A 65,192-nucleotide genomic window follows, 5' to 3' on the forward strand; every position below is an offset into this window, starting at 1 on the left:
AACAAAGACCTTGGCTATTAATGGACCCAAGTGGAGAACCTTACATAACGGCTTCGTGAGGTTCTTCGCTTGGGGTGATTGCTAGAGAGATTGATCAGCAACTTGGGTCGGAGCAGTGTTGCGGAACGAATGTTTTATTTACTTAAATAGCACGAGAATTCTGGATCAATCTGAAAAATCTCTATCCCTTCCACAACCTACTCCTTTCCCCTACTGAGTGAGTCACGCCTACCCCGAAAGGGAAATGGCTTAATGGTGTAATAATAATAATAATAATACTTTGCAGCTACCAGCCCCTGCTAAGGTAGGAATTACGGCTTCAAAGTAGAGCCTAAATTTCGACTCGGGTCTCATCACGTATCTCGTGCTTCGCACTGAGTTTATCGCTGAAATTTTATATCATTCCCATAAATATTTAGTATTATAATTCATAATTTGCATTGGTATTAAAACATAAACATTATATTGCAACTTTTCTCGTTTTTCCATAAACTGAATTTGCTCATTTCCAATGTTATTTATTTTCTTTTTTTGAAAATGCATTTATAGATTTAATAATCTTTGAAATACTGTGAAATTGTTGAATGAAAAAATTTAATTTTTGGAATTTCCATTATTTTGTAGGCTGTCAAAGTTTGAAATTTTGATTTTTCAAGAAAATTCAAAAAGTTGTTATGATAATCTTGCAAGGAATTTAAAAATCAAACTTTTTCTTCTCTTGATTTGAACTTTAGTTCAGGACACTAAATGAGTGCACTAGAGATTAATCTAATAGAATTATTGTTTCAGAAGTTTTTTCAAAACATTCGTAAAAACTTATTTTTCTGATTCAGCGAGTCTCAACACGTGGACATTTGACAAACACTGGGGTGTGGGGGTTGTCAGTTTTTACACAAATCTAATACCTTCTCTGATGAGAATGTAAAAAAACCTTTAATACAAACTTTTTTGCTCTACTTTTCGGTGAAAAAATGTTATCTATTTACTTTTTCTTAGCTTGTGTCGTACGTCGAAAAATTTCATTTTTGTATTTTTAATGTTTTTTTTTTTATAAATAAAACCAAAACTACGTGCTCTATAAAAAAGTGAGTATTAAAAAATTTGTAGATATTTTTTGGGCCCACAATGTTTGCCTCTCTTTTTTTCCTGTCTTGCATAGTTTGACCGCAAAATACAATTTTTTATTTTTCACTATTATTTGTGCGGTCAAAATTTGAAGTTTTAATTCTTCAAAAAAATTCAAAAAGTTGTTATGATAATCTTGTAGGGCTATCGAAAATTAACATTTTTCTTTTCAAGTACTATGAACACGTGTACATAGAATTTTTAAATTATAAAAAAATGAGGTCTCAAAAATTTTCAAAATGCATAGAAATGAACCTTCACAGACAGATTTTCTCTACATTTTCACTTCATTTAATCGGCTTCCGGCGCATCATGTTTTTTCACCCGCTAGACACTACTTCCCCCCTTAAAACTATCTACCTTAAATAATTTAAACTATTGATTCAGAAATGTCCGAATTGACCTTGCATGATCGAAATTACTTCATTTTATGGTATACATTCGAATCAATTATTATAAATGCTTCTATATTTAAACTGCATATGCAATAAGGGTGTTGTTAAATTTGTAGAAGTCCCTTGTTATTCATGAAGTTATGCACAAAATAATAAATACACTATTGCACCCAATTATTCAATTATTTCTAAAAATGAAATTACCTGTTGGTCTCGCATCCGGCCAAATTGAATTTTCGTAACTTGTAACCCGCAACTCGTATCCCGGTATGTGCTGACTAGCAAAATTTGAGAGCTGGTTTGATGGCCTTATGCCTGAGAATATCAATGAAATATAAAAATTAAACTTCCCAACATATGAAATTTAGAAATTTGTGAAAAAATAGTAAATTTATTAAGGGCATGTGATACTTAGAAAATTGTCGATTTTACCAGTATTAGATTCCCCCGGCTTTTTTCTTACAATAATAAATATTTTGTCTTGAAAAGTTGGGAAATGATAGCGAACATGCTAACGGACGTTCCCACACACTTTTTTTTATGTTTTTTATCAAAAAATTTTTGATATTGCTAACAACGTGCGTGTATATTTCGAGGTTATGTGTGTTACAATTCCCCCGAGCGTTACTTCCAAACTACACAATATTTTTGGCCGAAAACTTTGGACTTATAAATAAACATAGTAACTAATCTCCCGAAACTAACCTTATTTGCAGGCAATCAAAAAACTTTATTTCATAAATAATTTCCAGATTATCGGAAAGGCAGAGATTGAAAGTGACGTAACCTCAAAATAATGCATATGCATAAAATTTTTATTTAGCACAATAAATTTTTTTGTTATTATCCCTCAAAAAAGAGAAGCTTCCAAGTTTACAATACTCATATTGTAGTTTCAAAGAATTACTCGATTGTGATTTTCCATTATAACCTACCAGGTTTGCAAGAAAGAAGCTGTATAGCTTCGCGAAGTCCATCCTGACTGCTACTGCTACTGCGTTCTTCTAAAGGTACTTTCAGTCTAGTTCTCATTTCCCAGGGCATGGACCATCTTCTGACTGTATTTTCTGCAGACTCACCAGACATCTCACCAGCAGCAGTCTCCGACCATCGTCTCTGAACCTTGGAAAAGCTTTCTTGATCAAAATATTTATTTTCCCCACAAAAAACGTCAAATTGAAACGCGATTTAATACTCTACTCCCGCAATAAATAACACGGTAAAAAAATTGAGCTGTGCCAGGGATATTATTCCTTATTATAGCTAGGGCGACCATAATTGATTTTTGGAAAGTAGGACAAAAAGATTTGAAAAATGATGACAAAGTAGGACACAAATTTATTTTTAAAAGAGAAAAAGGTAGGATATACAAGTTTGAAAAATATGACAAAGTAGAACAGAAAAGTTTGAAAAAAAGAATACTAAGAAGAACAAAATAGTTGAAAACAGGATAAAGTAGGGAATACTAGAATACTAAGAATTAAATAAAAAAGAGAATTTTCAAACATATTTTTCAAATGAACTGTTTTATTAAATTTTATCAACGCTTAACATCTTTCATTTTTGAACTCTGATGCATTCTAATCAATATCACAAATGCACACACATATATTTTTTGTATAGTAGGAATATTTAATAGTACTTTATATTGTGAATTGACGAAGAAATCGGTAAATGTCATTGAATCGTAACATTAAAAAAAAGGTCCAAAAGTTTATTGAAAAATAAAATTTAATCATTTGAAAAATCCGGACAAAGTCAAAAATCCTGTAGGACAACTCACACGAGCCCTAAAATGAGGACATGTCCGGAGAAATCCGGACGGATGGTCACCCTAATTATAGCTAAACATTTAGCTGAAAAAGAACGAAGGAATTAAGAAAGATTCCTGGATCAGCTTAAATGAATATCCTTGACCGTTTTCCATATACCAGGGATATCCTATAGTCAAACCCCTGATAAGTATAGCTATAATAGGGATTTTAAGTATAGGCGTCTGAAGGAATTATCGGAAGAGCGCCTGTACATTGTGGGAGCAGCGAAATAAAATGGCGAAGGTCTAATCGGGAGCAGTGACAGTTGAGATTTACTTTGGACAATCAAACGCTTTTTAACAATTAAAATGTGCGCGAATGTTAATATTAAATGGAGTTTATGATGCAGTAACAATAATTTACATTTGTTTCGATTGTAGGCGATAACTATATTGAAATATCAAGAAACGCGAAAAAAACAACAAACTTGACCTCCAAATGCATTGTACGGATTTCACGGAAATTCATTTTCGCGATACCAGACGAAAGCAATTGTGTCCAAATAACTGATTTACGAGAACAATTTACATAAAGTAACTAAATGTTTAACTCTTCTAATTAAACGTTTTATCTAATCTAAGCGGAGACTTTCTTTGACTTTAATATATTCTCGATTCACTCGTTCGCCTTGAGAATTTTTTTTCCGTGCATTTTTGAAAATAATATTTGTCTCTAATGATATTAAACTTCTCTAATCGGTAATGGTAAAGTAATACCTGCAGAGGAAACAATGGATAGGGTAAAGGTGATCGGTGACAATTTTGCTGAGTCTGCTGAGATGTGGCTATTGGGGGTGGTGAACTGTACAATCGTTCGAAACATTGTTGAAGTGCTGCAATATCACATTCAGCGTTTCCAACTTGCAAACAAGAACAATCAGCCATTCCACCTTGAAAAAGTCAATAAATCAATTCAAAAACTAGAGATTCTAAATTCAGATTTTAGAATTTAGTTTTAAAACTGAGTTTTAGAAATTAGCATCTAGTTGCTTACTCAGGTTTTCACAGCATGCGACACAAAACTGATACTGAAGATTTATGAAGGTTAGTAGATTGTCACGAAGGATGTCCTAGAATGAAGAAAGTAACAGTTAATTAGCAAGTTGACATACAATCGATATTAGTACCGCTTTTAGTGAAGGACAATGGCGATCGAAACTGTCTTTGATTTTGATATCAGGAATCAGCTACCAAGTTACATTTTGATTTTTTCATCAAACTTGTTTCTTTCATTTTTATTAATTTTTAATTAAAGCATGTAATAATTTATTATAATATAAGATGGAACAAAAGTGTAATTTAATTTTCCTTTCGTTTTGTATTTACTTTTGCAAAAAAAAAGCTTACGTGCTTGTCTCCGGCATTTTCAAGGATCTCGTGATCCTTTAAAGCTACAACAACATGATTTTTGACAGTATTTGTGGCCACACTAGTAGCCCTTGTTAAGCCTTCCCAACCTGCCAAGCATTGACCAGTCAATTGGCATTGGGAATTTGTATTGTGGATTGAGAGAAGAGTTTGAAGAGACAGTGCCAATTTTGTACCCGCCGTACATAATCCGTTCAACCTCTGTCAACAAAATGTACAATCAAGTCAATTTCGTTAAACATGGAGATGGAAGACTAATTCTAGAGAATTTGTGTATTCTGTCTCCGTTTTTTGTCAACTTTATTTTAAGAGAACCAAAATCCTTCGAATAAGAGTCACCGCACCAAATAAAGAAATTATGATTTTTGCATTCTTCATAGTAAGTTGATACCTAAGCAGCCTCAAAGTCTAGATATGAAAAGTAAATTCTATAGAATTAGACAGTTGAATGATCTAATTCTAGAACACTCCAATTCTGTATCCCCGCTTCACAGTCCGTTTAACATTTACCAGAACAATTTTAATTTTATTTCCAGAAATGCCTTTTAACTTCTTATTCAAGTGCCTATATAAAATTTAAAATATACAGTTCTGTCTTTATTTCTTTAAGTTTACAGCAGAGGCAAAATCGGCATTAGCATGTATTTTGATTGAGAATAAAATTAGATTTTCTATTTTAAACTCTTACAAAAGAAAACAACTATCACTTTTGCATTTCTAATTTTAAGAGGAGGGCTTAAGCAAAATATAAAGCTCAATTAACTTAATTTTGTAAAAATGGAGATGGAACATAAATGATATAGCACTCTTATTCCATAGAACACTAATTCTACAACACTCTAATTCTATAATGTAAAAGAAGGGAAAAACACCATATAGTAAATAACCATTAATTAAAAATAATATAACGTATCCAAAATCATTCGAAATTTTCCGTTCCACCTAGAACGGGTCCAACAGACCCGAGCAAACTTTAAAATGCATTATCTCCGGTTTAAATAGACTTAGCTCCATTTTTTTCAAACTGTAGTCCAGAGTTTCGCAAAAACCAGTATTTTAAAAATAGATATGAACATTAATTGCGTATAATAAATATTTTGCAAAAAATGATAAACCATTTTAGAAAAAAAACACTGCTGAAAAAAACGTCCGGGTCTCTGGAAACCGTTCTAGCATTTGAGGGTTAACGAATATCTACTCCAAGGTGGTCCCCCCTACTTTATAATGTAAGTAAATATTTGTATGCCTATTTTTTTAGAATAAAGGCATTTTTTGATTCACCTGTAAATAAGTCAGCCAACTAGCCAGGCATTCATTTACTTCCATATGACTATCCCCAGTTTTGATCTCGTTTCCACCCTCAGCCATTTTTGAGTCCCCTAATGTATTTTTTTTCTCGAAATCACTTCACCTGCAAAATCATCTACATTTAAAAATAATTTTTATTAATTAATTTTCAAAATATTATAGTCAATATCTGAAACTGAGTTTTAATTTAATAATAGATTTAATTTTTTCACGATGATTCATTTTGATAACAAGAAATATTTCCGCTTTCACCAATCAGGTTCGACCAGTCCCCACGGTGGGGCGCTCTGGCCAATGACAGGCATCGTAGAGAGTATACATAAGAACAACATAACCTGATTCGAAATGTAAAACATTTTTATAAGTATTGTATATTTCGGATGTAATTTAAAATTGCTTTGCTAATCGCAATTAACACATTTTTTTGTTTAAAAAAAATGTTTACAATTAAATTTAGTTAAATACTAATATCAACTTTTTTTTTAAAAAAGGGTCCCACTGATTATTTTAATTTTCTTCCTTAGGGTTCGCAGGAGTTTAGAGAAGAACAGGACATTTAATTAAGAAAAAGCTCTTATAAATAAAAATATTGTACAATATTTACTTAATTTACTGCATGTTTTTAGATAAGTTTTTTACATTTTCAAAACGAAAAATACAAAATTTGACTATTTCCAAAATCAGGTTGATCGTTTTAATCACATAATAAATTTCCCGGTTTTTTCTATGTTCGCACACAATTTTCACGGTCAATGGAATTAAAAATTCGAACTCTTAAGCTAAAAATTTTCTCATTTCAAGTAATAAGAATTAACCTGCATTTTTGTTTAAAAATTTTGAAAAATCTACATGTTGTATTACATTTATTCAAATTTTTTATTATTTTCGAAATTGTTTCTGAACTTCTAAAAATCTTTCAAGATGATTCGAATTCTTCCTGGATTTTTTTCTTAAATTCTACAAAATAAGAAATATTTTTTTTAACCTTCAAGATTTATTTACGACAATTTTGGAAATCTTTTAAATCATTTTAAATATTCTCTTAAAATTAAGTTTTCAAAATAAAAAGTTATTTTCAATTTTTCTAATAATCTTAAGAAAATGTTTTTTATTCGTTTTAAAGTCTTTCATGATTCTCAAAAAGCTTCTACATTTTTTTTTAAATTTACTTGAATTTATTTTTATTTCAAATTTAGCCGTAGGCTATTTGCATTGAAATATTCGGCATGAATAACCAGATTTTGTCGCTGTACATGAACAATTCGTTTAAGTTATTCGAAATATTTAAAACTTTAAATTAATTGTGAATTTTTCAGACCTTCTAAATATCACTTCAACTTAATCGAATTTTTGAAAATAACTTATAAGCGTTCAATAATTATTCTAATTCAAAATTCCACAATTTTAAATTTTAATTAAATTTTTTCCAATAGAGCAATTAAAATTGTAACTTTCAAAGTTTAGTTTTGAACATTTTATTTGCAATTGTTGTTTTTACATAAACAATCAAATATTTCTAAATATTAAGCATTTGTTATTTGTCTTATTTAAAAAGTATCACATTTTAGATTAAAACAATATTTTATATTTAATAAAAGACTTCAATAATGAATATATTATTTTGAAGTTATTTTAAAATTGAAAATAGTCTATAAAATCTCAATCAGGAATTTACATTTTTTAACAGCTTAGACTTTCCAATTGAAACAGTTTAATTTTTAGTGCTAAAATCTGGAAATTCTTAAATTTTGAACTGATATTCCATTAAAATGCTTATTTAATTGTTATTCGTTAATGTACAGTTCAATGTTCAAAATTATGATTTATATTTAAATTTATCAATTAAAAATTTTTTTAAATTCAAAGTTGTCGATTTCAAAGGCAACTAATTTCTAATTTTTCAAGTCTTTAAAATTGCATTTTAAAATTCTATAAATGAAAAATGTACTTTTGAGAGTTAAAATCCAAAATGGAAAATTTTTTAATGAAGGATTTTCGAATTAAGCATTGTAAATTGCATAATATCATAATTTAAACAGATAAAAATTCAACTGATTTTTTAAAAATGTTGGAACCAAACTTGGTGAGATTTTTTTTCTTCGAAAAATTTGGTAAAATTTCTAGTTGAAAAATAAATTCACGGTCATTTCCCAAAATTCACAGTCTCATGATATTCCTGGATATTTCCCGGTTTCCTGGTTCAGTTGCCATTAGAATTATAGAAAATTATAAAAATTATAAAATTTGTTTTAATTGTTATAAATAACATATTTTAACCAATTCTTCAATGTATTAGCTTCTTATAGAAAAAAATTATTATGTACCAATATCCTTGTAATTTGTTATGAGAATGTTATTTAGTCTTTGTAAACAATAAATTTTTTTCTTTCACACAAATTTGTGTAAACAAATACCCAATTTCCCATCTCTCAGAGCCAAAATTTTTGTTAGCTAATATTGTTGGTAGCAGGTGACCAGTGTTACTAAATAATATAAAAATATTAATAAACTTAAATTATGATTGCTGCAAACAAAATAAGTTTAACTTTGACATTTTAAAATAATTTTAAACTTATTTTTACATCATTTTCTGAAAATCTCTTATTCGAAAATATCGAAAAACAAATTAATAAAAAATTAACAATTTATAGTATTAATAAGAAAAGCTGTAAGTTAAAACCTACTTCTTAAGTTTTTAAAATAAATTACTTTATTCTTTCAAAATTCGAAATTTGATCATTTTCAATTAAGAGAGAAGACGATCAGTCAACAATTTCGATTTTTATTAAGAATGCTTAAAATAAATTTGTAGCTTCGTCATTTTTGAATACGAGCAAATATTTTGTTGGCTTCGTTTACAAAACAATTTGTTCAAAAAGAAACTGATACACGGGAATTTTTGTTGAAATAAATTGATTGTATTTATTTACTAAAATGTAGAGTAAAATTAGTGTAAAATTACATGCTGATCATTAAAAAAGTAAACTTTAAGGTGTTTAAGTTAGTAGTTTTTAATTGGAAATGGCTAAAGGGCTGCAAATTTGATTTAAATTTCGATCTTTTAAATGTTTGAATTTCACGGGAAGATCACATTTTTACGGGATACTTAATTTAAATAAACTTGGGCAATTACAAAATATGAACTTATTGTAAGTCATTTGAAAAACGTAAAATGAAATTGATGAAAATAAAGAAAATTATCATTAAAAAACAAAGAAAAAATCTGTATTCGTATCACCCAAAACAGGCACGACATTAAAAATATACATACTAAATATAAAAATATTTGTAACGTGCTCTAAGTTGATCAGTGGGTAAAATTGTAAAATATAGTTGAAGAAATATAATAATCATAAAAAATCGATAACTATTCCATCCAAATAAGGCACCAAATTTAAAAGATAGTTAATACAAATTTATATATCGCGAGGTATAAGGCATCTGGTCAGAAAAGAAAATCATAAAATTAAATTTATATAAATAAAGAAAAGTATTTCAAAAAATAAAAAATCCTGCACTCACATAATCGAAACAAGGCACGAAATTGAAAATATATTAAATATAAATATACCTATAACATGGTCTATGTCATCTGGTCAGAAGGTATCATCGTAAAATCAAGTTAAAAACTATAACAAAAAATAATCATAAAAAATTTAAAAAACCTGCAATTAGCTTATCCAAATAAGGAACTAAATGAAGAATATATGCAATAATGATAAAAATATCTATAACGCGTTAAGTCATGGTCAGGAGTTACAGTCGAGAAATTAAGTTAAAAAAAAAAAGTAATATACCCACAAAAAGTAACCTTTTTCTTATGTTATCAACCCGATGTTTAGCAAAGCCCTGAAATTCTGAAATTAGTAAGATAATCAAACCCACGCCATGATTTTTTGCAAGAAGTTAAAATTTTGCCTATATACTTGATTCAAATCAACTCAGCAATTTCAAAATTCTAAACTATCAACAAAGCCAAAACGAGTCATATTTCACCAACAAAAAACTGAAATTTCATCCAAAGAAGGCACCAAATTAAAAATATACTTATCATAAACATGTGTATAGCGCGCCAAAACTTCTCGCAGCTGGAGGGAAAACCGTAAATGCAAGTTTTAAAAAACAATATTAAAATAACAATGAAGAGTAAAATATTGCATACATTGTCACTTATATTTTTATTAAAACCTCGAAATGCTGAAAATTTTGAAAAAAACAAACCCACGCTACCTCTAAATTCTGCCGTATACATAGAATACTATCACGGCAGAAAACGTAAGGCAATACAAGATAAACCGATAAATCAAAGGACGCCACTTACTGTTTTACAACAATAATTATTGTTAAGCGCGTCCAAATTATTTATTAGAACCGACTCTTGTGGCATTTGTGGGATAAAGAAGGACTGAGAGGAAAAGGGCGCAAGTACTAATCTCAGAATAGTTCATTTCAAAATGAGTCGACCCGCACACAGAGTGGCTGGCATGCATGGATGATACTATTTTCGCGAAAAATATGAAATTGACTGATGGTGGGGCGGGTCGGCTGTGATTATTAAAAATCTGATAAATTTGGAATTTCGCTCACGTTTTTTCAGTGGACCTGGTTGTGAGGAAAATTCGATGGAATACACAAAACAGGATTAATTGACGCCGAGGCATAGTGGCCGGCTTGAGTGAGCAGTGCGATACTGTCTCGCGTTTGCGCGAGACGAGGGAAATCAGAGAAGGGGTGTTGAAATGCTAAAAACACTGCCGCAACTATTGATAAATTCACCCCAAAGTATTTTTGTTTATCTTGGCAATGCTCATGTGCAGAAAATAACGATGGTATAGAAATCAAATCAAGAGTTTGATAGAAAGCGGCGCTTTTAAATGTTTATTAACAATTTCTAGAGTTGGATCAGAAAAGGGTATAATATTTTGTGTTTGAGTCTCAAAAAATTATCTATTTGGATGAGGACATAAACACATTCTAGTTTTAATGCAGTATCTCATTTTTTATGCAACACAAATCCACACCAAAAATAAAATTGACGTACCTCTCGGGATCAGTGTTTTTCTCTATTTATTCATTCGAAAATAAGGAGTAAATATTATCTAGGTTCAATAAATATCCATCAATATATTTTACTGCAATAATAGAAGAAATTTGCTGTAGCTGGTTCTACATGTTTTGTATTTCAAATATAAGCGCGCGAGAGCCATATCTGGGATTTGATTTGGCGCCTGCGCAGTACGAGGCGCGCGCAAGTGACTTTTTAAAAGTACTCTGTAAACCCGAATTAGTGGCACTGTGTCTATTGTTAAATTAGTAATCTTATCACATTATTTTAAAGTAAATGGTAATATTTGAGTTAAGGAATGAATGAGTATGGGTATTCTACTAATCTGGCGAGCAGTACTAGCTTTTTCGAACAAACTAATTTTTTCATGATTAAACCAAAAATATGGATAAATTGAATAAAATAATTGAGATCCATGATCTGATGATAAATTATGGGAAAATAGGCAAGGCTTGACTTGAGATGTTCTTCAAAAAAAATAGTCCTACCAGAGTGACTTATCCGCTTACTGTTAACTTCCCCCCTCCACCTGCCTCACTTACCGACAGTCAAACTCTCCTAACGTCAACCTGAGCACCTTTCACTTTATTTAAAGAAGGCCTAGACGGGGGCCATTATGGTGCACCATAAAAAGTTTGTTACTATTCTTTGTACTGCAGACGTATGACTGCAGTACAATACCTTGCTTCCGTTCTTTAGACTACGGTTCTTGGTCAACTTTACACATTTCTTTCAATTATTTTACTAAAGGGACAAAAGGCGTTCGTAAAAAAGTCACGCACTTGTAACTAGGTCTCGAATACGAGAAAAAAGATGAAATATTGAAACATATTTCTGTGAGAAATATATGGATAAACAAATTTTTGAATTTTCTATGAACAGTTATGGAAAATTTCAGAATTAAATATGAGAAAAAAAAATTATATTATATAATTTATAAATTTGCAACTCTGAGAAGATTCGAACCCTGGAAGAGTGCTTACGCACAACAGCTTATAAGCATAAATAGAGAGTTTGTAAACACCAGCCATCGAGAATCACTGGTTTTTCAGTACCAGTAGTCAAATTTTCTAAAAGAGTTTCTAAAAATAAAAACAAATTTTTGACTTTTTTTCTGGCTAAGAAACATTTTTCCAAGACACTAAAATAACAAAATTAAAACTTTAAAACTGAAAAGTTTTTCCATATAAGTATTAAAAATTTCAGGGCTTAATCGAAGCATTAGAACTCCTATATTTATAGTATTTAAAATTAAAACTGAACAATTTAAAATTAACAAACTTTTAATAATGTAAAATTAAAAATTAGATGTCCTTTGATTTGTCGGTCATTACTTTTCTACTTCTGTCTATTATTATCTATTAGCTATGGTAATACTATACTTTTAAAACTTTTTAGTAGAGAAACCTTTCCAATTGTTTTAAATGTTATCTATTAAATTTCCCATAAAATTATTAAAATTTGTTTGGATTTTATTTGAAATTCTTTCGAGCTTAAAATACTAAATTTCGTGTTTTTAATTTTTTTAAGGAGAATGTTTACTAGCCGTACAGATATCCTCATAGTTTTTTATTGAGTTTTTAGGGAGGATACTTTAGTTTTTTTTTTAAATTGGAGAAGGAAATTTTTTTATTTTCGAAAACGAACAATTTTTATTCACTTGGAAGGGAGAAAATTTTCGTATTTAACTTGTTTCTGAGTTGGGAAAGGACATTTTTTTCAAATAATTTCTGATTTCGAATCCGAACATTTTTTATTCGAAACATTTTTATTGAGTTTAAGTGACAAAAATTCTGTAATTTTCACAGTTTTCTAAAGAGAAAAAAGGAAGGAATTTAAAAAAAAATCAAAATAGGCAAGGGACATTATTTATTTTTAACATTTTTATGGATTTTCAACGGTATTTTGTTTTTAATTCTCATTTCAAGGAGACAATTTCTTATTTTCAACATTATTAGTGAGTTAATTGGAGTGAAAATTTGAATTTCTAACATTTTCCTTGGGATAAAATGATTTTGGTTTAGTTTTGTGTTCGAAACATTTAATTTATATAATATTCATGCTTAAAATCAATCTAAAATATTGTTTATCTCTTCAAAACTTCCAAAATTGGTATCTTTTAAAATGACTCAGTTTTTACTAAAATTATTACTACAAAATGAAGAATCATTTTAAATATTTCCAAGCATCTTAAAAAAATTTTTACTACATTAAAATCTTTCAAAATGTTTACAAAGTTTCTAAATTTTCAGATTTATTTTTGATAATTATTTTAAATCGTTTGGAATGTTTTGCAATCTTTTTAAATAGATACTTAAAATAAATTTTGTAACACGAAAAATCATTTTAATTTTTCCCAGAAGTCCTAAGACAATTTTGTTTATCTCTTTAGACCCTAAGAGACTAAAATATTAATTTTAAACAACATAATAAGATTTTTAACAAAAATAGTTGGATTTTAAACCAATAAAATGAATTTTCTTTCAAGAAAATTAAATTTACACTAAAAAAGATAAATTTTTGAACAAAAAACGACGAATAGCAACAACAACAAATAATTTTAAGTCATAATGGAAACAAAATAAAAAATTAATTTTTTTAATTATAATAAAATTATAATTAAATTAAATTAACTTTCCTAGCATTTGCGAGAAAATTCATCTCAATTCATCTAAACAATTTCTGAGAATTTCTTTTTTCTTACAGGTTTTTACCAAATTTGAGGTAAAATGCGAGTCAGTTTAAATAATATTTAGCACTCTTTGATGCATGGAAAAATTAAAAAAATTATATCATCAAATTTCCTTATAGGTTTTTGATCATTTCGGGAATTTCATGTATTGTTTAATTTTTTTTCAAATATTTTCTAAAGTTTACTTTTTAAGATGAAGAATCATTTTAGATATTGCCAGGAATCTTAGAAACACTTTTGTCTTATCTTAAAACCTCATAAATCTTTTTAAAAAATTAAAAAATCTTCAAAACAACTACATTCTGTTTGAATTTTTTTAAACTTCGAAATATCCTTTAAAATTATTCAAATGTTTCCTATAATTTTGACAAAATTCTGCAAAGTTTAGAAAATGACTTTAAAATCTTCCAGAACCTTTCCTGACAATTTTGGAAATATTTTGGAATATTTTTAATATTCCTTATTAAAAATAAAAAAATGTTAGGAATCAAATTGTTTATATTAAAAAGATTTACAAATTTTATGAAGACCATTTTTTGATGAGTCACGTATTTTCGTTTTAATCGGGAAAATGATAACAAAAAATTCTATTTTTCCACTAAAACTATGCAGGATACAATAAAAATGAAAAGTAAAAAATTGTTCATCTAAAAAAAATCGACAAATTTTTTTATGAGGCGCGTAGTTTTTATTTTAATCGTGAAAAATGACTTTAAAAATAAACCAATTAAGTTGTTGAACAAATAGACACACGATACAATAAATTGTTGAATAATGAAATTGTTTTTAAGTTAAATCTGAAAATTTGCTTTTGAACATTTTTTCTCATGAGAAACGTGATGAAAACGTCTTCGTTAAAGTTGAAGGAGCTTTAACAAAAGAGAATTCACAATAACTAAATTTCACTTGTCGATGATTTGACCTTTAATTTTAAAAGCCCTGAGGAAAAATGTGGAGGATGTACAATTAGGTTTAAAACGATCTTTTCAAATCTACTAAATGTAAGATATAAAGCATATTCAAGCAATGAAAAGCCATTCAGGTTTTTAACCACAAGGGTTACGAGATTTTCGTGACATATCGTTGCACCACTTTATTTTTAATAGGATCGGACAAAAAAATCCGGAAGAATAACGTTTTACATAAGAAGAAGGTATCGCCGAATATAGAGAATAGAAAGTGCCTTCTATAATAAAATAAACAAAAAGGTCGACTAATAGTAGTACAGATTACCTGTGCACAAAAAAATTTGGCAATAGCTTCTATGCATAATAAAATATACTCTTTTTGCATCAAACCTTACTTTCATTTACGAATATACTAACAGAATAATAAATAGTTAAAGCGAGAATAATAGAAATTATATTCAGACATTCGAAGTATATGAAAAAATTTGTTAAAAAAACAACTTTTATTATGCTTCAAAATCTTTTTATAGGCAATATTTTTTCCTGTTTTAAGAAAATATTAACAATGATGGGAGTCTTGAAAAGATTTTGTTCAAAGATAGTCGTTTTGTCTTTAAGGGCATGTGATACTTAGAAAATTGTCGATTTTACCAGTTTTAGGTTCTCCCGGCTTTTTTTTTCTAGAATAATAAATATTTTGTCTTAAAAATTTGGGAAATGATAGCGAACATGCTAACGGACGTCCCCACACACTTTTTTTGTAGGTTAATTCAAAAAAGTTTTAATTTTTCTAAATTTGATTAATTTGCACAGCGCTTTGGAAATAGTATCGATTTTTTCAGTGTCAGATTCCCCCGGCTTTTTTCCTAGGATAAGAAATATTTTGCCTTCAAAATCTGGGAAATGATAGCGAACATGCTAACGGACGTCCCCGCACACTTTTTTTTGTGTTCTTTTACCAAAACCTTTTTTTATATTGCTAACAACGTGCGTGTATATTTCGAGGTTATGTGTGTTACAATTCCCCCGAGCGTTGCTTCCAAACTACACAATATTTTTGGCCGAAAACTTTTGACTTATAAATAAACATAGTAACTAATCTCCCGGAATTAACCTTGTTTGCAGGCAATCAAAAAAGTTAATTTCATTTATAACTTCCAGATTTATCGGAAAGGCAGAGATGAAAAACGACGTAACCTCAAAATAATGCATATGCATAAAATTTTTATTTAGCACAATAAATTTTTTTTGTTATTATCCCTCAAAAAAGAGTCCGGGGACGTCCGTTATGATATTTTATAGCATCTTCGAATTCAGTTTTTAAACATTTTCATTTCGGTGGAAAAAAAGCCGGGGAAACTGTAAGTATCACATACCCTTAAGGCATCTTATTTGGAATAAGCAACACCTTGTTAGAAGTAATATTAAATGTAAAGTGTTCCTAGAACGATTAAAGGAAAAAAGGTAATAATTCATATCCTTATACGAAAGTACCTATATACTTTAGTTAATTAATAGAATGTGCATGTTCAATAAAAAAAGCTAAAACATAATTTTTAAGTGAAAAAAGGAAAGGTAATATAATTATATACTAAAAAAGTAATAATTGTTGTAGTTACTGTTACTGAAAAAATACATCAAATTACATGCAACCATACTAAGCAGTTACCTATAGTTGCAGGTTTTTACCATTTTTATATTATTTTACAACTACCTAAAGTTTAAGGTTTAAATTATATTTTCGGGTTAAAAGGTCAACTGTTATGCATACAATTCTTTTTGGCTTCAAAATGTAACAATTTCCTTGATTTTTTTTTTGTTATTTCTCTATTGAAGAATCCTTTTTGTTTAAAAATTGCACTCTTTTGTTTAATATTCGTCTTTTTAGTTTAAAAATTCATCTCTTGTGGTATAAACTTATTTTTTTTGGGTTAAAAATGCAATTGTTTGGTTCTCTCTAAATTTCAATAAGATAGAAATTTTACTTATATAAATTAGTGGCCGAATTCTAGCCACGAATCAGCTATTATTTAATGATTAATCTTTTGTGTTTAAAATTCAACTATTTTGTGGACAATTCGTCTTTTTTTTGTTGGAAAATTCAACTTCTTAGCTAAAAGACAAACTACTTTGGTAAACATTACCTTTTTTATCGAAAATTTATAACTTCAGCTGAGAATTTACTTCTTGATTTGAGAATCTAACTCTTGCATCAAAAACTGAACTACTTTGTTGGACATTTATCCTTTTTGGTAGAAAACGTATCTTTTGATTTGAAAATTCAAACATATGGTTAAAAATTAGCAACATAAATCCTACCATTTCATTTGGTAGCAAGTGATAAAATTACTAATTTAACAGTCCGGCACAATGCTACTAATTGCAATAGTAAAATTTCTACTAACTCGGATATAGAGAGGACCAATTTGTTGCTAATTTACAATACTATCTTCGTTTCCAAAAAAGGTAATTAATTATAGTTCCTTCCATCACTGAGTAATACCTCATAAATGTCGCTTTATTGAGTTTTCAAGAAGAAATCTTCTCAAACACGTCCAAGAGAAGGTTATTGACACGCTCTGTGAATAGCATTAACCTTTCAAATATGGCTCTTTCCATCCCTGAAGTGTCGATCGTTATACACATACACAATGTATCAGAAAAATGGATTTTACCGTTTGTAATCTCGGATTTCGAAATTTGGTACATCAATCTATATTAAGTCGTAAAATCGGGATGTTAGGTTTTATGATACAGGATTCCAAAAATTAACATCCAGAATGCTCAGTCTAATACATATTTCTGTCGGAAATTTGTAAATCCAAGATCATAAACAGTTTAATCCATTTTTATCATTGTGCAATAAGTGTTTTTATGGCTTTAGTAATTTTAAGGTGGAGTCATCTGCAATAGAATAATAACTTTCTCTCGATTTTTTTTTAATCTTTAAAAAGATAAAATAAATAGAGACATTGGTCCTGAGACCTTCTTTCCGTTCTTTAGAGTTTGGTTCTCACACTGTTAAAAATAATTTTAAATTTAATATACCGATGTGTATTAAAATTTATATATCAAGTATATGAAATCGCCATTAAAGGCGACTATATTAAGTTTCATATACATTCATGTTAATCACTTACAAAAAAAAATCAGATAATTCCATTTTTCACAAATCCAAAATAAGTTTAGCAGTAATTTTAGATTGTAAATAATAAAACATGATACCTTCTTCCTGTTAATCAGAAATATAATTGGATTTCAAGTCGAAAGGTTGAACTAAGCAAATAAATAACAGACCTAACCTACAACTAATTGTCTTCGCCTTAAATATTGAAAGTTTTACCCGTATATTGCACTTTCATAATAAATAACAATTCAGTCAACGAATTCTAGATTGTTAATTTAATTGAAAATATTTGAAAAGATTTAAAGAAATTAAAGCACGTTGAGTTTTCAGGCACATTGCTATGCTGACCTGTATATTAAATTTAATACATATGTATATTAAATTTACTACACCAATGTATGCTACATTTCAGTAGCGGCAGTGCATATTTGCTTCACACGCATGTATATTAATCCTCGTACAGATTTTTCTAACAGTGCAGTCAACTCTAGAAATTTCTTTTCAATATTTCACTACAAAGTAAACATTCTTGTAGGGAAAATAAACAATAAACTTCTTTACTTTGAATTTTGAGAAAGAATACGAGAACGATTTGAAAGTATAAACTTTACATCCTGCAGGCAAAAATACAAAATCAAAAATTGTTTTCGTTTAAGTTTCAAGTTGTTAATTTTGAGCTTTAGATGAAAATGAGTAAATTTTAAAAAACGTATTGCAAAATTTGAAGATAATTAATATTTAACTACTTAGTTTCAAGATCCTAATGTAAAAATTTTTGAACTTTTAACGAAGTTTGAAATGTTTTAACTTGTAAAGCGTCAAGTTTGAATTCATTAATTTTCCAAGGTATCCAATCAGAAATCATATAATTGTCAACCTTTTTTGAAAGAGTTAAACTTTAAAGGTTTACAAACTTTGAATTCTTCAATTATAAACGTTGCAAATGACAATGAATTCCTTTTTGTAGAGAAATTAAATTCTTTTTGTTTATAAAAATGTGTCCAATCACTTCCGAATGTCACTTTATATTAACTTTCGTTGCCTTGAAGCAAAAGTTTATTTTTGCGTCAGAGGTTTCAATTCCAAAATATTTGAATCTTAGAGGATTTCAAATTTCGAATTTTCCGCACCAGTAATTTAGATCAGAATTCCCAAATAAATAAGTTTCTTGACAATACAATTGATTGTAGACTAGGATAGTACATTATAATTTATACATTTTTTCACACTTTCAAAGATATGATAAAAATGAAATTATGGATAAAAAGCTAGAAAATATGTATAAAGTTTTTGAATTAGATTTTACAGTGTTGTATGGATTTTGAAAGTGTTTAAAAAATAAATAAATAAAGCAAAAAAGCAAAGTTTTTCTGCTCTACAAGATCACAACATTTCAATCCCATCCCATCCCTTACTTATTTTCTACCCTTTCCTTTTCCCTAACCTCTATACAACACAAAGAAGAGGAAAGGAACAAATAGTGAATAAGGGAAATAAAAAAAGTGGTTGGAATGGAAGGGGAAATGAGGGGATGATAAATAAGGGAGAGGAAAATGTGTGAAAGGTGGGAGGAGATGCGAGTGGTGAGCAGTGTTGGGAATGGGAGTGGTGGGAGGGGAGGTTTTTTTATCAATCAATTACATTTAATTTCCTGACAGAAATAAAAATATAAAACTTACATTTTAAATAAATAGGCCACGAAACCCTTTTATGTCGGCGTACGTCGCCCACTTTATTCAATTTTTATTTAATTTAATCTCTGATATGACTAATAATATGTTATCTCCAAATCTATTTTTTCGACTTTTGAGTACAGTTTGCGAGAAAAACACCCACGCTTATGTATCGGGTCGAGAGAGGAAAAGAGCGAGAAATAATAAAAAGAGATGGAGGGAGAAAGAGAGAGGGAGAGAGAGAGGAAAAGTCAGACACGACAAGACACTCCACAGTCAACCGGTGAAGGGAACTGATCGTCGGTTTTCTTTCTCTTAAAAACCGTAACATTACTAATACTGGAAATAACAATCTGGATCTCAAGTTTTTTGCCGTGTAAACTCGTTCGAAAAGGATTAAGAGCGGCAGTGTAATACAGTTTTAAACAAACAAACAAAAAGTGAAAAAAATCCTAATCCAATAATAAAACAATGTGTTGTGAAAAAAAGTGTGCGCTTACAAACTCAGGATTATGATAAAAAGTTAAATTTAATACCTACAATTTACAAGATGAAAATTTCAGACTAGGAGAAAAGCTTTTGAGTTTGGACGATATGACTAATTTAGGAGCTCTGATTCATCCAGAATCGGATTTTGAGAGTCTTAATTAAGAATACTGGTTTTATTAAGCTTGGTGACTTCAATGCTGAAAAAGTTGTTTTCCATGGATGAAACTGGTGACTTGAATGCCTCTTTTCGTACTTTTATTAAATTGTTTTTAACAACAACCCATTTAACAATAGAATCAGTAGCCCCATAAGGAATAATTTGAAAATTGGTTAAAAGCAGTTTCAAGAAAAAAAAAGAAATAAAATCAACAGAACATAGTGTGATACAGGGTCAAGTGGTGTTTATGGAAAGGTAACACAATACATTTTTTGTAAATCCATACCTCCACTTGGTTTTCACAATAGGTCAACCGAAAGTGCCGTTCGTGAAAGTTTTGTTTTCAACTGTTCTGAATAACTGTAGATGAGCAACTTGGATTCCGCTGGTTTTGGTGATTGTTAAGTAACCAAAAAGGAAGAAAAATCTCGGTCCCACATCAATGCTTCGACATCGTAGAGAATGATCTTGGTTTACCAGATCCTGCTGCCCCTCGTGGGATTCTTGGCCGCTGTCGTTCATGGTATGCATTTTGACCTTCTAACACACCAGAATAAAAAAAGACATGCGCTGCTGAAGTGAAATGTACCAAATGATCCGTGACATTCAATTGTGTCTCAATGAAACAAGCAATTGTATTAAAGCAATTCTTGCAAAAAATTCGAGCCTCGCAATCCTCCTTCAATCGCTATTTTTTGTCTACTATTAGGTTGGCAAATAAGTTAGTTCGTTCTTTTTTAGTTAAATTCATCATTATTCATTGCATTGAGAAAACATACTTTATAAGCAGTTACATAATTTTTGCTTCTCTCTATGACCTTTTGCCATTTTTTCACCAGCATTCATTGGTGATTTTTGACACCCTCCTCATCAATGAAAGTTTTTTTCATTCAAAGAATTTTGTGACGATCGGAATAAATGATAAATGAAGCCAAGGTTTTAACTTTACTTTCGGGTAGAGGATGAACAAAACTTTACTGATAAGGAGTTTCAAAAATCCCAGACTTTCTACGAACGCGGTGTAATGAAGTTGGTGGAAAGATGATATACATAAATGGGAATGATATTATTGATTAAACTTTGGTTTTTTTTCTGTTATAAATAATTATCAATTTTTCTGCAAAAAACTGAACGGCCTCATTTGCCAACCCAATATTTTACATCTTTCTTGCAAAAAATGGAGACCTCTCAATCCTCTACTATTTGCTGCTTTATGTCTAGTTCATTAACGTCAAAATAAGAAAGTGGATTTGGTCTCAGATTGACAAGTGCTTCCAATATATTTAAAAGGAAAACAATTGCGAATCTGGTGACAAATTCCAAATTTAGTTACCGCTTTTTTGTTTTTAATTGTAGTACAAGTAAAGGTTCCTTTTTAAAACAAAAATTATTAATTGGTTGATATCTTCAACATGATCTTTGTGGTTGGATTTCTAGTTATTAATTTTGCACTTTAGATTAAAACCAGTGAACTTTAGAGAGTCTGATGCAACATTTGGAAATGATTAATTTCTAATGACTATGTTTCAAGATCCTTATTTTAGAACACTTCAATTTTATACGAAGCCTAGAATTATATAATTTTTAACATTCTTAGAAGACCTAAACTATGGAGATTCACAGTTTTTAAATTCTTTAATTTTTAACAGTGAAAATCACAGGAAATATTGAATACCTTAACTGAAAAATGGCTTAGGTATCAAAGTAGGTTTTTTTTAGGATAATCTTTCTTCTTAGAGGTCACTCTGAAATATTTATATTGAGAATTTCAGTGCTAGTAAAAATAATTCTCACGCTCGCGCTGTGGCGATGATCTGGAATTTACTATTCAAAACGTTCCACGGCCTTCAATTAGTGACCGATTTAAAAGCTTTTTCGAATTAAATATAATTAAATTCCTAACAAACAAATGAAGCGATACTATTACTTCTTTTACTTTTAAGACTATTAAAGAAAAATTTTTTGTTCAAAATATATCCATTGGTTATGCCTAATATTGAGCTTTGTTATAATTAATATAAGTTAAAAAATAGAACAATTTTAACATTTTTTATCTGAAAAAATGATTATTTATATATATAAATATATAAATAGTTTCACAGGCTTATTAAACTGTAGCAAAATTTAACACTGAAGATTTATTTTTGCTATAAATAATTTAATTTAACAAATAGAACATTTTCATCCTTCATAAGCGGTGGAAATTTTGTATCTTTATGCATATATTGCAATAGCTTATTAAAATCATTCTGCTGCAAAATATTGTTAAAAATTAACATTTATCTTTGTAATCAATAAATTTAAATAAAAAATTGATAATTTTCATCATAAGCCAAAACAAAATTCATTAAATTATAAAATAATGTTATCAAGTAAGATTTAACATTTTTATACAAAATTTAAGTAAATAAATAGTAAATCTTGATGTATTTTTCACAGATCAAATTCATTTTTCATCTCATATGTCTATCAATTAGCTTATCAGACTTACTAAAATCCATCATTATTTTGATGTCCATTAAGTCTGATAAGCTAGTTCGATACAAATGAGATAGAAAATAACTTTTTTGAGAAAAACGGATAAGAAATGTCTGTTTGTGAAATTGAATTATTTTTCATAAGCCAAAATTGTAAGATTTAAACGTTTTCTTCCGCGAAAAAAGATGAAAATGATCTATTTGTTTATTTAAATTATTTATAAAAAAGGTAAATTTTGATTCGTTACTATATTATGCATTTTAATAAGGCTAATAAGCTTTTGTCATACATATATTAAATGAAAAAAATATTCCCATGAAAAAAGGATGAAAATATATATTTGGCATCTTAAATTATTTATAAGAAAGCTAAACATAGAATGTTAACAATTTTCGATAGACAATTAAACTTAAGGTGTTACTTTAAAACATATCGGATAGCAACGGATTTTTATTCGTGAGACATGTATGAAAATGGTTTATATGTTTTTAAAATTAGTTTATAACAGTAAAATCTTAGAGTGAATAAATTATTTGCCTTTCTTGTATGCTCAAGTTATGAATCATGTTGACTTTAAATATCTCAGGTGAAAAAAGTAGTTTTTTGAGTAAATTAATAAACACAGATATTATTTATATAATGTATGTCTGTTAAATTTTATAATTGATTAAATCCTTTATTAAAATAAAAAAACTTTTCATTTGTTTTTATTATATTGTTATATATTATTTCTTATGTAAAAAATTAATGAAGTACACATTGCACTATTTGCTCTTTATTAAAAATGGAATGCGCGGTAAATTTGAAAATATTCGAAATAATTAATTTTTTTTTCATTATCATAAGAGTTGGTTGTTGAAAAATTGATTTGAAAAGAAACTGTAATAATCCAAAAATTCTATGACGAATATGAACGAAAAGAAATAGTTTCCCTTCTCTTAAGTGCTCAATGTTCATTGGTGACAATTTGTTATAAAAAATAAAGGAAAGATACTGTTCTGTTAGTCTGTTGTCGCCCACTGGATCAGCGTCCTCGTTGATTTTCTGCTGTCTCGAGGCCACCCGGTATAATACAACTCTCACCTTCTCGAATTTACACGCTTTGTTATTGTATGCCCGTTACATTTTATTCAATCTGGTTTTTAATTTGTTACATTAAACGTTCTCCTTAAAACTGGTATTATAAAACTGAAAATGACTCACAATCTTGAACCATTTAAAAAAGTGAAAAAAAGCAAATATTCAATATTTTAGATGTATGGTATCTTGAAGGTTTTCAATTTGAATTTAATCCAGATCAGATTTTGAGATTTTAAATCTTTACATATTGAATGCAAATTAAAATCTTGTCTGACGAATTTATTTTGTAAAGATTTTTTTTTGTTATGCACAAAAAATATAATAAATGGTTTTGGAAACACTTCCTGGTTCCTATTTCAAAGATCGACGCAATAAATAAGAACTTGCGAGCAGAAAAAAGTTGTTTCACGAAGGCACACAAGCAAGACTTATTTTTTTCCATTCTTAAATCGAACGGTTATGTTGAGGAGCGTAAAAAAAAGTTTTGTCCAAATTTAGGTGTCTTCCGCAAGTCAAAAATAATCATTATAATTTTTGTGTACCTCCTTCTTCTGGTAGCCAAACACCTGAAGGAAGGACTTTTTTGTATTTTTGAATGAAATGATTATTTTTCGAAAAAAATTGTATTTGTGCTTACAAGTACTTATCTTTGCCGTAGAGGTCTTCGAAACTAGTCCAAACAAACAAAAAGTAAATATTCATCGGAAACTTCCACCCTATAATTAGAGACGCTATAAATATGAAACCTTTCCATTTGGACAATATAACGGACAGGAGTCCTGGTTGAATTAACTTCAGAATTTTCGAGCACCCTCCGGAAGTATAGGACCATAGGGGAGCGTTGTCCACCTGTTCTCTGTAATTCAATACAAGCAAGCTATATTATATTCATGACCTGGTTTTTCAGTACATCTAAGAAATAACGGCAGGTGGTCTTGCAATAATAATTTTTTCTTCATAGATTTTATAACATGTCATAAACAGTATGTGTGTAAGTATAGACATTTGCGAACCAGATTTACGCGCAGAATCCGGGTAAAATCGAGTCGAGTCGAGTCCCTAGTATTTTCTCCTTGGGCGTCCTTGATATCTGGTGATATGTGAAGAATATATTTAACTTTTTTTTTCAGTAAAATGAAATGCGCTTACTTTCCTGTATCTCTCGTGTTTGTTTGAGGCCCGACCTACATAACAATAAATAGCGTCTGACTTATTAGCAATAACAATGTAGTCACTGAGATGGTTAACATCAACAGAACAAGTATATAATTAAGATAAGATATTTACAGAGGTATTTTTTTTACTTGTGACTGTAAAGAAAAAAAAAGTTCTGAGGAAAAAGGCATTACAAGTAGTCTTTGAGACGTTTTAGCCAATTCGTCACAGTAGATTACAATTATCATGCATTGCATTTAAATTACAGCAGAGATATATGAAACACAAATAGCTATTACTTACCCTCTGCAAAAAATTTATGTTTTCAACTTCCAACACAGTTACGGAAGTTTATCACCAAAACGCAATGCGGTTTTACAATACATGATGAATAGCACAGACAAAAGGTTTTATTTTAGAGAAAGAAAAAGTATTAAAAGATACTGAAGCAAAATTGAACTATAATTGTTTCATATTGATCAATATGAAATTCAAAATTATTCAATTGATTTTCAGTTTTTACATTATTCAGGAAAGTGAACATACCTGAAGTTTAAAATAATTATGTAAGAAAATTACCAACTTTAAAGTTTATTGGAGGTTACGTGACATTTTATGAAAAACTGAAGACTCATATTGTTCATAAATTTACCGATCATGTTGTAATTTATACGGAACCTTTTTTACGTCGATTGCAATGTTACATGACATTTTATTTTGTAAGCTTTGGTAAAATCACAAAAAATTTTTTTAATCTTTTTTTATTGCAATCAATTTCATCCCTTGGTCCAGCAACCGAGCCGGTAGCAGCAGCTACATTAGTTGGCCAATTGGTCACTTTTGCTTTAGAAACTTAGAATTAGATCGTCCCGCAAAAGGCGCAAACGGCTAAAGATATCTGCAGGTATCGAAGTGAGAGCACGTGGGATAGGCGTGCCATTTAGACTTCGTTGGCCATACGTGCAGCATTTTTAATAAGAACCCACATGAACCAGTAGATGCAGGAACCGGAAAGGTGTATTGGGATTAAATCTAAATGTCATCTTGAGAACAACTGCAACGAACAAAAATCAGTTAACTTTTTCAATTACACATGCCTGTTGAACATTTTTTCACTCTACAACTTCAGTTTATTCTAAAATAATGGATACTTTTCATTTGTTACATATTGTAGTTGTCAAATGTTTGCAACCGTTTGATATCCTGATAAGTACTTGCGTTTGAATATAGTTTTTAGTTAATAAATTAGCTATTTTTCCCTTTGTAGGAATTAATTAGAACTGTTCGTTTCTGAGTTTTCAACCTCGAAATTATAAAGAACAACGATCGATTCGCGCTGCTCTCCGGATTTTCACGCCCACGTAACGATTTCGAAACACTCGGCAATCGCGGCTCACTTATTTCCGCAAGTTTTATGGATAAATCTCTCAGAATCAAATTAGGTTGAATCGGATCGGAGCAAGTGGTCCAGTAAAATAGCAATATATTAAAATCATAAATCCTGATTATTACAAAGTTCTCCACGTGATACCAATATTCAACCGTGAGAATAAAGGTAACGTTTTATACGTCTATACACTGTTAGAAATTTTTTCAGTAAATTTAAATGATAAGTGCTTGAAGCCCATTGCAAAATAAATATACCTTAAAGTCCTTAGGCTTTCGTATTGAAACTAAAGAACATAGTATTTATACTTAAGAATTGTGAATAGAAACTTATAAGCCTATTTTCGAAATTTACATAACAAATATTGAAACTCAAGAAGAAGCCTGAAATTCAAAAATAAAAATGATTGAATGCTAGGAATGTTTGCTTTAATAAGTAGGAAGGTTAAATGATGAGATTGAAATTTAAGCACACAATTATTTAAAATTTAATTTTTTATTAATTATATACCAACTTTATTCAAAAACTGATAAGCTCAATTTTTTAATATAGTTTTTTGAAATTTCGGTGAAAACTTTGTAACTTTACTCTCGGTGCCATATTTTTTGTGCCTTTGTATGGATAATTAGTTACCTATAATTCATAAAAACACATCATTATAAACATTATACAGATAATACGTAAAATGCTGCAAGACGCTACATCCTTAGATTAATTCATTACATACAAGCTTTATTTTCTCAACACTTTCTTTAACATCTTTAGCGTGTAGCAATATTTAACAAAATGTTTATATTTTGATGGAAAATAACTTATAGACATACCCTTAAACTTAAGAACGGTTTATAGAAGCAGAAACATTGGGATACAAATTAATTTAAATGCAATTTGTAAGAAGCTGCAGTAATTTTTTTTATAAAAGATTAGTTTGTGTCAAAATTATTTGCCTGATAATATTTATTTAATATCTTATATTTTTTTCTCAATCTTACCACTGAATACTGTAAAACTTTGTCTATTCAACAAATTCGAATAAAATGAGATTTAATAAAATTCAACAAACTGAATTGTATATAATTTTCTACTAATAATAATATAATAATAAAAATTATAGTCATTCGGTAAGATTGAATAGAAGAAAAACTCAATGCTTGAGGTTATGCCAATAGGTCATTCCTTCTTGAATTAAAAAAAACTGTAGATTCAGGGGTACGATGTGCGTTCTGCACTTAAAGCAGCGTGCAACTACAACAGGTAGCCACATAGGTAAATTTCGCAAGTACCTTATTTCTCCTGAGGATATAAGGTGCAAGAACCTGACGCAATCTGGACAGGGTGGCAGTCCACGGCAGTTTGAACAATGGATTTTGCAACTCAATATTATGAGGTTCTGCTATACGAGTATGCCTCTTTTCTTACGATAAAATCCGCAACAGGTTACTGAAGATAACACAGTAAATCCCAAAACTACTTTGTACAAGGTTGAAAAAAGTGCTATAAACAGTAGAGTACGTTACGAAAGCGGATGATAAACTACTTGAATCATCGAAAAAAAACTTTCTTATCTGAACAGAATTCTCTTATGTACACTGTAAAATATTTCTGTTAGAAGCTTCGCATAGCATTGTAGTTTTCAAATGTTACTAAAAGTAAAAGTTTTGTAAAATCCCAACTATTTTTAAGAGTGTAAGTTCTCTTGAGACGAAAAATTTTTGTTGGATTAGGAAAATATTTTATCCGTATTCAAAGCAATAGATTTTCATTTTTCAATGCTATTTACCCATGTATGATATGTATAATTTGTAAAATTATTTTTAAAATATATAAAGCTACGTACATTACTGAATGTATTATACGCATAATTGATAGAGAGGAATTGCAAGGTGTTCCGAAGAGTTGTTCTATACTCGCTTTATGGTATATCATTATACTAGCGCACTTCATCTTCCGCGCACTATTGCAATAGTATAAATTTATAAGGTATAAGAAACTCTAGTTTCCTCCAACAATATCGAGTATCCTCAGTGTATCGACCTCGATTATACGATATGGAAGCCACACCTACTTTCTATATACTTTCCTGTCCAAGGAATACAAAATCGTCGGAAACACATCTGCGTCTGCCTGCGGAACAACCACTGTATTGTGTACGCTCAGAACAGAAACACTGTTCATAAATTACTTAAGATTAATTTTAAAGATGTTTAACCACTCATCTAAATTCTAATGGAACGAATAGCAATCAATAATGTAAGACATGAAACAATAGAGAAACACTAATAATACAAAAGAACGAATATAAATAAATGAAGAATTAATAACAAATAATTGAGTGAATTAAACAAAATAGAAACAGGAAAGAACAGTTTTATTAGTAATAATAACAAATAAGGAATGTTGATAAAGGAATAATAATTGATTGCGAGATGTTGGTTCATGAAAGAAAATAGGAATTCAAAGTTGTAAAGATTTCGAGGGTTGATGAACGTGAAGTTATTTTTCTAAAACAGAAAAGATTGCTTATATTTTAAACGTATGGAATTCAAGTACAATTTAAAGAAAATAATTATTTAATTATGTACTACTGTTTGCAGTGTTCTTAAACACATGTCGCAAATATTCTGATGATATTTTGCGGATGTGTTTTTACGACATCACTACGGATTTTGTATAGTCTTCTTGAATTCAAATACTGGGAACGTAATTTACAAAAGTCACACAAGAAATTTCAACTGGAAATATTTAAAACGCTTTTTTAAAACTCCTTTTATATTAGTATAGACCTTTGTATAGATTTACTTCACAGTTTCTGAGTTTGTATTTAACAGAAAATCATTGGTGTGAAATTTGTTGCATATCATTTAAAACAACAAACATTTTCATACTAAGTAGTTTTGAGGATTGGAATTTTACAGTGATTCTGTCCCGAATAAATAACCCTAAACGAAGATTTCCAAATGTATCAACTATATTCGTTATATTCCCTGTATTTATGAGGATATCTGTGTTAAGACGCTTTTCTTCGGGACAGTCAATGGCAGTCAATGCATCGCTGACTTGACTTTTATTGGAATTCCAAAGCAGATTAACCCACGTAAAAACTGGTCGATGACTTGTTTGCCCGCGCTTTAAGGTTTAACATTCGATCTTCGTTCCGCGGCGCGGTCTGGGTCACTTGACGTTAAACGTCAAAGCCGAAATAACGGTTCTCTCCAGCAAGAATACCGGTGCTTAGCACACCCGGTACTCGGTCAACTCAGTCAAGCTCTTTTTGTCAAAAACGGGATCAAACAGTTTCTCTATTATCTAGGTTATTCACGCATGCTACTGATAATTTAATGCCCATTACTCATTACTGCATGAGCCATCAGCCATGAAAGCATAATGGGTCCTCTCAATATATATGATAATTTTATTCATCTCTTAAGTCAACGTCCGGGCAATAGAATTTCAATTACGGCCCTTAAATAAATGTAAATGATTCTTTGAATGGTATGCATTTCTCGAATCGAATCGGTATTGTACACAATCTAAACCTGAGATCGGTTTCGAAAAATTCGAAATGTGTCAAAAAGCGGTTCTGGATAGAATCATGTAATTTTGCATACCTCTTGTTTACTTCAAAGAATAAGAGAGAACAGTTGACTCTTTATCTTTAGTGAAAGAAAGTGAAAACTTCTGGTCTTTTAATGAATAAAGAAAGAGTGGATATAAAAGAAAATATCGTGAGACAAAGTTAATATTAATGACAAACCATGCATCTTTTGGTAATTCAATTTACACACGGCTAATTAACAATCTAATTTTTTTTATTACCTATACATAGAATGTTTCATGAGAACGGGACTTTTCCGAACAAAATTACAAGACTGACTTTCTCCACTAAGAAATTTAGAATTATTTACTAAAAGATATTATTTATTTCGTATTTAAATGTATCCATATGTCTTTCTCAAAATATATTTCAGTAACAATACGATACGAATTTACGATCCAAGGTGATCTACCTTCGATCGCCCTTGACTTTAAGACCGGAAGACGTTTCCAGAGAGAGAAACTTGAGTCTCGCGTTCTCGTTCAAGATAATCGGTGAGATCGTCAAGATCCCGACTCGATTCGCGATTCACATTCTGGAAACCAAGTTGTAACTCTCTGTGCTAAATGTAAAATAGAAAGCATCTACATCGGCTGCATCAGCCTGCGAGTCAATGAAAATTGTTCAAGTAAAGCACTTTAGATACATAATCAAAAAAAGAAAAAAAATATGTGACATTTGACACCTGCCTCCGTAGTTAGTGCGTGAATATTAAAGTAAGATGTTCGAAATTTAAATCTTTTTTAATTCAAATTAATCTCTTTTAAAAAATAAATTTATAATATCAGTTCTTAACAATGGCATTAAATCATTTTTAAAAAAAGGTAACTGAGTTTCTTATATTTGTACAATTGTTTTTTTCTACAATTTCTACAATTTCTAGAAACACCAAATAGTGTTAGTTTACTTAAGAAAGTAAAGTATTCTTTACAGGAATTCACGCAACGTGTAATCAGAGAATAATGATGCACATAATCGTAGCAAACACATAAGTAATGTTGTATAATTACTATTTTGTTGAATGCAATTGTCCGTTCATTTAGATACATTTCCAGGAAAATTGACAACTTTATTGACAATAATTCAGTAAACTGTGGTCAAATATTAGCAATCCAGTTTTTTCGGCGATTATTTAATTAAATTTTATCTAGCAGTTGGCTGCTTTTCAAAAATGTATATACTTATGAGAAAGGTGGAATTCACACAATGCACGTGGTGACGTGGGATCTCGACCAAGGCTGAGCCGCTGGGCTGAACGCCTAAGGTGCACGTTTATGACTTGTATAACTGTGTGGTTGTTTATTAATAATTGCGTGCAAAAATTCCTCGGAAGACACGCTAAATGCATTGTCATTGCGTAAATTATTATTCGAAAAAAATTATATGTTTACCAATGAGCTATTCAAGAGGTATTCATTATTAAAAAAAAAAATTTTTTCTTTTGACAATTTTTATGGATAGGTGTAACGAAGTTCATCGACTGCGGAGCGTGGAATGTTTCGGATGATTGATCATGATGATCATGGTCGTCAACGTCAAGAATCAAGTCATCTTGTCTATAGAATGAATCTCAAGAATGTTTGGTATTTTTCTACATTTTTAAGCGCTTCTATTTTTCCAGTATAAGCGTACAATAATAAATATCGCTTATTCCCTGTCTCAGTTCCATGAAAAAAAATGTCCATGTTCCACATTCTAAAAAAAATTATTAGTTTTTACGGCAATGTGCTGTTCTAAAGTGAACCTGAAATAAACATTATAATTCTATATCGAAATTTTGAGTTTTAGCTCAGTGTTATAATTTTTTTTAGAAAATTCCCTGTCTCAAAGACAAAATTCTAATTTTTTTTGGTAAAATTGTCTATCCGAAAGTCACAATTATGATTCATCACGTAAATTCCATTTTCCAATTGTCAAAAATTGTTCAAGGAATCGTAGTACCTTTTCAGAAAATCATACAATTTATTTTTCTTAATGCTAGAAGTCGAAGTTGATAAAATTCCACGTAATCTGTTTTGTAAAAAAATAATAATCTTAATTACTATAAGAAAAACTGTACAAATTTTTAAATGCTTCATGTTTTTTTTGTGGAGATAAGAAAAAAATTATTTTTTAAATTATAGTATTGTATACTTTTAATATTGAAAAAAGTTTTTCACTCCCTAGTTACTTATATCCGATACTATAGGATGCAGTCTGAGAATATAATAGCCGCTTGAAATAACAAAGCAGGCTATTAGTTAAGACACGATACTAAAAATTGTTGTATGTATTTGAATGACAAATAGATTTACATCTTGTAGTCGTCAGGTTTGTCCATTTGCTGTACAGTTACCAGCATTGTTCTCAGCCAACCGAGGCGACATTCTTTCACTCATAAATTAAATCTTCCAAATATTTCCACTCTCCTTCAGGAAGTGCAATAGTAAAAATTTATTAGAAACATTAAAACGAATTGGAATAAGCTTCTATGTGCATCTTTATATATGCAGTTATAATATAGTTATAAAAAATACAGCGCCAGATATTTATTATATGTGAGGCAGCCCCAGTTGAAGCTATATGTTAAAAAATTACTTTATGTTTATTATTCGGAAGCACACACAAAGAAAATTTGTTTCTTTTTATAAATTTGTATAGTCATAATTTTTCATTTTAGGAACGAAATGCGGTCAGCCAGCAGTGCCGATGAACGCCAAAGTTTCACTATCCGACGACACTTTAAAAATTGGCACCCTTGCCACCTATACCTGCGATGCGGGTTACGAGATCTTCGGGTAAGTTTGCACTTTATTTTTAATGTCAACTGTTCATAAAACTGTATTTCCTACTTTTTTTAAACGCATTATTAAATTTCCACCAATTTGAACAATTGTAGTAGGACTCTTTACCGCAATTTATGAAACCAACTTTGTAATAATACACAGAATTATATATCTACATACTTCCTTCTCGTTTACTTCATAGTAATTGAAGAATTACTCGGAAGAATGCTCGTTCATGAAATAAAAAGGTTTGCGATTAGCTAGGAATTTATCGAAACACCCCGGAAGTTATCAGCAAGATGTTACGCACAGTTGGTGATGCGGTTTAATTATATTTAGTTATAGAGTTAACATATCGATATCAACTGACCGCAACAAGTCTTTTGTTGCCAATAATCTAAACTTTCTCTAACCCGAACTTTTTTATTTTACCAGTACCGCAAAAAGTTCCCATTATGCAACTAAGTATTTTACTTCTATGAACGTTTTCACTTCTAATGTCTCTATAAAATTTCCAAGGCGGAAAAATTATATATGGCATAAACATAGTGGAAAATTTAAGTTTAATTTTCATTTGGTTTATACTAAAACATGAGATAAAACAAATGAATATTATACATAATATCTCGCTCTATGACGTATAATTTCTCGGCCTCGGTTATTACAACAATTTCAGAATGCAGAAGCTGTGGAGATTATGAATTGTATACATTTAATTTAATTTGAAACTTAAATTCACTCGTATCTGACTGCAGCAATAATCTTTCTTTTTTTCTTTATATAATTTCAGAACCGGATCGTTAGTTTGTAATAATAGAGGGAAGTGGCAAGGAGACCTTCCATTCTGTGGTAAGTGACTCAACAACAAAAAGTAACTTACACCATTATTAAGTTCATTATTAATGGAGGACCGTTAGAAAAACATGTACCGTAAGAATTTGATTGTTGGGTCTGAGATTTAATTTTTAATTTCGAGGCAATTGGCACTTAAAAGAATTAATTCTAGGCTATTACCGAAGATGCTTTTTATTTTAATAGTTGTGTATCGAGCTTTGAGGTGCCAACTGACTTTCATCTATAACGTCTTGTGGTCTTTTTTTTTTGAAGGGCTGAACTTTATATATGCGAATATTAAATTCCAAAGTGTCTAATTTTGATACTATGAAGAACAGTTCACAGAAAAGAAAACAAAAGATAAAGTTTAGATCGATACCAGATGAACATAACAAAAATTCTAAAATATTACTAATTGAACTTTGCAATTACACTGTCTGTCATCATTCTTATCTCAAATTACATTTTTTATTTCTTCCTCGTAAGCATAAATATATTTATTCGACGAATGACACTTAGTGTTTACACTTGAATTTGGTGATATTTTTAGCAATCTGCAATCCTATATTGTCATGACACGTATACAAATCTGCGTTGAGCAGCCCGTGTCTTAATTATTTCCATCAATCCCTGGAGAAATATCTGGATCAGTACTCCACAATTTTAAAAGTATAAAAAGCATGTAAATTTCCAAGTCACGAAGGTCCATTTGTTGTATCGTATCACTTAGTTAACTGACGATGGGAAATCCTTTCTCCACTCATAGAATCGCAGAAAACTGCCATGGGAATTCGCTCGATGGCAGCGTGATCGGGTGTAGTGTTCTTTAATTAGTAGAGTACAGACATGATTCAACGACTCTGATAATGATCACAACCTAATTGTTTGGTAGAAAATCTTACTAAATTATACTCAGAAAACTTAGGAAAAGAAATTACATGCAAAAATAGCTGACTTGCAATTCTTTTTTTTTTTTTAACAGACTGAAAGGAATAAGACGCATGTATTTCGAAGTCATTTACTAATTGTGTTTATAAGCATTTCTGATAATAATGAGTGATTTTCTAAAAATTTATATTCAAAATTAACCAATTCGTAACTAAACATAATGTTTCGAAACAAGGAATCTTTTCTATTCTTGCATCGTCTTTTAATTATGTCCATCAATAGAGTTTCACTAGAAATATAAGCTATAGAACTTAACCTCAACCGAGTTCAAGTTATCTAGAAAAGAACCATTCAAGTATCTAGAAACTCTAGAAACATCGAATCCCTGCCCAACTGTCAGAAATTTTTCTTATGTTCCCTATTCACTCGAGAACCACCGACGCGTTGTCAAACACTCAGAAACTGTCCTCAGGCACTCATGCCACCATCGCTCTGTCCAACTCACCCACACCCACACGTTTCGCACTGTTAATGTTTGACTGATTTTATAGTAGGTTTGAATGTTTGAATCAATAAAACAGATTAAAATTATGAAACACGGGGGGGGGGGGTGATGACGTGGAACCGTAGAAAAAATAACCTAATAGTTTCGATTTATGCTCGTTATTAGGAACCAATGTTGGTTTTCGAAAACCAGTAAATCAATCCACGACCGTGAGAGGAGGTGACGCCAATCACGGAAACGATGGTGATTTTGGCACCGAACATGACGGAAAACGGTGTACAGAAACTCAAAGTGAGCCTAGTCCCTGGTGGCGGGTCGATCTTCTCAAGCCGTATGCTGTCAAGGTCGTTCGGGTTACGACCAGAGGTTGCTGCGGTAAGATTTTTCTTTTTTGCTGAACCTTCACTATATTTCATGGGATGTTAATTATTTCCAGAAAGAAATTTAAAAATATTTATCACCAATCTATAAATAAATAGAGAGTTGCTATTTATAATAGAAGCTTTTTATGCTTAACATTTATTTAAACATAAATTATATGAATTTAAATAAATTATGCAAGTACATCAATATCATGTTTATATATGAATATCAATTTTAATTTAATTAATTTAATTTTTGTTATCTGTGAATGTTATTATATTTTTTAAGTTGTATGCGCACAAAATATTTCTCGAGTTGGCTAATCTATGGCTTTACGGAGTACAAACTATAGAAAGTTTTACCATGGTTTTCAAAATTGCAGGTCACCAACCACTTCAAGATATTGAGATACGTGTTGGTAACAGCAGCTCAGAATTACAACGAAATCCACTTTGCGCCTGGTTTCCGGGCACCATAGGTAATATCGCTCGTAATTAACTCTTTCAATTGCTCCATTCATTTCTTAAGTACACAATTTTATTTTCGAACACTTGTTGGTTGAAACACACGTGATTTTTTTGACACGGATCCCGACAAGACGATCATGAGGAATCAATACTATTTTATATTTTTATGAAAGATCACAAAAACATTTTAATTGCAGAAGAAGGAATCACTAAAACCTTCGTTTGTGCGAGGGCTCTGATTGGCCAGTATGTGTTTCTCCAATTGGTTGGAGTCGAGGGGAGTTTGAGTCTCTGCGAAGTCGAAGTCTTTGCCACTGATGGTACTTATTTTAGATACTAAAAAGATTTATTATGACTATAATATATTTACAATAACTTATTGCAAAACGCAACGTAATTTTACGATAGATGATGAATTGCACTTTCAAATAATTACTTTGTAAACATCGTAATTTCACATTACCATACCTGAATTTTAATTTCAAATTTCATTATATATTATAAAATGTTGGAAAATTACAACAATTTTTAAAAGCGTACATTTCCTTTGCTTGTTTGCAGAATTTTCGATAGATAGGTGCGCCCACGCAGGAACACCTGCTGAAGCAGATTTAGCTGCTTTTAATTCAACTTGCTATGAATTCGTTGTTAACAAAGGAGGTTCTTTTCAAGAAGCAAGGACACACTGTAAATCTCGAGGAGGCGACTTAGTCCACGGATTTGCGGTAAGCATAGTATCATTCAGTCTAAACTTAAATTGAACATTGAATGTGAAGCAATGAATTATATTATGATTAATGTGGTGAAAAGTGTGAAGATAAATTAATCTAAAAAAAAGTATGTTTGTAAAGAAAAAATTATCCCTTCTTTTTATTGAGAAATATATAATAGATCTTTTGTGTGAATGATTAATCTTTTAGGGAATCTCCTCAACCTTCATCCTGAACAACCTTGAGCGGAGGAAGGACAAATTAAAGACACAATTAGTCTGGATCGGAGCCCAAAAGGAACCTCTCATAACAGTTCGAACCTGGCGATGGGTGGATGGTAAGATGCAATAAAAATTAGACAAACATGTTAATGCATTCTTTCTGTTCTATTTTCTATTATCAATTTACTAGTTCCTAATTTCTAATTTTTATCTTCTCAATTCTGTCTTCGCTTTTAACAGCAGTACAGTTAGGCTTCCGTCCAATGTAATTTTTTTTCTCTCACGATTCACGATTACCATTATACCACAATTTGTAATCCTAGATTGTGAGAACCAGGTTAAAAACTCTGTTAGGTAATGATATTAAAGATTCATCGACCTAGGAACATCCTACCAATCGATTTTACGCCTTGTAATTATACAACGATTATCGAGTGTAGCGTGGTAGTTTCGGGAATGTTCAGAAGAATTTTGTACACTTTCAAAATGGATTAAAATATATTAAGCTGTTGGAATGAAACAACAGAAATGGGAAAGATATTTTAGACGAACTTAAATGTCGAGTGAAAGGTAGAAGACGTGTATTGTTTTGGGATTTCGGACAATGCGATTTCGAGGTGTCGATAGAGAGATCTGGAAGTAAAGAAATTTCGTGCCAATCGTCTACTGAACATACATTTTAAACAGGTGCTCTTCCTTTTAGGAGATTCAAATGATGCAATGGATTTGAGGGCAATCTATTGTAGTATAACGATTGGATCGTGAAAGTAGAAGCGTGTCGAAAGTGACGGGAAGTTACGTCTTAAAATGTTCAATTCAACGTAACCAATGCTAATTATTGAGATTAAAACAGTTGCGAATTTGAGTATTGACGATCCGGAAAATAGGTGGTAGAATTTGTGCAAATGAGAATGTTTCGCGAGAGTAATATAATTAACATTTGATCAACCGCTTAACATACTTTCAAAATCGGAGATAGGATTGTTTTCAATTGTAAATTCTACCATTTACATAAACTCTACGATTTCAGACTTTTGCAAAGTATCCTAAACCATTTCTGGAAATTTTTTTACATTTTTTTTCAGTGGGTTTTTTTTTCGGTTCCTCTCATAAAACGTAAAATATCCTCCACATGCGTAACAATCTTTTATTACGAGTATTTTTTTAGGCGAAGTTGTGCAGAAACCTTCTTGGGGAAAAGATCAACCTAATAATTATAATGGCGAGCAAAACTGTGTCGTTTTGGATGGAGGAAGAGGGTGGCTGTGGAATGACGTGGGTTGTAATTTAGATTATCTTCACTGGATTTGTCAAAGCAGTAAGTAGAAACGGAGATTCTTACCTGCGGCTGACTAGAATGTCCTTATGTACTTCAGAATAATTAATATTTACAAAATGCGAATAATTCTTAATACCCCAAAACTTTTAGAACCATCAATGTGCGGCAGTCCGGAAAGATCAGAAAATACAAGTATCATAGGCACAAAGAGATCGATTGGTGCCACAATTGAGTATGTTTGCCCTGATGGTTATATGCTACAAGGATTAAAAAATAGAGTCTGTGAGGCTACTGGATTCTGGAGTGAAAATCCTCCTACCTGTAAATGTACGTAGTGTCGTATAAATAGCAGATATATTTCTTGATATATACATTCTATTGGAGGACTAGCATTGATTTTTTATTTTTGTTTTCCGCATATTTTGTCCAGTTGTCGATTGCGGGGTACTGCCAGAATTCGAAAATGGAGATGTTAAGCTTCTGGATGGCAGAACCACGCATGGAGCATTAGCTGATTACTCTTGTAATGAAAACTACACACTTGTTGGGGATTCTACTCGACGGTGTGGAGATGGAGGAATTTGGAGTGGACATCAGCCTCAGTGCTTACGTAAGTGAAATCTAATTCTTTAAAATTAGAGAAAATATTTTGTTTCTTCTTAACTTTTTTTACTTTACAATTTTAGTTAACTGGTGTCCCGAACCGCCAGAAGTAAATGGAGGCGTTTTCGAAATTACGGGCCGAAGAGTTGGATCCACAGCAACTTATTCATGCTTAAATGGTTTCATCCTTTTTGGAGACAATGTAAGTTTAAATAATTACAAAAATATCGTTTTCTTGTATTGAATAATAATTCAATATAAGAATATTTTCCTCTATATTCTTAATATAATATAAATAAAATTGACAATGTACAAAAAGAATTATTTTACTTTTATATATAACAGCATTCAGAAGAATGTCCAAGTAGGGTGAACCTAATTGATTTTCGAATAGTAGGACAAAAAGCTTATAAAAATGAGGACAAACTAGAACATAAAAGTTTGAAAAAGAGGATAAAATACTTATGAAACAGGACAAAGTAGGGTATATGTAGTATAATACAAAGGATTAAATAAAAAAGAGAATTTTCAAATATTTGTTTCAAATGAACTGTTTTATTAAATGTTATAAACGCTAAAAATCTTATATTTTTATTTTTGAATCCTGATGCATTATAATCAATATAAAAAATGCACATACATATATTTCATATAGTATATAGGAATCTTTAATAGTACTTGTGAATTGACGAAAAAAACGTTAGACGGCATTGAATGATAACATTTCGTACAAAAAAGGCCTAAAAAGTTGATCAAAAAATAAAAATTCATCATTTGAAAAATCCGGACAAAAACCTGGACAAAGTAAATAATCCTGTAGGAAAACACACACAGGCCTTAAAATAAGGATATGTCCAGGGAAATCCGGACGGATGGTCACCCTATGTCCAAGTAATCTTATCTTTAAATTGCTTTTGAGAAGAATAGCTTCCTTACTCTTCCTCTGACATTTGAAAACATCTATGTATATGTATGCGTGTGTAATTTAATTCTCACATAGATACAAATAGCATTTACCCAAGCTTTTTATCATTTCTGGTCACTAGTTTATTATAAAAAGTATCTAGAATATGGCTTGGAAAATATGTCAAGTTAAATGTAATCAGTGTTGAAGGTGCATTATATCTGTACAAAACTAGTGAAAGGAGAATTATTAAAAATTATATGTCGAAGGTCCTGACGTGCGATATCGGAGGCCAATGGTCGGGTAAAAGTCCGCAGTGCCGCTTCGTCGATTGTGGAGCCCCAGCGCAGATTGAATTTGGAAGTGTGTCCTTGATTAATAAAACAACTACAGTTGGCAGTTTAATTATGTACACCTGTCAAGAAGACTATTGGCTTGTGGGAGACGGCAAACAGGAATGTACGAGGGAGGGAAAGTGGAGTCGAGATACGCCATCTTGCGAATGTAAATTTATCATCATTATAATTTTATTAACTTTGTACATTTCTTTTGTATAGTTAATCAAGAACTTTAAAGAACGGAATCAGAGTCTCTGACTTCATGTATCTTTTTATATTTAATGATCACTTTCTTTTTTTAAGTAATCATTTGCGAAGAACCGGAAGTGCCTGCTGGAAGCTACGTTGTCGGATACGACTTTAATGTACACAGCTCGATTGAATATCATTGTGAAGCTGGGTATCTACTTCATGGTGAAGCCAAACACACATGCGGCAAAAATGGAGAGTGGACAGGGGAAGTGCCATCATGTGAATGTAAGAAATTGACTTACTGATCTTATAGTTAAATGAAAATACCATGAGTAAATTACCTCTCATTATTTTTATTTTTTTCAAGATATTGACTGTGGGAAGGTCTTGCCTGTTTTGAATGGAGCTGTAGATTATATAAATGGAACATCTCACTTGGGCAGCGAAATTTATTATTCCTGTACGAGAAATTACCGACTTAATGGTGTCTTGAAAAGATATTGTTTAGATAATGGCCTGTGGAGTGATGCTACGCCGAAATGCGAAGGTAAAAAACACGAATTTATCTTATCTAATTGGAGGGATCCCTCGTTGGTGTTTATTTGAACGTTCGACAGCGTCCAGTTTTGAAAACTATTAGACTCCATTTAATTTCAGTTGGCAGTTGAAATTTTGTGTTTAGAATATTATTTCCATACTTTAATGTAGCAGAAGGAGTCTAATTAAATCTGGAATTGGAATTATTTTCTGTTGTTGCATCAATGTATTTCCATTCTTCCTCAAGCAATTATAGCTGGTAGAATAATTTCTGGTAATGAAACCAGATAAAAAATTATTTAGTTATTACGAATACTTAAAAAGTAATAACTATAGAGTTCATTAATTATTCAAGTCGGTTTATAGAATCTATTTTGCTTCGCGTCCCTTTCTATTAAGTTTACAATTCTCCGAACCTATGGTATGTTTCAATAAAATTTAGTATTAAATTATAAAACTTGGGACAGAGATATTGATCAAAACTATGAAGAATGAACAACGCTAGAAGTACAGACCAATTCACTGCCAGTCCAAATTTTTTGGATATTTTGCTGATAGGTCAGGTTGGGTAATTTCTGCACGCTGCCTTGCCTTTTTATCTGGACTTTTTAATTTATATTTTTAGAAATTCGTTGTCCGGAACCAGTCTTGGCTATTCATGGAATTCTTTCCGTAACTGGCAACGATAGAATGTATGGAAGAACTCTGATAAGAACTGGAACAGCTGAGAATTCAAATACAGGCGCAACTTCATATAAAATTGGTGCCTTGGCCAAGTACAGGTGTGAAAGAGGCTATAAAGTCGTTGGAGAACCTTTATCAACTTGTGAAGATACTGGAAAATGGAGTGGAGAAGTTCCTCAATGCGTCTGTAAGTTTATCGAATTTTTTGATGCTGAAAACATAAAGTTTGTGAAGAAACAAAATCAAACTTTTCACATTTATCTGCAGATGTTGACTGTGGAAAACCAGAGCAAATACAACATGGACACTACACTTTGACTTCTAATGTCACTTACTACGGGTCAGCTGCACTCTATGAGTGTGATGGAAATTTTGAATTGGATGGATATGCAAGAAGACTTTGTATGGAGAATGGTACCTGGAGTAGCGAAACTCCTGTCTGCAAAGGTGGGCTCAATTTTTTAAAAATCAAATTGAAGAGAATGAGCTTATGGTAATCTTCGTAATTAATGTAATACCTCTTTAAATGGACATTTTTAGAGATCAGATGCAAAGATCCAGATAAAATGGGGATGCTGTCAACGCAGGTTTCGACACACAGCGTTGGTGGCGTCGCTCATTATAATTGTCCACGAGGATCCTACATGGAAGGGAACGAGTCCAGAATATGTTTGCAGAATGGCTCTTGGAGTGGGAATTCTCCTGCTTGCTACGGTATGTAATGTATAATAATAAATTCATGATTACTCACCAAGATTCATTTAAGCCCGTGACCGAACCCATAAAAAGTTTGATCCTTATAACAGTTCGGGTTCCACAATAAAAGCCAAAAGTTCTGTACCAAGATTTATCAGAATATTTTACCAGACCCAAAAAGAATATGACTATTTGAGTAACTCTTGCCACGCATTTCAAAAATTTGATCCAAAATATGCGATTTCGGAAATAAAAAAATGTATTTAAATTTAAGTCTCCCCAATGTGCCAATCAAATTGTGAAACCTTAATTTGAAAATTATTTTACAGCTGTTGATTGTAAGGATCCAGGTGTTATTGAAAATGGCAGAATCATTGTGGTTAATGGGTCCACCACTTACGGAGGTGCAGCCGAGTACCACTGTCTTCCACATTTTGAAAGGATAGGTCCCTTCCTCAGAAAGTGTTTGGATACTGGACTTTGGAGTGGCGAAGAACCGAAATGCCAATGTGCGTAATTTCTAAAAAATATTTTCAAATATTTTAAGAATATTTGTACTTATACCCAGTCAGGAATGGATCGTCGAAACGACGCAGTCACCGTCGTACCATCGTCGAATTTTAAGTCGATTTCGACCACAATTATTATGCTCTAAAAATACTTTGTGTATCGTAATTTGAGTGAATCGTGACAAACATTTTCCGAATTTGCAAGATATGAAAATCGATGTTGAAATTCCATGTTAAAACACACGTGGTGACAGCATTTCATAATTCATTCTCAAATAATGGTGATAGTTCTATCATCCAAAATAAATCAATATTCATAATTAGTGAACATGAATATAAATTTCTTCAAATTTCTGGAATATTGGCAGGTTCATCACTTCAAAATTCGAAGTGCTCGCTCGACTGCATAACGCATTCGCAATGCGCATACACGTGACACTCTGTACGGCAGCAGAGTCCGTGAAACTCCGTTTTGCCGCGAGTATTTTCGCCTGCTAGTTTACTTTTACATTTTTCAAAAAAAAATTGGCGATATGTTGTCTGGCGACCCTGACAATAAGTCATCTAGTGTCGAAGAGTTTGACGAAGAAAGCCTGAACGACGAACCTCCAACAAGAAGATCGGTATAAATCAACACTATACTTGCAATGACAATGTTTGCACGTGCAAGCATGATCATTGCATACACTGCAAAAAATATTTCTTGTAATTTTACCACAATCCAAGAGGGACTTAATATTTAATATTACCAAAGAAGCGCTTTTACGGAAAAAATGAAAAACTACCGTCAGTTTGTAATTTCACTTTTAGGTTATGCGACATTACAGTTCATTTTAGAAAAGTGCCAATCAGTTGTATATTTGTAGGTTATGGTATTCTTACAAAAAAATCACGGTAAAATTTCCAGAAATGAATCTGTTTGTGCAATAAGTTCCAAATATCCTAGGTACTCAAATTAGAAATATTACAATTGATATTATTAAAGTTCATAAAAGAGATATGCAGTATACTGTAAATGCTTATTTGTTTTATGAAATTTACCAATATCAATTAATTAAATAAAGATTTTATTATATTGTTGTGGTGTCGAAATAAACATCTAATCGATGTCGATACGACAGTCATTGCGACGTCGATTCGATGATCAAATTAACTTTGATACGACGTCGATGTCGGTGACAAATAATCGTCGAATCGGCAAAAATTTCCACCTTTTTTACGGTAAAAAACGACGTCGACTCGACGAACCGTTCCTGCCTGGGTACTAATATTAGGACTAAATATCGAATGGTTACATACAAAACTCGTCTGGCCGTGAAAGGATGCGCTTGGGAATTTTGGTTTTCTGCAGTTATCTTGTCCCTTGGCCAAAAGTTCAAGCGAATCTAAATGTGTCTACTAAAAATTTGGATGCAGACAGTGGGGATTTTAGAGATTGGAAAACTCCTGAATTTAAATTTTTGTATGTAAAACATAATATTTCAAAGATATTTGTGATTTTATTCACAGTGTCACTCAACGAAGCCTCCGAAGTCCAAGGAGTCGGTACCAGCGTTGGGATTGGGGCTGGTATAATAATCTTCACTTTGATAATCATCGGATTAGCCTATTTGCGATTGTAAGTATAAATTCCATTTTTTAATTTTGTTTCGAAAATTTTTAAGTTCATTATTTAGGGACTTTCCATAAATTATGTTACCAATATTGTGAAATATATTGCATTTTCAACAAAATAGTTAAAGTTTCAACCAAAAAACATTTTCTATTCAAATAGATTAATTTTTTAACCCTAACACACGAATTTTTGACAGCAAATAAATTAATTTTTAACCAAACAGTTGCACGAAAAATCAAATAGTTGAACTTACAAGCAAGAAAACTTTATTTTTAACCAAGAAAGATGACTTTTCTACCATGAAAGGTGAATTTTCTAACAAAAGTTTCATTTTTCACAAAATGTTTGAATCGTTAATCGAAAAAAAACAAAGTTTCAATCAAGAAAGATCAATTTTAATTCAAATACAATTGAATTTACAACTAAAAACATTTTTTTTTACCAAAAATGGAATTATCGAAATTTCCAGTTTAAAAAATTAATTTTAAAACCAAATTTCAACCACTTGAATTGATCCGAAAAAGACGAACTGTTAACCAAAAAGTACAAATTTTCTACCAAGTTGTTGAATCTCCCAGTCAAACAGACAAATCTTCTACAAAACAGATCAACAATCATGTTGTTGATTTTTCAACCTAAAAGAATAGGATTTTTCAAAAAAATAGTTAAATATTTAACCAAAAAAAATTAATTTTCAGCCAAAAAGGATATAAGATCAACTTTATATAAAAAACATGAAATTGAAATTGAACTGAAATTGAAAATTATTAATCTTCAATAAAAAAGATGAATTTTTAACCACACATTGGAATAGTTAAACTCTCATTAACAAATAACAATCTTCAATTAAGAAAAGCGAAAAGACGAATTTTCTACAAAACCGTTGAAATTTCAACCAATAAATACAAACTTTAAAAAAAGTCATTTTAACCCAGTTGTTGAACTTTCAACCAAGAGGAATGTATTTCTAAGAAGAAGACAAATTTTTTATCAAAAAAGATAATAAAGCAAATAAATTTTTAAGCAACTACTTAAATTTGCACCCAAAATGAAATAGTTTAATTTTGAGTTAAAAAAATTAATTTTGTACGAAAATAAAATTTTAAGAAAATAAATAAATGTTCAATCAATTTAATTATTTCCAATTTTTCAGTAATGAATTAGTAATTATATAAATTATTAAAAATAAATTAATAATATAAATTATATTGAGTTAAAAAAAGGTAATAGTGAAACCAAGTGGTTGACTTTTCCACCAAAAAATAAGAAATTCGAATTTTCAAGAAAATAGTTGCATCCTCAACCAAAAACAAAGTAGGTTTTAACTGAACATTTAAGTTTTCAAGTAAAAAGGATTAGAGTAGTAGTCGTATCAAAAGTCAGATATCTGAAAAAAATGTTATTCTATGATTTTAAGAATCAGAAAAATTATAACTGATGTCATTTCGTATAAAAAACATTATTTTTTATGAAAAAGATTACAATTCACAGCAATAACAACAAAAAACATTAATTTAAACCATGTTTTTTGCAATTACTTTTTCTCACCTTTACTTTTTACCAATTTTTGAAAAATAATTGCATTTTAATAAATAGCGATTTATTTTTTAAGGAAAACATTATCTACAACTCTACCGCTTCGAATTTTAAAATAAATAAATAATTTTAAAATATAATTACTTGTTTAAAAAATGTTTTCTTACAAGAAAGGTATTCTAACGATTTAGAGCCATACAAAAAACCAAAGAAACCATAGAAAAAATTACTTTCAAAATTGGAAACAGTTGATTTATCGAGAATGTTTTGCCGGAAAAAGTAAGCCATTATGTATTGAAATGCAATCATTTTTAAAAAATTGATAAGAAGATATCTGACTGTCGCCACGAGAACTACCTTAAAGATAAAGTTTCGATCAAAAAAGGCGAATTTTTAACAAATTATACGCATTTTCAGTCAAATTATTAAATTTTCAATTAGAAAAGATCAATTCTCAATTAAAAATATCATGATCCAATAAAAATGGAATAATTGCATTCTTAGCTTTAAAAATTATTTTATTAATAACAACAAAAATTAATTTTCTACGAAAGAGTTCAAACTAAAAGATGATTTTTTAACCGAGAAGATTAATTTTCTAAAAATGAAGTAACTAAATTTTCAACGAAAGTGATGAATCTTGAAAGAAAAAAAAGGAATATTTAACAAAGCATAGTTCAATTTTCAACCAAGTAATGAAATTTTTGAACTAAAGGATGACTTTTCAACAAAACAGTTACATTTTCAACAAAATAATAAAAATTGTATCTAAATAGTAGCATTTTTACCCACACTAAATGTAATCTAAATTCGTACCGTTACTTACTGTGACTCCCCTACCCCTTTCACTGTTACCAACCGTAGATTTTAGTGCGAAGCCCCCCACCCCCCTGGAAGAAATATTTAATATTTTTGTTGGGTGTCCTTTCCTCCTTCAGTCGTACTTTTTTCGGGAAACAGGAGGAGCCGGTTGATGAAAAGGAACGAAGTGGAGTAAAGGGGCGGTAAAAGTAGAAAAGAAAAGGGAGAGGAAGAGAGAAAAAGGAAGGTGTAAAGGGGTGGGAAAAGAAGGGTTGTATATGGGAGGGAAAGGAGGAATAAACAGATGGGGTTTGGAGGAAGGAGGGGGAGGATAGACTACGAATCCCCTTTTTGTGGTAAAAATTGTATCCTACAGGGATAGGCAGGGTGGGTCGTGATGAATGTCAGGAACCAAATTCATGCTCAAGCAGTTGCATCCAAGAATTTGCGGGGTAAATATTGCGCGAGAAGTAAACCTTTCTTTAGACTTCCATCACGCTCTCAAAATGGACCGTACGCTCGAGCAGCGCAGCATGGTGATGTTTTGTGTTTTAAACTTCTTTCTTTCTACCCACTCTCCACTACGACAGGGAGGGGCAACAGATAGCCTAGGTCCGGAGAGAATTTACTCCAAGCTAATAAAGCGTGACCTATTTGGCCCTGGCTATGTAGAGTAATAGTTTTAGGACTTGTAGTGTATCGTCGAGATATAATATTGTGTCATGGTGTAACGTTTTTCGCTAGGAAAACGAAATGGATTGGAAAAAAGAGAGGTTATCGTACGCGAGGTAGGTGGAAGCACAATGGAGATGGCGTTGTCTATCAAGATACAAGGCGCGAATTGTGATTTAAATTTGAAAATAACAGGAATGTGAAACTGAAAGGAACGAAAAATGGCGAATAGAGCTCCTGTTTGTATGATTATATAAAAGGGTTAAATAAGTAGGTTATTGTTTTTAAAGAATTGTAAGATAGGAAGAAAAGCTTTGTTTTTAGGATTGTAGAGGAAAGGTACTATACTGAACGGTGGCAAAAACCCGTTTTTAATCAAAGATGACTCGAGTTGTTTTCTGGAATCTGAGTAACCAAGGCAGGCCCATAGCACGTGATTGATATCCTCGTCAGAGAAACCGCACAAAGCGCACCCCCCATCATCGATAAAATTTTTTCAACTTGAAAAGTCTGCAACCGAGATAAATAGGCAGGCGAACGGAGAGGGGCCGTACTTAAATTACGTAAGACGTTTAGGGGGGATTGGGATCAACCAGATCTTACTAAATTGTACGTGGAGGGGGGAGGTCATTGACAATCTTACGTAAAGAATAAAATACCTGCTTTCTATGCCTGGAAAAAATTTGAATTTTGTACTGAAAAAATATCTGTAATTATCCAAAATTATATGCATTCATAAAAAATATTTTTAGATAATATGGATATTATAAATTCGCTGATATAAAACTCAATATGTGATAAAATATTGTAACTAATAAATTATTATAATCGTTTGATTTACGTACCAGTTTTTTCCTATTATACGGAAAATGTACAGTAATTTACAAAGAATTGATCTTACGTAAGGAAATCAGCTGTTTTTGACTGGCGCTTCTGGAGCATGCGGTCCATTTTGACTTTTGTGAGCGTGATGGAAGGCTACAAAAAGGGTTTACTCTTGGCGCAATATTTACTCCGCAAATGCTTGGCTCGAACAGGCCCTGTATTTTATTATTTTTTCAGGCGAAAGGCTACTCCAGTCAAAAATACAGAGAATGTTCAAGCTGCTGAAAGAAAAGAGGATCAAAATGCAGCTGTTATGTCTTATGCTACTTTGAACGATGGCACACCAAATACAATGTACGAAAATGTTCCTGAAGATGGTCTTTACGATAATCCCTATAGCATTAGTGGTAGCGCTTACGGGTAAGAAATTTTAATCAAAATGTCAATAAAAATCTTTTTTTTTTCTAATTTTCTTGAAAAATTGTTTTCAGATATGGCGGTACTCAGGGGAGAAGAATGTATAACCGATCAGGGCATTATGAGGCTGAACCAGTACACCATAGAAATGGTATCACGATAAATGGAGTTTCTGTTCGATAGTCGTAAACCGTATATATATATTTCATGAAGAAAAATACTCGAGGAACATGTATATTTCAATTAAAAATTCAACTATTTAAATATCGGTATTAAAGAACTCATTCTTAGTGATCGTGAAAAATTGATTTTAAATTATTATTTTTCTGTTACTTGAAAAGTAACAATTCTGTTGTCGACAAGTGAAGTGATGAACTGTGTAAGCACTGTAAGCGACAAAAAATGGGCCGAGGGGCCAATTGTATGTGTGATTTTGTATATATGATATTATATTTACTTAGGTTTTTTTTTTTAATTTTAGGATTATTATGTAATGAAATAAAGAGAATGTAATTTAAAAGATTGTAAATTAAAACTGACGGCTTTAAAAAAGTCGTACAAATATAAAACACCTGTGAATTAATTGTGCCTATCCCTACAATGAAAACCATTACTGATTTTAATCAGTGAAAAATTTACAGCTATGTAACGGTAAACTGTTAAAAATGTTTGTGATTTTACAATACACCACAATACAAAATGTGATGTGAAGGTATAATTTTGGTATTGAAAAGAGAAATTCGAATACACGTATTGTGAATTGAAAGCTGCAGATGTCCGCCGCTTCGAAGCAGCGCCATCTCGTGCAGAAATTGCCAAATGTTTGCCTTATTTCCGATTTGGGCCAGATCGGACACACAATTTTGTGGTTGTTAAATTTGACCCCGACTTAACAGCCAAGCTTGCCAGTAGATGGCGCTCCATCAATTTCGGGGACTAAAGTGGGTTGACTCCAAATCGCCCAAGTTTCAACGTAAAGTGTCAAACGTCAAAAATGTTTCCATTATTATTTGAAAAAGTGACAAAATAAGTGGGAAAAACGCCAAAAGTGAGCACAAAACGAATGCGTAGGCATAGTATACTTCAAAATATTCCTGAATTACTTGTTGAAGACTATAATAAGTAAATTTATTAAGAATGTTAAGATGAAACCTAACCTCGAAATGAGGTTATTTATTTATAAGAAAAGTAGCAAAAGTAATATTTCATTTGTTGAATGTGAAAACGAATAATATCAACAATGACGTCATAAACATATTTATTTTCACATATTGTTAGGTGATTTGCCACTTTCCACAATTAGGTTCAATATAGAAATTGAAAGCAACTTAAATTTAGAAATTAAAACAAAAAATTTATTGCAAAATACTTAAATGGTTTATCATACACAAATTCTGGCTGTTATGTTGCGTCGTTTGACTTTTTCCGTTTGCTCGAAAAAAAGTGACATACTTCAATTTTTTCATATCGCGATCTGTTAGATAACCTGATATTTATATTCTCAAATTTCAGTTAAGGAGGTGATATATTCGATTTTAATATTATTTTATCTAAGAATCCCTTTTAATTAAGAATAAGAAAAATAAATTGATAGGGGCCAAGTATGCTCTGGGCGCAGCGCTTGGGCCCCGATCGGGCATCGCGTTTTATTTCGAGTGTGGCCCCATCTAGATAGCCTGATTTGGGCCAAATTGTGCCCGATCTGGCCCCGATCAGATCCAAATTGGAATTTCTGCACGGGATGTTCATTAGTCAAATAAAAATAATTCCAAAAGAATATTAAGAAGATTAAAAAATATTTACCATTAAAATTCGTTTGTGTGTGTAATAGCACCAAAGTTGAACATTGTTTGTCAAAGCATAATATTTTTCTTCAAAATGCAAACTCTTATTGATAAATTCAAACAATACAAACAGAAAATGTAATGTAATGAGATATAATGTATAATGATATATAATAAAGAATATTGCAAAATTAAAGTTTTGTAAAACTCATAGTTTAAAAAATATTAATTTAAAAACTTTTGAAATTTTACTGATTATAGAAATAAAAAATTAAAGGGGCCAGATCTGGTCCACATTTTGGATGCCCAGATCTGCGCCCGGTCGGGCTTTGGCCTGCGCAAAAATTTATAGCATCCCTATTAAATACTTCAAAAATATTTTTAGTGAAAATTAAGAAAAATTGTGATATTAATCTTTTTAAATTAGTTTTGATCAAAAATCTCGAATAATATTGATATCAAAGCAAATATTTTTTGTATCTATACTCTTCCTCTATTTAATTGTGGTAAACTAATAAATCATTTTAAAAGGATATTTTAAAAAGGGGGAAAAAAATAAATTAAACCATATCCTGTTTTTGAACACTAGTATCGGAAAATTGGAAATTTTTTGTAATACAAAGAATTCATTTTTTCGCTTTTGTCAACAAATATGAATGTAAGAAAATAAGAAAGAGCCAACTGGTTTATATTCGATATAATTATGATACTATTAAAAATAATTCACTCTTATTCGTTGAAAATGATCTTAAATTAAATTTTCGTATCTTTTAAATAATGTCTTTATTTTATGATAAATTTTGAAAATCTTCATTCGAGAATTAAACATTTTCGAATGAAGTAAAAGAATTATACAAGGAATAAGACACTACATTACTCTTTAACTATCCATATAAGGCCCTCTCATGGATATATGTTCCCAGTATGGTTTATTGTGCTGACCTCGAATAATGCAAAAAAAAAGGAACATCAAGCATTTGTATATTAACCGATTTTATTTGCGACAAAGGTGATATATACAATAAAAATGAAGAATCAGTTTCCTAATGAGTGAATCTTCATTTTTTTTTCTTTTGTCTATCTCATTTATTAAAAGTTTCTATAAGAGGAGTTTAAATGCTAATTATGTCATTAAAATGAGAATTTAATACCATTTAATACCATTGATAAAACTTCTCACAATTTTTTTTTTAGATAGTGAAATTTTAATAAATAGTGGTTTATGTTTTCGGGAAAACAAAACTTCCTAAAACCCTACGTTTAACAATTTTGAAAATAAGTTAACAATTTAAAAATATAGTTACTTGATTAAATAATTTTCCCTTTGAAAAAATATTTTTCAACAATTTCACCCACAGAAAAATTTGCTTTCAAAACTGAAAATATTTCAGTTGACCCCCTCCCCCCAATATTTAAGAAGCCAAATTTAAAATTAAAACGTATACATTATGAAATGAATTTCCTTCACAAATTTGAGCCGAAAAATATGCAAACGGATGAATAGAATATAGAACAGGTACATTTCTATTTGAAACAATTCATTTTCAATAAAAAATAAATCTACAAAACAGTTGAACTTTCTACAAAATTATTGATATTTCAAAGCAAAATTATTACTAAAATTAAATTTTTTAACACAACAAAAATATAAATTTTCAACACAAGAATATGAATTTTCAACATTAAATTGAATGTTGGAATAAATAGTTGAATTGTCTACCAAATTGTTTAATTTTTAAAACAAAAAGTTGACTTAACTATAAAGTAGTTGAATTTTTAATACAGTAATATATATTTTCAACACAATAAAAATATGAATTTTGTACAAAAATTGAATAAATAGTTAAATTTTCTATCAAGTTCTTGAATTTTTAAAGCAAAACGATGAATTTGTTATAAAACTGTTAAATTTTCAATAAAAAATATACATTTTTAATACAATGAAAATATAAATTTTTAAGACAAAAATGAAATTTTTAATAATTTGTTTAATTGTACTCCGAATTTTTCAATTTTCAAAACAAAAAGATGACTTTTCTATAACATAGATGAATTTTCAAAACCAAAAATATAAATTTTCACCACAATAAAAATATGAACTTTCTACAAAAATTGAAAAAATAGTTAAATTTTCTATCAAATTTTAAAATTTTTAAAGCAAAAAGATGAAGTTTCTATAAAACAGTTAACTTTCAATACAAAAATATAAATTTTAACACAATAAAAATATGAATTTTCAAGAAATAAGTTAATTTTCAATCAATCGACCAAATAGTTGAATTTTCAAAGCAGAAAGGCGAATTTTTTACAAAACAATTGAATTTTTAACTCGAAAATATGCGTTTTTAATTTTAATAAGTTACTTCTTAATCGAAAAGTTGCATTTTTAACAAAAAAAAATGGGCTTTTTAACCAAAAAATACGAATTTTTAACAAAACAGATTAGTTACATTTTCATTAAAAACCAAAAATTTTAAATTAAGAAAAGCGAATTTTGTTCAAGACAGTTGAATTTTTAAGACAAAAATGTACATTTTCAACGCAAAAATATAAATTTTTAACACAAACATTAATTTTTGAATAAAAAATTGAATTTTCAAAACAAAAATATAAATATTTAACACAATAAAAATATACAGTTTCAACGCAAAAACATGAATTTTCAACAAAAAATTGAATTTTTGAATAAATATTTGAATTGTCTACCAAATTGTTTAAGTTTTAAAACCAAAAGATTACTTTTCTATAAAATGGTTAAATTTTCAAAACAAAAAATATAAATTTCCAACAAAAAATTAAATTTTTGAATAAACAATTGAATTTTCAATTAAATAAGATTAATTTTCCCCACAATAAAAATATGAATCTTTAACAAAAAATTTAAATTTAAAAAAATAGTTGAATTGTCTACAAATTTTTGAATTTTCAAGCAAAAAGACGAATTTTCTACAAAATAGTTTAATTTTCGAAACAAAAATATAAATTTTCAACAAGAAAATTAATTTTTTAATAAACAATTGAATTTTCAACACAAAAATCAAAATTTTTAACACAAAAATATGAATTTTCAACAAAAAATTGAATTTTGGACTAAAAAGTTTAATTGTCTGCCAAATTGTTTAATTTTAAATACAAAAATACAAATTTTTAACACAATGAAAATATGAATCTTTAACAAAAAATTGAAATTTAAAGAAAATAGTTGAATTATTTACCAAATTTTTGAATTTTCAAAGCAAAAAGACGAGTTTTCTACAAAACGGTTTAATTTTCAAAAGAAAAATATAAATTTTCAACAGAAAAATGAATTGTTTAATAAACAATTGAATTTCCTACAAAACAGTTTAATTTTCAAAACAAAAATATAAATTTGCAACAGCAAAATTAATTTTTCAATAAACAATTAAATTTTCAACACAAAAATCAAAATTTTTAACCCAATAAAAATATCAATCTTTAACTAAAAATTGACATTTAAAGAAAATAGTTCAATTTTCAAAGCGAAAAGACGAATTTTCTACAAAACAGTTTAATTTTCAAAATAAAAATACGAAATACCAAGAGCAAAATATATTTTTCAATCAACAATTGTATTTTCATTACAAAAATTAAATTTTTAACACAACAAAAATATTAATTTTCAACACAAAAATTTGAATTGTCTACCAAATTGTTTAATGTTTAAAACAAAAAGTTGACTTTACTATAAAATAGTTGAATTTTTAATACAAAAATATATATTTCCAACACAATAAAAATATGAATTTTGTACAAAAATTGAATAAATAGTTGAATTTTCTATAAAATTTTTGAATTTTTAAAGCAAAAAGATGAATTTGTTATAAAACAGTTGAATTTTCAATAACAAATATAAATTTTTAAAACAATAAAAATATGGATTTTTAACCAAAAAATGAAATTTTCAACAATCAGTTTAACTGCACTCCGAATTTTTCAATTTTCAAAACAAAAAGATTACTTTTCTATAAAATAGTTGAATTTTAAAAAGCAAAAATATAAATTTTCAACACAATAAAAATTTGAATTTTCTCCAAAAATTGAAAAAATAGTTAAAATTTCTATCAAATTTTTGAATTGTTGAAGCAAAAAGATGAATTTTCTATAAAAAAGTTAAATTTTCGATACCAAAATATAAATTTTAACACAATAAAAATATTAATTTTCAACATAATAAAAATATAAATCTTCAACATAATAAAAATATGAATTTTCTACAAAAATTGAAAAAATTGTTAAATTTTCTATGAAATTTTTGGATTTCTATAGAAAAAAGATGAATTTTCTATAAAACAGTTAAATTTTCGATACAAAAATATAAATTTTAACACAATAAAAATATAAATTTTCAACATAATAAAAATATAAATTTTCAACATAATAAAAATATGAATTTTCTACAAAAATTGAAAAAATAGTTAAATTTTCAAATTTTTGAATTTCTGAAGCAAAAAGATGAATTTTCTATCTAACATTTAAATTTTCGATACAAAAATATAAATTTTAACAGAATAAAAATATTATTTTTTAACAATAATTTAATTTTTCAATAAACAATTGAATTTTTAATTCAAAAATATAAATTTGGAATAAAATTGAATTTTTCAATAAACATTTGAATTCTATATCAAATTATTGACTTTTCAAAGCAAAAAGACGAATTTTCTACCATACAATTTAATTTTCAACTCTAAAATATGAGTTTTCAACAAAAAATTGCAAACTTGATCAAAAAGTTGATTTTTCAAGTAATGTTGTGAATCTTGAACCAAAAAAAGTGAATTTTTCTTAAAAAATATTTGCATTATATGTATTTTGTTCTAGTTTAAAATTTTCTATTTAAACCCAACAATCTTTAAATTTAAATATTTCATATTGGAGTAAAAAATTGTATATAAAAACGCATTAGTTTCACAATTTCACTTTTACCGTGACCTTATTTCCTCAAAATGACTCATCTCACGGCTAAACTAAATACGGTCATGGATTTCAAAGAGAAGACGAGTTTTTTAAATGTCCCGCCAGATAGCGTCCAGATCGCTCAGCGGCGGTTCACGAATGGCGATGAATCAGTCAATGACTGGCTGGAGAACCTGGAGTTTGCCACAGTAGTTTCCGTCCGTTCGTCCAATTTCCAACTTTCTCAGCTCTATTTTCTGCCTATTTTCTCAAATTTTTAAACCGTAAGTATTATTTTTTGTAAAAATATTCTTCTAAACCCGTTCAAATCGATTTTAAAAGTCGAGTTGACAGCAGATTCCGTTCCATAAATTCATGACGGCCATTGTTACACTCCCAGTGAGTCCAAAAGAAAGACCTCAACCTTCTGGAATCTGGAGTTAAAATCTCGTTATTTTTTTCATCTCCACGAGTTTTATTATTATTTTTTTTTCGAATTTTTCGGGATCGGGGGAGTAGAAAATTCCTAGGTGGAAGAAATTTGATAAGTTGGGTTAGTGCTCGGACGACGAAAGTGACGTGACATTTGGAAAGTAAACAAGGCGCGTACTTGTTACGAATCGATTCATCATTTAAGAGGAATTTCTTGGTTTCTTCTGATTGCTTTAAATTCGATGTCTCATGTTTGATGTGAAATTGTGCTCGTGACGTGTCGCGCTCATTTGTGCTGATATCTGCAGTTTACATTTTTACTCATTAAAATCGGAATTATTTATATTGCTTTGAAAAATCGCTCACTAAATTTATCATAACCTTGGGTAAATACAGAATTTTTTTACAAATTTGATCAATATTCAGAGAACGGATATATTTCTGAATTACGTCAATGGCTCAAAACCTTTTGGAAAAATTTCTTTCTGGCCCAAAAGTAAAATATAAGCGAAGGAAGACAAAAATATGCCCCCCCCCCCCCCCAATATGTTACAGTAGTAAAATATTTATAGAAAAAATAGAAAACGATTTTTAATGTTTATAAACTTATCTAGGAATATAGATTTTTTCAATTGTTTTTGTTTTTAAATTAAAATAATTTTAGAGACTTGAAACATAAAAAAACAGGTATGTATTTTTTAGTAACAATATTTTGATTATTATATTTTTAATGTATAAATAATATTTTCAAACGTTTCTTGTAATTGTTTAAATTCGGGAATTTTCCAATTTGTGAACTTTTTTATTCTGGATATTTTATTATCAGGACATTTTTATTTTGGTAATTCTTTTTTATTCGGAGATTTTATAATTAGATGATTTTCCAATTTGGGAGTTAATTTTATTTGAGCATTTTATAATTCAGGAATTTTCCGATTCGGGAATTTCCAAATTGGGAAATTTTTTTATTCGGTAATTTCTGTTCGAGAATTTTTCTTTTCCTGGAATTTAGGCATTTCTATTCGAAAATTTGGCTATTCGTAAATTTTTCAATTTGGAAAATTTTTTGTTCGAGATTTTATAATTCGGGAAATCAATTGTTTTAACTGAAAATTTAATATTTCACCATTTTAGTTAAAATTTGACGTTTTGTATTGAAAATTCGTCTGTTTTCTTCGTAAATTAATCGCCTTGGTTGTAAATTAAACTATTTTGATAGAAAACTCATTTTTTTAAAATAAAAAATGCATCTTATGGTTACAAATTAATCTGTTTTGTTTAAGAATTAAACTATTCCTTAAAAAATTCGTATTTTATGAACGAATTAGATTATTTCAGTTTTAAAGTCACATATTTTTTAATGGATGCATTAATTATTATATTTTTTGATAAATACTTTGATGTTAATTATTTTTTTCTACTGGTCTAAAATCAATGTTTTTAAATATTTATTCTTATTTCTAGAGTGTTGAAAAATTGCCAACTTGGAAATTTAATTAATCCAGTTGAATATTCCATAATTTTAGTTTAAAATTTACATTTTTTGTTTAAAATTAATCTTTTTTGGTTATAAATTAACCTTCTTTGATTAATAAAGTAACTGTTTTGTAGAAAATTCGTTTTTACGGTCAAATTATTATTTTTTTTTAATTTTAAAATAATCTTTTTGTAGATGTATCCGTTATTAAGTGCGTTGCGGGTGTTTGATACCCGAAGAAATTTTCAAACTCTTATAAACCATACTTAATTCGAAAAAATTCAGTATGTGTCGCCATCTAGTTTTAGTTGAAGACACTAACTGTGATTAAAGTCGTAAAAAAAAATTGTGGGATGTAAATAAATCTCTTTTGAAAGCACCCATGTTGCAATATTTTTATTTTGTGAAAGTATACTATTTCAAAAGCATTGTCATAAATTTTCAGGTTAAAATAATAAAAATTGCGTGAAGTATGCATTTTTAAGTAAAAAACTAATTTTTTTTACTTTTTTTCAATAATTTTTTTAACAAACTAAAAATAAATAAATGGCGATAAAATCAACTCTACCTAATAAAAGATACCTTAAACTATATCGGATAATTTTATTGTGACAAAATATTCAATAGGAGTTAAACAATACATGATTAAATACGCTGGGGTATATTACACCCACGATGCACTTTGCCGTGATTTTTACCATCATTTCAGTTGAAAATTTAATTATTTGACTGAAAAGTCTTTTTTTTTTGTTCATAGATAATTTTTTAATTAATCCAGTTGAATTTTCTATTATTTTAATAGAAAAAATGGAAATTCTGTCGAAAATTTATCTGTTGATTGAAAATTAATCTTTTTCGGTTAAAAATGCATCTGTTTGTTTGAAAATTCATCGGTATTGCCTAAGAATTGAACTATTTTGTAGAAAAGTCGTTTTTTTATGGTCAAATTCGATCATTTTTTATTCAAATTACTTTTTTTAACGTAAATGTATCCACTATTAGAGTTTGTTAAAAATTCATTTTTTTTTATTTGAATTGTTTTTTATTTAAAATAAAAATATTTTTCGTTTAAAATATCAATTATTACACTCTTTCTGGACAATTCATATTTTGTTGTTGTTGAAAATTCATATTTTTTTAGTAAAAAATTAATCTTTTTCATTAATAGTTAAACTATTTTGTTAAAAATCTCCTGATTTTCCCATTATTGAAAGATTAATTTTGTAAATGTGCACTGCAGTTCAATTTAAAAAAAAATGTATATATAATAATAAAAATATAAAATTTAATAATTTAAACAAATGATAGTTTATTAATCAATTATATGTTTAAATGTTAATAAAAACTTTTTATAATTGTGGATTATATTTTTAAAAAGAAAATACAATGTTTCCCTTGTAAACGTGACTGTCAGCGCATCATCGCGACTCTGATGTCTCGTTAATTGCCATTTAATCTTTAGAGCCATCATTATTTTTATCCTCTTTTTTCTCTTGTATCTCAATTTCCTGCCTTAATTTTCCTAAAATAAGTCTGTTCTAATAAAACGCTTGGCAACTGCCCGTTAAGGAGGTTCTCTACTTTAAAAAAAAAAAACAAGTTAAAAAAAGCGCTGTCAAAAATTATTTATAAAATCGAGGAAAATATTTTTATTGCGCTGAATGCGCACTTTGTCAAATAATTTTTAAAAAATACTTTAAACTTAAATTGTTTCTTTAATAATAGTTATTTATCGAAAATACCGTTACTCTACTTTTCCAGTTAAATATTATTCCCTCATTTTTGTCGAAAATTCATTTTTTTTTTATTGAACATTAGTTTTTTCACCTGAAAATATATTTATTCAATTTTTGGTTGACAATTTCTCTTTTTTCTTAGATTGAAATTCATATTTTTCGGTAGAAATTTATCTTTCTGATTAAAATGTTATTTAAAAATAAAGAACCAACAATTTTAAATTAAGGAAAGCAAATTTTGTACAAAACAGTCGGATTTTTAACAACAAAATAAGCTTTGTAGTTGAATTTTTACTGAAAAACATCAATTTTAAACCAGAAATGGAAGCTAAATTTTCAGTAGAGAAAAATTAATTTTTCAACAGAAAAGACGAATTTTTAACTAAAAAATTGCTATGTTAAATTTTCTTATAAAAAAAAAAATTGATTGAGAAATGCAAATTTTGTACAAAACAGTCGGATTTTTAACAACAAAATAAGCTTTGTAGTTGAATTTTTACTGAAAAACATCAATTTTAAACCAGAAATGGAAGCTAAATTTTCAGTAGAGAAAAATTAATTTTTCAACAGAAAAGACGAATTTTTAACTAAAAAATTGCTATGTTAAATTTTCTTTAAAAAAAAAAAGCAATTTCCAATTGAGAAATGAAAATTTTTGACAAAAGAGTCGGATTTTCACACCAAAAATATGAAATTTCAAACAAAAATTAATTGTATTTTTAATAAAAAAAAATGTATTTTTTACAAAAAAAAAAGAATTTTCTACCAAAAAATGGAGTAGTTAAATATTCATTTAGAAAAATTTCAATTAACAAAAGCAAATTTGATACAACACAGTCGGATTTTCAACACAAAGTAATGATTTTTCGACAGAAAATTTGAATTTTCGACCAAATCGTTCAATTTTAAATTAAAAAAAGACAAATGTTCATAGTTGAATTCTCAACTTAAAAACACCAATTCTCACAAAAAATGTAGTAAATTAAATTTCAAATAAAAATGACAATATTTTGACGAAATAGTTCAACTTTGAACTTAAAAATATAAATTTTCAATCACAAATAGAATGTCACATAAATTTTCAATTGAAAAAAATTAATTTTCCAACAATCTGATAATTTTTTTTTAACTAAAATGATGAATCTTTAATTGGAATCTTTGAATTTTAAACAAAAGCTGTGGATTTTCAACTAAAATCATCAATTTTCACTAAAAATTGAACGTTTAAATTTTTAGTCGAAAAAATTAATTTTATATCGAAATAGATGATTTAAACAAAATTAATTTTCAACGAAATACTTAAATTTTCAACTAAAAACGACAAAATTTTATAGTTAAATTTCGAACTCAAGAAAATTAATGTAAAATAAAAAATGCAGCAACTCAGTTTTAAGTCGAAAAAATTTATTTTCTGTCTAAACAAATTTATTTTCAACAAAAAAAAAGACAACATTTGTACCAAATAGTTGAATTTTAAACTTGAAAGGATAAATTTTCAACCAAACTGGAATTGTTGAGTTAAATTTCCAGTTAAAAAAATTAATCTTCCAAAAAAATGATAAATTTTTTAAAATTAAAATGATGAATTTTCAACTAAAATGATTAATCTTTACCTGGAATTGTCGAATTTGTAACAAAAACCAAATTATTTTTTACCAAAAATACGATTTTCAACAAACGAAAAATTAATTTTGAACGAAATAGTTGAATTTTTAACTTGAAAAGACAATTTGTCATAGTTGAATTCTCAAGTTAAAAATATTAATTTGCAACCAAAAATGGAATAGCTAAATTCTCCGTCGAAAAAAATTAATTTTTTCCAAAAAAACCACGATTTTCAAACAAACTAATTTTCAACGAAATAATTACATTTTTAACTAAAAGGTACAGTTTATAGTTGAACTTTGAACTTTAAAAGATAAATTTTCAATCGAAAAAAATTTTTTTCAAACGAACTTCAAAATTAAAAAGATATCCTTTTTACGACAATTTTAAGCAAGTTTTTATTAGAAAATTCGATTTTAAGGTTTGAATTTCCTACCGTTACTTATTGTAAAATAAATATAGACAGATTTAGAAAATAAAGAACCTTTTTCCTCATAAAATTTTTTTTCCGATTTTATTTTTAAACCGTAAATAAATTTCATAAAATTAAAAATTTAATTACATTTATTAAATATAAATATAGTAAAAAAAAAAAACAATAATGGCCCTGGACTAAAAATGAAACTAAATTACTAGTTCGAAAATATTGGTTAACCATTATTAATCAAACTATTTTGTAAAATTTTAAATATTTAAATTTGGCCCCTAATCATTTCATGTATTATATATAATTTAGATTCATTTTTAGTCCAGGGCCATTGTTGTTTTTTCTTTACTATATTTATATTTTATAGATGTAATTAAATCTCCAATTTTTATATTCATGAAATTTATTTACGGCTTAAAAATAAAATCTGACAAATTGTTTATGAGGGAAAAGGTTCTGTATTTTTTAAATCTGTTTATATTTATTTCATAATAAGTAACAGTAGGAAATTCAAACCTTAAAATAGGATTTTCTGATAAAAAACTTCCTTTAAATTGTCGTAAAAAGGATACCTTTTTAACTTTGAAATTTCTTAGGAGAAAATTATTGTTTAAATTTGAATTATAGGACCACACAATCATTTTTTTAATATAAAAATATTTACTCAGCGTTGTTATATTTTATAATAAAATACATATAGTTTGATATTTCAATTTTTTTTATTTTAAATTTTCTGTATTTTGTTGAAAATTCGTCTTTTTTAGAGATTAACCTTCTTTGTTTTTTGATAAAAAATGGATAGTTTTTTGTCTGAAAATTTAATTATTTCATTTTTGGTTAAAAATTAATCATTTTAAGTTGAAAATTCAACTATTTGGTTAAAATTTCGGCTTTTAAGTTGAAGATTCATTTGCTAGGTTGAGAAATCTATTTATTTGATTAGTTTTGAAAAATTATATATATTTTTTTCAAATGAAAGTAGAACTCTTCTATTTTCGATTGAAAATTCATCTTTTTAAGTTCAAAGTTCTACTATCAAAAATTTGTTATTTTTATTTTAAAATTTAACTATTTCGTTGAAAGATAATTTTTTTTTAAATGGTGTTTTTTTTTGTAAAAAATTAATTTTTTTTGACAGAGAATTTAACTATTCCATTTTTGGTTGAAAATTCAACTATTTTTATGAAAATTAAATGTTTGTTGTTTTTCAAAATCATCTTAATTGGTAAAAAAATAATTTTCTGTTGAAAATTCGACAAATCCAGGTAAAGATCGATTATTTTAGTTGAAAATTCACAGCTTTTGTTTAAAATTCAATTATTCCAATTAAAGATTCATCATTTTAGTTAAAAAATGTATCAGATTGTTGGAAAATTAATTTTTTTTCAATTGAAAATTTATGTAACATTCCATTTTTTGTGCAAATTTATCTTCTTAAGTTCAAAGTTGAACTATTTCGTTAAAATGTTGTCCTTTTTAATTGAAAATTAATTTGTTTCCTTGTAAAATTATTTTTTCTCGACTGAAAATCGAACTATTCCATTTTTTATTAAGAATTGATTTTTTTTAAGTTTCAAATTTAACTATACAAATTTGTCGTTTTTAGTTGAAAATTTAACCATTTCCTTGAAAGTTGTTTTTTAATCGTCATTTTTGGTAAAAATTAATTTTTTCGACTGAAAATTTAACTGTTACATTTTTGGTGAAAATTGGTGTTTTCATGTTGAAAATTCAACTATGAGCATTTGTCTTTTTTAATTTAAAATTAAACGATTTGGTCGAGAATTCAAATTTTTTGTTGAAAATTCCTATTGCTGTGTTGAAGATCCGACTGTTAAGTACCAAATTTGCTTTTCTTATTTGAAAATTATTGTTTTTTTTTGGTTTTTTTTTAAGACAATTTAACTTCCATTTTTTAGTTAAAATTCCTCTTTTCTGTTAAAAAGTTCATTTTCCTCTACTGAAAATATAACTGTAATTTTTTGTTTTTCTATTGAAAATTCAAATAAAAAAATTATTTTGTTGTTGTTGAAAATTCTACTGTTTTGTACAAAATTTGCTTTCCTTGTTTGAAAATTTTTTAACATAAAAATTTAACTATTCTCTTTTTTGCTTTAAAATTCGTGTCTTTTTTTGTAAAAAAAATAATTTTTTAGATAAAATACAACAGTTTTGTAGAAAATTTATTTTTTTGTTTTGAAAATTCAACAATTTGGTTGAAAATCTGTCTTTTTTGTACAAAATTTGCTTTTCTTATTTGAAAATTGTTTTTTTGATAATGAAAATTTAATTCTTCCATTTTTTGATTAAAAATCCATCTTTTCTGGTAAAAAAATTAATTTTTTTTTCTACTGAAAATTTAAATTCCATTTTTGTTTTAAAATTTATGTTGTTTAGTTAAAAATTTAACTATAAACATTAATGTTCTTTGTTGAAAATTCGACTGTTTTGTAGAAAATTTTCTTTTGTTAATTGAAGTTTTTTCAATGAAAATTTAACTATTTCATTTTTTGGTAAAAAATTCGTATGTTTTGGTAGAAAATACATTTTTTGGTTAAAAATACAATTAATTTTGTTTTGAAAATTCATATTTTTGTTTTGAAAACCCTACAGTTTTGTACAAAATTTGCTTTTATTAAAAAGCAAATTTAACCATTTTAATTGTTAGGTTAAAATTCATCTTTTCTGTTAAAAAGTTAATTTTTTTCGATTGAAAATTTAACTTCCATTTTTGGTTTAAAATGGATGTTCTTCAGTTGAAAATCAAACTATAAAAATTAATTTTTTGGTTGTAAATCCGACTGTTTTGTACAAAATTTGCTTTTCTTATTTGAAAATTGTTTTTTTTTTATAATAAAAATTTAATTATTCCATTTTTTAAAATAAAAATCCATCTTTTCTGGTAAAAAATTAATTTTTTTTCCATGGAAATTTAATTTCCATATTTGGTTTTATATTGATGTTTTTCGGTTGAAAATTCAACTATAAAAATTAATTATTTTTTTCTTGAAAATCTGACTGTTTTCTACCAAATTTTCCTTTGTTATTTGAAATTTTTAAAATGAAAACTTAATTATTCCATTTTTTGTTAAAATATTCGTGTTTTGTAATATAAAATACATTTTTTGTTTGTTAAAAATGCAATTAATTCCTTGTTTGAAAATTCATACTGCTGTTTTGAAGATTCAAATATTTTGTACCAAATTTGCTTTTCTTATTTGAAAATTGTTTTTTTTTTTTTTAAAGAAAATTTAACTTCCATTTTTTTGTTAAAAATTCGTCTTTTCTGTTTAAAAATTAATTTTTCTCTACTGAAAATATAACTGTAATTTTTTGTTTTTTAGTTGAAAATTCAAATATAAAAATTATTTTGTTGTTTTTGAAAATCCTACAGTTTTGTATAAAATTTGCTTTTCTCAATCGAAAATTGCTTTTATTAAAAAGCAAATTTAACCATTTTAATTGTTAGGTTAAAATTCATCTTTTCTGTTAAAAAGTTAATTTTTTTCTATTGAAAATTTAACTTCCATTTTTGGTTTAAAATGGATGTTTTTCAGTTGAAAATCAAACTATAAATATTAATTTTTTGGTTGAAGATCCGACTGTTTTGTACCAAATTTGCTTTTCTTATTTGAAAATTGTTTCTCTTTTTTTTTTTGATAATGAAAATTTTATTATTCCATTTTTTTAATTAAAAATCCATCTTTTTTGGTAAAAAATTAATTTTTTTAATAATGAAAATTTAAATTCCATTTTTTGTTTAAAATTTATGTTATTTAGTTAAAAATTCAACTATAAACATTAATGTTTTTTGTTGAAAATCCGACTGTTTTGTACAACATTTTCTTATGTTAATTGAAATTTTTTTCAATGAAAACTTAACTATTCCAGTTTTTGTTAAAATATTCGTGTTCTTTGGTAGAAATTACATTTTTTTTTTGTTAAAAATGCAATTTATTCCTTTTTTGAAAATTCATACTGCTGTTTTGAAGATTCAAATATTTTGTACCAAATTTGCTTTTCTTATTTGAAAATTGTTTTTTTTTTTTAAAGAAAATTTAACTTCCATTTTTTTGTTAAAAATTCGTCTTTTCTGTTTAAAAATTAATTTTTCTCTACTGAAAATATAACTGTAATTTTTTGTTTTTTAGTTGAAAATTCAAATATAAAAATTATTTTGTTGTTTTTGAAAATCCGACTGTTTTGTGAAAAATTTGCTTTCCTTGATTGAATTTTTTTTCAATGAAAATTTAACTATTCTCTGTTTTGCTTTAAAAATAGTGTTTTTTTGTGAAAAATAAATTTTTTTATAAATAGCAACAGTTTTGTATAAAATTTATTTTTTGCTTTCATAATTCAACAATTTGGTCGAAAACTTAGTTTTTTGTTGAAAATTAAAATTTTTTGTTGAAAACATGACTGTTTGGTACAAAATTTACTTTTCTTATTTGAAAATTGTTTTTTTTTTTTTTATAATGAAAATTTAATTAATACAATTTCTTGAATAAAAATCCATCTTTTTGGTAAAAAATTAATTTTTTTTTCTACTGATAATTCAACTTCTATTTTTGGTTTAAAATCGGTGTTTTTAACTTGAAATTTCAACTGTCAAAAATTAATTTTTATCTTGAAAATCGT

At 28.7% G+C, this 65,192-nt stretch overlaps 3 protein-coding genes across 6 annotated transcripts in view; 2 read left to right on the plus strand and 1 right to left on the minus strand.

Moving 5' to 3' along the window:
- LOC117177447 overlaps window positions 1–10,690 on the minus strand; it is an 18,563-nt gene extending 7,873 nt beyond the window's left edge. Inside the window, exons 1-8 of one of the 3 annotated variants that reach the window (XM_033368141.1) lie at window positions 10,597–10,676; window positions 9,581–9,638; window positions 5,983–6,112; window positions 4,681–4,902; window positions 4,328–4,403; window positions 4,051–4,223; window positions 2,456–2,642; window positions 1,725–1,835 (exon numbers count right to left, since the gene is read on the minus strand). In XM_033368141.1, coding sequence (XP_033224032.1) covers window positions 1,725–1,835; window positions 2,456–2,642; window positions 4,051–4,223; window positions 4,328–4,403; window positions 4,681–4,902; window positions 5,983–6,069 — 856 coding nt within the window. In that variant the 5' untranslated portion in view covers window positions 6,070–6,112; window positions 9,581–9,638; window positions 10,597–10,676. Of the gene's footprint in view, window positions 1–1,724; window positions 1,836–2,455; window positions 2,643–4,050; window positions 4,224–4,327; window positions 4,404–4,680; window positions 4,903–5,982; window positions 6,125–9,580; window positions 9,639–10,596 lie in introns of all 3 variants that reach the window. The other 2 variants (XM_033368140.1, XM_033368142.1) reach the window with 2 other exon arrangements.
- A 9,066-nt stretch (window positions 10,691–19,756) lies between these two features.
- On the plus strand, window positions 19,757–48,724 carry LOC117176955 (sushi, von Willebrand factor type A, EGF and pentraxin domain-containing protein 1). 2 transcript variants are annotated; one of them, XM_033367371.1, is made up of 23 exons: window positions 19,757–20,375; window positions 20,487–20,643; window positions 32,475–32,592; window positions 33,371–33,429; window positions 34,973–35,182; window positions 35,553–35,648; window positions 35,835–35,957; window positions 36,199–36,362; window positions 36,558–36,684; window positions 37,737–37,886; window positions 37,998–38,174; window positions 38,278–38,457; window positions 38,534–38,652; window positions 39,624–39,858; window positions 39,996–40,169; window positions 40,252–40,431; window positions 41,047–41,292; window positions 41,373–41,552; window positions 41,646–41,819; window positions 42,131–42,310; window positions 43,820–43,928; window positions 47,997–48,179; window positions 48,251–48,724. In XM_033367371.1, exons 2-23 carry the CDS (start codon window positions 20,583–20,585, stop codon window positions 48,357–48,359), a joined length of 3,354 nt encoding a protein of 1,117 aa, XP_033223262.1. In that variant the 5' UTR covers window positions 19,757–20,375; window positions 20,487–20,582; the 3' UTR covers window positions 48,360–48,724. The 2 variants fall into 2 exon arrangements, with proteins under 2 accessions (XP_033223262.1, XP_033223264.1); XM_033367373.1 differs by having other exon boundaries at window positions 19,757–20,191; window positions 20,429–20,643.
- A 6,298-nt stretch (window positions 48,725–55,022) lies between these two features.
- Window positions 55,023–65,192, plus strand: part of LOC117177105 (myosin regulatory light chain sqh) — a 25,577-nt gene continuing 15,407 nt past the window's right edge. The window contains exon 1 of the mRNA XM_033367595.1: window positions 55,023–55,161. The gene's annotated coding sequence lies outside the window, so the exon portion shown is untranslated. The remainder of the gene's footprint in view (window positions 55,162–65,192) is intronic.

The sequence above is a fragment of the Belonocnema kinseyi genome, chromosome 7, assembly GCF_010883055.1.
Source record: "Belonocnema kinseyi isolate 2016_QV_RU_SX_M_011 chromosome 7, B_treatae_v1, whole genome shotgun sequence".
In the NCBI taxonomy this organism is placed as follows: Eukaryota; Metazoa; Arthropoda; class Insecta; order Hymenoptera; family Cynipidae; genus Belonocnema; species Belonocnema kinseyi.

Excerpts from the sequence above, each read along its gene's own strand:
- LOC117176955 (XM_033367371.1), top strand. The coding sequence starts at position 20,583 with ATGATCTTGGTTTACCAGATCCTGCTGCCCCTCGTGGGATTCTTGGCC. Across the intron at positions 35,958-36,198 it reads CGAAGTCTTTGCCACTGATG|AATTTTCGATAGATAGGTGC; the intron begins GTACTTATTTTA and ends GCTTGTTTGCAG. Across the intron at positions 36,363-36,557 it reads ACTTAGTCCACGGATTTGCG|GGAATCTCCTCAACCTTCAT; the intron begins GTAAGCATAGTA and ends TTAATCTTTTAG.